The 71,736-nt window shown below is 34.3% G+C and overlaps 6 protein-coding genes across 8 annotated transcripts; 3 read left to right on the plus strand and 3 right to left on the minus strand.

Annotated features, from left to right (window-relative positions):
* Positions 1-2,245: 2,245 nt before the first annotated feature.
* Positions 2,246-8,746, minus strand: LOC132266478 (protein GET1). The gene is made up of 7 exons (XM_059767355.1): positions 8,470-8,746; positions 8,210-8,289; positions 7,674-7,744; positions 3,679-3,749; positions 3,501-3,582; positions 3,182-3,231; positions 2,246-2,553 (listed from the first exon to the last, which is right to left on the minus strand). The coding sequence occupies exons 1-7, from the start codon at positions 8,575-8,577 to the stop codon at positions 2,482-2,484; spliced, it is 534 nt and encodes a 177-aa protein (XP_059623338.1). The 5' UTR covers positions 8,578-8,746; the 3' UTR covers positions 2,246-2,481.
* An 8,516-nt stretch (positions 8,747-17,262) lies between these two features.
* Positions 17,263-19,423, plus strand: LOC132266479 (HMG1/2-like protein). The gene is made up of 8 exons (XM_059767356.1): positions 17,263-17,407; positions 17,509-17,563; positions 17,732-17,854; positions 17,999-18,056; positions 18,198-18,242; positions 18,355-18,435; positions 18,990-19,082; positions 19,166-19,423. The coding sequence occupies exons 2-8, from the start codon at positions 17,517-17,519 to the stop codon at positions 19,184-19,186; spliced, it is 468 nt and encodes a 155-aa protein (XP_059623339.1). The 5' UTR covers positions 17,263-17,407; positions 17,509-17,516; the 3' UTR covers positions 19,187-19,423.
* Positions 19,424-20,613: 1,190 nt separating this feature from the next.
* On the minus strand, positions 20,614-36,107 carry LOC132266480 (uncharacterized). The gene is made up of 24 exons (XM_059767357.1): positions 35,867-36,107; positions 32,844-32,974; positions 32,301-32,385; positions 32,075-32,128; positions 31,799-31,890; positions 31,610-31,713; positions 31,054-31,126; positions 30,186-30,588; positions 29,534-29,857; positions 29,232-29,435; positions 28,505-28,600; positions 28,347-28,410; positions 27,581-27,708; positions 26,614-26,860; positions 26,301-26,449; positions 26,091-26,212; positions 25,483-25,606; positions 25,332-25,390; positions 24,584-24,680; positions 24,306-24,495; positions 23,725-23,826; positions 22,225-22,343; positions 21,452-21,511; positions 20,614-20,943 (listed from the first exon to the last, which is right to left on the minus strand). Exons 1-24 carry the CDS (start codon positions 35,906-35,908, stop codon positions 20,836-20,838), a joined length of 3,177 nt encoding a protein of 1,058 aa, XP_059623340.1. The 5' UTR covers positions 35,909-36,107; the 3' UTR covers positions 20,614-20,835.
* A 9,707-nt stretch (positions 36,108-45,814) lies between these two features.
* On the plus strand, positions 45,815-53,266 carry LOC132266481 (uncharacterized). Of its 2 annotated transcripts, none has more exons than XM_059767358.1 (6): positions 45,815-46,239; positions 46,982-47,236; positions 48,162-48,241; positions 49,002-50,825; positions 50,935-51,106; positions 52,165-53,266. In XM_059767358.1, exons 2-6 carry the CDS (start codon positions 47,155-47,157, stop codon positions 52,797-52,799), a joined length of 2,793 nt encoding a protein of 930 aa, XP_059623341.1. In that variant the 5' UTR covers positions 45,815-46,239; positions 46,982-47,154; the 3' UTR covers positions 52,800-53,266. The 2 variants fall into 2 exon arrangements, with proteins under 2 accessions (XP_059623341.1, XP_059623342.1); XM_059767359.1 differs by having other exon boundaries at positions 47,078-47,236.
* An 11,484-nt stretch (positions 53,267-64,750) lies between these two features.
* LOC132266482 (uncharacterized) lies at positions 64,751-66,621 on the plus strand. Of its 2 annotated transcripts, none has more exons than XM_059767361.1 (2): positions 64,751-64,923; positions 65,232-66,621. In XM_059767361.1, exon 2 carries the CDS (start codon positions 65,336-65,338, stop codon positions 66,434-66,436), a length of 1,101 nt encoding a protein of 366 aa, XP_059623344.1. In that variant the 5' UTR covers positions 64,751-64,923; positions 65,232-65,335; the 3' UTR covers positions 66,437-66,621. The 2 variants fall into 2 exon arrangements, with proteins under 2 accessions (XP_059623344.1, XP_059623343.1); XM_059767360.1 differs by having other exon boundaries at positions 65,288-66,621.
* A 4,274-nt stretch (positions 66,622-70,895) lies between these two features.
* Positions 70,896-71,708, minus strand: LOC132316283 (uncharacterized). Its single transcript, XM_059814789.1, has one exon. The coding sequence runs from the start codon at positions 71,706-71,708 to the stop codon at positions 70,896-70,898; it is 813 nt and encodes a 270-aa protein (XP_059670772.1).
* Between the last annotated feature and the right edge of the window lie 28 nt (positions 71,709-71,736).

The following is a 71,736-nucleotide window of genomic DNA, read 5'->3' on the forward strand; positions in this document are numbered from 1 at the left end:
AGAGTCAATAGAAACAAGACTTGAGTTTATGTTGGGTGGATCAAAGTATGAGTTAAAGGATGCAGAGGACTCAACAATTGTGTCATTGCTAAAAACTGCATGTGATGAGCTAAAAAACCCTAATTGCCTCCGATTGGATTTACCATCAAATAGTGAAGAAATTGTGGAGCAAAACACTGCAATGGGCAATGAATTGTGTCCACCATCATCATCTAATCAAAGACCATTATATAATTTTGGGTACAACTACCATGGGATGGTGCATGAGGCTCAGCAACCACAGCAGATTGTGGCGTTGGGGTTTGTTAATCCGATGATTATGTTATATCCTCGAGCAGCTTTTCCGGTTTGGCCATTGAATTACAGTGTGGATGGTGATGGAAGAACTAGAAATTTTATTGACAAGATCAATGCTGTTCCATTGTGGTCCGGTGAGATGTTGGAAGAAACCGAAACCGAAGATAATTCGACGAAAACTTACAATTACCTGCAGTTTTTTCAGAGTGCTGAAGCTGCAGGTACCAATGACAATGTCAATACTGAACTGCGGTTATTTCCGGAGCAGCCTCTTACACTTGGAACTGATGGAACAATCAACAACGGTTCTCCAGGTTTTGAGCAGCCTCTTACAGTTGGAACTGATGCAACAATCAACAATGGTTCTCCAAGTTCTGAGCAGCCTCTTACACTTGGAACTGATGGAACAATCAACGATGGTTCTCCAGGTTTTGAGCTCAAACTTACACTTGGCCTTAGAACTGACGGAATAATTAACAATAGTTCTCGAGGTTTTGAGGCCAATCACACGAATGAAAAGATTTAACCTTGGGAGCACTGAATCGGCATCTTGGATTTGGAATGGGAGGATTTGGAATTTAGATTTTTTTTTTTTTTTTTCCTTCTTCTTTTATTAGGTAGTTTATTTGGACTCTAAAGCCACTGTTGTGAATCATGGTTTTAATGCTGAGCTATAATCAATCTTATTGTTGCATTGTTTATTTTTTACCCATCCATGAAAGTATTGCAAATATATAATGTAATTTATATGGTGTAATTGTGAGGAGGAGAATAAACAGTACTACTTCATTGGTTTGTTTTGAGAAAACTTTCCAAAGTTTGAACAGAACAACTTGTTTCTCTTAATGTGGTTGTGTGCATATTTGCACGACAATGGAAGGGAAATTGTGATTCGGCTTGAGGTTGAGGGGCAGACCTTGCCGCAATGATAACGTTGTGTCCATTATGACTTGGAGGTCACGGATTCAAAATACTTCTCCGCAAACAAAAGTAAGGTTGCGTGCATCGACCCTCTCCGGACCACACAAATTGTAAGGTTGTGTAAATGTACCCTCCCCAAAACCCACAGTTGCGAGGACCTTATGCACTAGACTAGCCCTTTATGTTAAGCTTGAACTTGGATAGGATTCAAGAATGAGCTGAAGTTTGAGTTTTTGGGCTTATTAGCTAAACAACCAAAACAAGATGAATTTGTCAGTAGCATCAACTTCACAACTGAGCTCGAACAAGGGTCAATCCAACGATTCTTGATACAATTCTTGATTTGAATGCAAACCTAGTTAGAACCAAGATGCTTAACCTGCAACCACCTCATCTATATAGTTTCTTGCAACTGTGTCAATTGAGGCACTCAAAGAGCCCTATGATATGTAACGATTTACCTTGAATGGGGGACTTTTTCCCTTTAGAATCAGATCCTAAAATTGCACGTAAAAGCTTCCAAAAGTGCAGCACTCCTGAGAAACAATAGGATCATCATCAAACACCAAAGTGACTCTGGTGCTCCTTTTAGATCTTACAATCGCATCTTCAGAATTTTTCAATCATTTATCTGGATCATATAGCAACATAAAATTGCACAGCTCACGTAACACAGCCATACCCATCCAATTGAGAATCATCTTTGGCAACTATAGCAGCTCACACATCCACTGTGCCCTTACAGGGAATTGAACCTCCACCGATACCATGGATATCTTGAGCTAACGGTAAGGTTGCTCCATTTTAACCTAGAGGTCATGGGTTCAAAACAAGGAAACAACCATCTGCATGCAAAGGTAAGACTGCGTACATCTTACCCTCCCCAGACCACGCAATGGTCGGAGCCTCATACATTGGGTTTGCCCTTGTGTGCGTGTGTGTGCACGCGCGTATGTATAAGTTAAAAATCAAGTTCAATGACAAATTTAAACCAACATGTATACCATCTAATACACAAATGCCAAAATAAATTAAAATGCAAATGAAGATTAAAGCAATCTAAATCCATCAGATACAATCTCATATCAATTCTATAGTTCCTTTACATTATTTTTTTGGCTGATAAATATAAAGAATAAGTTTACAAGAGACTAAAGAGGAAAGTAAAGGAGGTTGCTTTTACCATCATCATCCCTGCCTTTATCCTATAGGAGGTTGCTTTTATATTCTTCTTGATTTGGGAGAGTAAAGAAAATCCTCCTTCTAGTTGATGAATTTCCGACATATAAATTTGCTCACCCTGGTTGATACGATCAACCAAGGTATGATCCCAACCTGCATTGAAATAGACAGATGTTCAGATGCCTCAGAAACCACCAGGAATGTGAAATGTCTGATGACTATGCATTTTGCAATGATTTGGTTTTCATGATGTGTGTGTCGGTATAAAGACTGAACCGGAATGTTACGCTCATTGTTCCATGACATTTATATTGGCACACAAGCATCAAGTAGATCAAGAAAAATTGAGTTCCTCCAAGCTATATATTTTTTGTACCACGCTTATAGATCATGGTCCAATGAAGAGGGTCTAGAAGCACTAAAATCAGAACAGACTTGGCACCCATTAATAAGGCTTCAAGCATTGTTTGTTCGGGTGTCTCGGACCGACAACAATATGATTTCTTGGACAAAATCTTTTTGTTTTTCCTTTTCATTCTTTTTGAGTGGGTAAGTGAGTGTGACGAAAGGGGTATATGTCTGGTTATTGTCTTGAATATCTACCGGCGCCATAAATTAGATCAATCGTTGCTTGCCTGGTTATAAGACATGGACCACACTTAAATTTTCAGTCTACCTAAGTAACTCGTGGAAGAGCACAAGTTTTCTTTACTTAAGGTTTCCTTTGTTGAAGAACACCACACAGTATAATTAAAAAAGGAAAGTGTCTCAATTTATTTACCATAACATTATTCTTCAGAGAACCTCCAGCTCTCCAAGATAACATCTTTCCTGCAATGGAGGAGGTAAATCGAATCAACACTGCAGTAGCTTCCCAAAATATTTCCTTAACAAAAATTCCACGAATAACTCCTTAATTTAGAACTTAATTCATAAATTACCTAGCAAAGTAAGAAAAGCAACATATGGAGGCAGTGAGTAAGAGGATTTTTTTTTTTTTTTTAAGTTGATAACAAGTCAGAAATAAAAGAGAAAGCGGGCGCAGGGGAGAAGAAACTATTCTCAATTACTAATTAAACTACTAGGGACAAATTCATTACCAAAGGGTTGCACAAGTTGCTCGGATATAGCGGCCACAGGAGCATGCCAAAACCAGCAAATAAGAATAAAATATAGAATGACCTGTAGTCAACCACATGAATAAACTTTTTCAGAACCATATGGAAATTGGAATGAAACAAGCTTATTATTAATTATCAAAATATTCCCCGGGACCACCTTTGATATCATTAGAACTTTCAGGTATGAATCATATGATGAAATTATCTCCTTGCTGTGCAATTCTTGAACTGCAAGTTATGCAAATCTGTTAGTTTCTATTATATTAGGCACCTTAAAAATGCAGAAGCAAAAAAAAAAAAAAAAAAAAAAAGCAGGAAACAAATAAATTACAGGAAGGAAAAATGTGATCACAATTGCAGAGAGAAAGGGCTATTGACTTGAAAACAGGGTATAATGTATCGACAATTTGACACGTAAACATGTAATGTGTCTCTCTATATGGTACAAAATCTTCTAGTATGATGTAGGACAGCCAACTCAAAGAAACTTGAGATACATTTAGATGACAAAATTAAGAGCTTGGCATCACGGGAATAGACTAAAAATTAGCTATTGAAAATACAGATTGGGAATCCTGAGATTTTCAAGCAATATATGGGCAATTACAAGTGCAGGATTTAAGGTGTGAATTGCGGCATGACAATGGGTTTGAGATTTTGATTGACAAGAGGGATTAACTAGTTAATTTCGTTTTCCTGTAATGTAGTGCTACGTGCATGTGAACTTTATTAGTTAGGGATTAATACCTTAAATGGAAGCATGAAAGCTGGTATATTGCAATTTTCTTTCTTTCCTCCCTCTCTCAAAACTACCTGAAAACGAGATTAATGGTCACAAGGAGCACTATCATAAGATTTATATGTGCTGACAATATTGATCTGACTTAAGTTGAATGAAATAAATTACCCAACAGGGAGGTTGTAACCACCTCTACTGGCAAAGAAAGACAGTTGAATCTGAGTGAGGAGTTGTGTTACTTAGAGACAGTGACCATAAAACCAAGTATTCTTCTTGAGGCCCAAGGGAAAGGAAGATGATACATACGCTTGAGCAAGAATACCTCATGTTGTTTGAATAGGATCTGTTTTCTTTTGTATATGTGTGTGTGGGGTTGAAAGAGAGGTTTGCGTTGGTAGTGAGGAACGGCATGGATGTGCATGTGCATGCATGTAGCGTATATTTATATTATATGAATAAAAGGTGAACGGTAACCTTCTCTTGAAATAAACTTAACCTTTTTTATTTTTTAGTATCTAAAAATGTAACCTCCCGAGAAAGAAAAAGATCTCAAATACATGAGAAAATAAATCTTAAGACTGGAAAAAAAAAACACTTGACCTTCACTAGTTACAATTGTGAGGTCATCTTTACAATCTTGGCATGGGTTTTTGGCCTCCTTCCAGGCCATTGGTGGCTCCATCATATTCATACAGTCTCTTACAGAAAAGTTCAAGGTTGATGATTCATGGTCAAAAAACATGGATTACTACCTTTACGTTCAAACTTCAAAGAGCATTCAGGGTGAAAGCCTCCCGCTGGGAAATAATAACTTAGTCTTTCTTCACAATTACTCTTTTGTAAAAAAAGAAGTGCCAAACTCTAGATGACTTGTAACAGCAAGGCGCTTAATTTAATTACAGCTATTGTAGTAAAGTTAACCTACTTTGATGACTAAAAATAACTTAATATGCACACATTAGCAACCAATGCTTGGCCTAAATCATAAACACCCAGGCTACCAAGCGTCAGAACAATTGTTTGAATTGTTAAGAGTGAGAGGGCCACCAACAGAGTTCCTTCAAGGCAAAAGCCTCTCCCTCAGGATGATACAAAATTCAAGCTTTCTTCTTAAGCAGTCCTTTGTGAATGTAAAGAGCCCAACACTAGATGACGCAAGACACAATTTTATAACAATTAGTGGAATAAACCTAACCCAGTAATAACCCAACATAAACATGTTAGGGATATTGCTAGGTGTAGTGATGAAAGCTCAGGCAGCCAGACGTCAAAATACATGTTCAAGTTGAGAAAAACCACTTCATCAATGCAGACAATGCCTCTAGTAGATCCCTCCCAGCATTCCACATTGGGGGACCAACAATTGGTAATGGATTTGAAAACTCTATGCACATATTCCAGACAAAGAATCTGCTCAGAAATAGATGAAGACATGTTGTTAAACTGAGAAGGAACTTCAAAGACCCTTGCACCTTCAGAAGTTACCACAGTAGGGTCAAATTATATAGTGTTGAACGGGGTTGTAGGCCACGCATTGAGCAGTTTTATAAGTGGGTAATATCATCTTTACAGAAGGTAACAAAGCAAGAATGCCTCATATTTAAAAGGCCTTTGGGCTAACGGCATTTCCTTGAATCATCAACTTTTTGTTCTTTTTTTTTTTTCAATAAGAAAAAAACAACATATTATCCATGCCAATGTAAACTTTGTAGATACCCAATATGCGTGCCCCAAGTGGCTCTTGCCACATCAGCAATAATGGCCCACTTAGCTAAAAGTCAAGTGGTCAACGCGCAAGTTACATTGGACATACGTCATCAATAAACCTCAAATAGAATACCAAAGACTTGAAGACCTGAGTTGGGAGCAGGACTAGTGATTTTTGGGATCCGAGGAGGTATTTGGTTTGGTGGCTGAAGTCTAGGGCTCGTCAAGCTGACCCTTAACCTGACTTGTAGAGAGAGAAAGACAATTTGACTCCTATTTATCCTATCCTCACCTTACCCGGCCATATTGATATAATTTATCTCATTAAATAATTACCCTTTATCTCATTAAATAATTCCCCTTATTACCCACTTAACAACTCTACACCCTATAATTGCCTCTTATTACTTTGTTTATATATATTTCTTCTTTTCCTTATTATATTAAACTCTTATATTATTGCTTCATCATAACATCACCCATCCTCACTTTTTGGCCTATAGAAAGACACTCTACTAAGGACAAAGGAAGAGGGAAAAAATGAAAATAACTAACACCCTCTCTCACCAATGCTTTCTCTAGTTCTCTCACCCCTTTTTTTACCTCTAAACCTTCACTAAGGGAGTCAATGGTGCTTTCACATTGCCATCTTCTCTTTCTCTCTCTCAAGTTTGCCTGGCTTTCACCTCACTCAGTCCACTCTGGACCTCTTCTATATTACGGGTAATGCCTCATTATTACGTAAACGAAACTCACATCAACAAACTTCAAATATGATAAACTAACTATGTGCTAAAGGCACGCCAATGCCTAAAAGGTGCACTAGGGTTATCAAGACTCATGGGAAAAGCCTCAACCAACTAAACATGAGGCCCCTTTATTCAGTCACAAATAAAGCCCTTAAGTTTTTTGAGTGAAGTCCATGTTAAACTTGCACCCTACTTTAAAATATTCAACCATTTCTTCTTTCTTTCTTTCTTTCTTTCTTTCTTTCTTTCTTTTTTTTTTTTTTCTTTTTACTTTTTTTTTTTTTCCTTTCCAAGCAATTGATTGGCATGCCACAACAATTTCCAACTATCCATTCAATTCTCACCATCCTTCGTTTTAGGTTCAGTTAAAAGTGACTTACGACCATTTGTATGTTTATACAATTTGTTATAGAATTATTCTTTGGTAGGTATCTATACAATTAATGCTAATAGTTCTTAATTTGATATAAATGATATATAAATACAATTGAGTGTGGGCCTTGGTGCATTGGAGAGGTTGCTCCATTATGGCCTAGAGGTCATGGGTTCGAAACAGGAAACAACATATATGAATGCAAAGATAAGATTGTGTACATCTAACCTCCCTAGACCCACAAAGGCGGTGGCTAGCCTTTTTATTTTTTAATGGACAATTATTGTCATCAATTTTCATTCAATTTCCCTTTAGCTATCACTACATCTTACATTTTTCCATTCAATTATCATCAAATCTACATAGATTCCATGCTCAACTTAAAGATAAAAGCCTGCATCAGTTTCCTCCTTTCCATTTAGTTGTCATTTCAATCATCAAGTGCTCGAAACTTTCACCATAAAAATGATGAACCAATTCATGTCTTCAGTACAGCTTTTTACATGCTACACACAGGAAAACTAAAAATAATAACAATAATAATAAGAGCCTCAAAATATATTCTTTTAGATGAGATCACATACTCTTTGTAATTTCTCTTTCCTTTGCTGCTGCCATCCTCCTAAGTTTTGCAGCTTGTGCAAATGTTGAAGGCCTGTAATCAACCAAGAACCAAAAAAACAATAGCTCATATTTTGTACCATGTGTAGAGATATTGAAAATAAAATCATCTTCTCAGAATTCCACACTTTCTTTTCACCTGTGTGCTTGAGAACTAAAGGGTTAAATTAAACCACGACACATCAAAATCATTATCACTTAGCACTCCGGTCACTAGATGATTTCAATATTGAAACAAGAATTCAATGTAACTAATCAATCTACAATTAACTATGAACTTGGCGCCTCCTAGCTAAATTCTTCCAATAAGAGCAATTCTGATAACAACATAAATTTAGATGCTTTACATGTTTCGGAATAGGTGTATGTTTAAGGAATTCTTTCGCCAAAACATAAAATTCGAAATGAAACATCTATATTCTGAGACCATTCACACAAGAAAGCATATAATTCCAAAATCCCACAATGTGAATTCAGCAATATCATAAGAATCACGCACTGTGTGAATAAGCTCGCCTCCTTGTAATGTTGCTTGATTTCCGTCCGCAATCGAATTTCCTCATCAGTCACAGCTCCACTCTGAGACAAAATACGAAAGCACAAAGAATTTTTCATAAAGATATTCCAAATGCGAACAATGAACTGCAATTTTCGAACAAATTAAATCATAGAGAAATTTAAAATTGGAAAATAGTGTAGCGTATAAACTATATAGATTCCAATAACGTAAACCCTAATCGATGAATCGGAAAAAGGTACCTTCTTTTTGTGTTCTATGTGTCCGGAGAGGAATTGGAAGACAGTGACGATGAAGAAGATGAAAGGAGCTGCTAGAGAATTTCTATGTTCGTATAGGGTTTCTTCCATTGATCTATTCTTTTCAATTTTATCTCGGAATACAGATTCTCTGCTATTGAAATTCTATTCCTCGATCTCTCTCTGTAAAAGGGAATAAGCTTCTTCGTCGTCGTTTGTGTGCGTGTCTGAGCCAATTAGTTCGCCAGAGTACATAGGAAGCAGAACAAATTCGATTACCGGTTAAAATTTGGAGTACATGTAGGCAAACAAACGTGAAATAATTTTCTCCAAAAATATTTTTCTTTTTTGGGTAAAATTTTTTTTAAAAAAATTATATATATTAGGTGTTTAGTAAAAGTTTAGGTTGAATCCATCTACTAGGGTATGTAAAATAAATTACCAACAATAGATGAGTATTTATTTTCATAAATATTTTAGGACAATTAAATATCAAAAAATAAAAAAATATTTTACATCTAAACAAACGGAGTCGTAACGTATGTTTATAATTTCATGCTCGACAAATGATAGTATTGTATTATGTCAAAAACACTGACCTTTCATTAGGTTTGGATAAATTATATATAGATTTAACGTTTATTTTTTTGAACTTACATAAATTTGGTGGGTCACTTTCAAGCGTTCAAATAAGTTTTAGGAGGGTCAATATATATATATATACTTTGAATGGTCCAAATCTCAGGAGATGTCAATAAAATTTATCTAATAAAATTTGAAGATGTATTGTTATGGGTGTAGCCACACACCGCCTTATGTGGAATCCACATTAGCAAAAGATAAACACCTTGGAAAATATATTTTATCAATACGACAAAGGCAAAGCTAAAAAAAAAAAAAAAAACACGTAAGACTCCCTCAAGTCAAATAAACCTCGAGAACCAACCCTCAAGTTGTGAAAAATTCTGAGATTCTCTCAAATCAAACAAATCTCGATAATCAATCCTCCAGTCTCCTAAAACCTAAGATTTTCTGTGGTCAAACAAACCTTAATAATCAAAGCTCGAGTCCCGAAAACCTGAGATTCTCTCAAGTCAAACAAATCTCGAAAACCAATCCTCCAGTCTCGAAAACCTTAATGCTACGTTTGGCATGCAGAAATAGAATGGATTGCAAGTAAGAATAGAATAAAAATGAAAATGGAATGGAATGGTCTTTCTCTTTCTATTATTTGGTTACAAATATGAAACATGTAGGAATTGAATGATAATAATAATTCTAGTGTTTGGTTGGATCAATTTAAAATTTAGAATGAAATGAATTTCAAATTGAATTATCTAAAATACTCTCTTAGTGACAAATAAACTAAACAAATAAAATAATAGTTTTCTGTTATTTGTTTAAAATAAATGACAGCAGTGGTAGAAGGCGGCGGCAGTGGTGGTGGCGGAAGGTGGCAATGGTGTTAGTAGAAAGCGGTGGCGATGGTGGAAACAGTTGTGGTAGTGGTGGAAAGCGTCAGTGGTGCAGGTGATAATGGTTGAAGGCAGTGGTGTAAGACGGCAATGGTGTAGGTGGTAGTGGTGGAAGGAAGTGGAGGTGACGATAGTGATGGTAGTGGAAGGCAATAGAGGTCAGGTGGTGCAAGGCAGTATGATGTCTGCAATGGTGGAGGTGGCGGTGACAGTGTGGTGGTGGTGGTAGAATGAGGCGATAGTCGTGGATGTGATGATGGTGGTGGAAGGCAGTGAAAGTGACAGTGGTGGTGGAAGGCATTAGTAATGATGGAAGTTGGTGGCAGTGGTCGAAGGTACCAATGGTGGAAGGTGGTGGCAGTGGCGGAAGTCGGTGATGGTGGTGGCACGGTGGAAATAGCGATGGTAGAAGGCAGTGGAGGTGGTGGTGATGTGGTGGTTGAAGGCAACAACAATGGTTGCAATGGTAGTGACGGTGGTGGAATGTAGTGGAGGTGGTGGTAGTGGAAGACAATGGAGTTGGTGGTGGTTATGGTGGAAGGAGGTGGTGGAAAGTTGTGATACCCCTCGATCCGGAAACACGGGTTAATCAAGTCTGCGCACAAAACCGAGGGATATCTAAATAATTAATATTTTATAACGAACACATAATACAAAAAGATGGCTAATAAAGAAATAATATCGTTAAATGGAATAATAAATCCTTTGAATAAACTCATTAATTTCCATAACCTTTAAAAATAAAATAAAATAAAATAAACAAACCAAAACCTTTAAAAATAAAATAAACAATCCATTTAACTAAATAATTAAGCATTTAAAAACCATTTAATTAAGTAAACACATCACACATGAAATCAATTAAAAGAATGCACATAAACAATTAGCCATACCAATAAATTTAAATTAAACAAAATAAAAATAAATAAAATAACTAAAAACAAATAATAAAATAATCACATAATTAAATATAAAAGCAAATAATCAAATAGTCACATAATTAAATAAAAATGTAATTAAAATACTTAAATAAATCTCCAGAAAATAAGGGTATTACAAAAGTAGTGGTAGCGGTGGTGGTGTTTTTAGACTTTGAACATGAGGGTTTTTTGGGAACTTAAAAAAAAAAAAAAAAAAAAATGACTTAGGAATAGAATGTATATTCCATATGTTTAGTTTGTAGAATGGATTTTCATTCTAATGGAATGATTATTCTCACTTTAAACTGCATACCAAACAAATGAATGATTAAAATGGGTATTCCATTCCATTCCTGCACACTAAATGCAACATAAGATTATCTCAAGTCAAATAAACTTCGAATCCCAAAACTCCTAAGTTTCTCTGAGGTTAAACAAACCTTGAAAATCAATTATTAAGTCTCGAAAACCTTGCGATTCTCTCAAATCAAACGAACCTCAAGTTCCAAAACTGCGATAGTCATTCAAGTCAAACAAACCTCGAGTCCTGAAAACCCTAAAACCCTCTTAGCTTGAAATAAATCGCAAGAAAGCAATTCTTAAGCCTCGAAAATCTTGAAACCCTCATAGGTTAAATAAACCTCAAAAAAGAACAAACCTGATACTACCTTAGGTCAGCCAAACCTCGAGGAACAATCCCCAAGTCTTGAAAACCTTTGGACACTCTCGAGTCAAATAATCCTTAAGTTGTTCGGACAGATCTCGAGGAACAATCCTCAAGTGTTAATCTCAATAAGCAAACCCCGAGTTTTTAACAAATACAAACAAAACAAAAAATAGTGAACGGGAGCTAATGATGTCGAATGAACACATGTAAGATCCCTCAGACACCAAAATAACTATTCTCTGTGTCACTTAGAAGAATTTTTGGATGGTAAATGAGAAGTTCAAATATGTCACAAATAATGGGCCCATCTAAGGGAGTGGTGAAAAATGTGTCACGACAAAACCCTCACCATTACAATTAATGTTATAGTCTGACCATTAATACTCAACTACCGTTGCTGTCAAAAACCCGAATGAATTTAATACCTACATTACCATTTAATGCGCCGCTGTCACCCTGGGGCGAAACAGAATGAATGATTGGACCCAATAGGTATAAAATGTACATTTGGTTTAATCATGACTTATGATCCCAAGTGTTGGGTAAAACTTAGTCAAACCCTGTATATTAAGTGAGGAACCTATTATTATGAATACATACACGGTGGAGTATTAAAGACATAGCTCAAGCAACCAATTTTGACAATAACCTTAACCCATTTACTCTTTGTCCTTCACCATAAACTTCTTTGATTGGTCTCCTTATCATCCTCATATAGGATCGTTTTGGGTCCCATAACTTGTATTATGCCCATCATTACTATTTATTATGTCATGCTACGAACCCATCACTTACAACCATTATTTATGAGATACATCGGCGAAAATTAATGATTAGCGTGAAGCCTGCTTTGCAACTATGTTTGGTAGGGAGAAAAGAAGCGGGAGAGATACTGCAAGAAAAAGTGTGGTTTGAAATGGAACGAGTTTGAACTGAGATTAGATTAAAAATATGTTTTAACGTCATACATGGAATCATGTATGCAAATCAAAACTACATATAGAAAATTTTGAAATAAACCAACATTTGACCAAAATTAAGCATATGACATATTAGTGTCATGATTTGATTTTATATATTAATTATCTTATATGGATTCGAATTCGGTTGTAAATCATGACCCAAATATGCAGGGGCGGAGCTAGAGGGGGCCAGCAGGGCCATCCCCCCCCCCCCCCCCCCCCGTGCGCGAAAAAAAAAATTCTATTTCCTTTTTATACCCCTACTGAAATTATTATTTTATATAAATACCCTTATTGTGTTCCCTAAAATTTATATAAAATTGTAATTGGCCCCTCAAAAAATTTCAAAACATATATTTTTTAGTTTGGCCCCCCCCAAATAAAAATTTGTGGCTCCGCCCCTGCAAATATGATTGTGGATTATGGTTTGAAATGACATCATATATTTCATGGGCAAAATGGTAAAAAAGTCACTAACAGAGCAGGTAAGTGAAATTATAAAATGTAGAGTAGCCTATGTGGGATATTGACAAACTTTAAGGGAGGTAAGTCAAATTTATCCTAAAATTGTTGTTATGATTATACAAACAATTTTTATGTAGGAATTTTCCATTTAATTGGCCATAAATTATTGTGAAGAAAAGGTAAGGAGATAAGATTTTGTTACCCAAAAAAAAAATTATATCAACTCCAAAATGTAGCCATTGCTTTGAATGAGTGGGATATTTTTTTTATTCTTGTTATCAAAACCATGCGTTGGCAAAGATATATATTGAAATAACACCTGTAGTTATCAAAGATATTTGTATTATAAATTAATTTTTAATATCATATGAGTGGGGAAAGAAAATAGAGATATTAATTGAGGCAACATATTTACTTGATTAACCTTTGAAACAGGGATAGGAATATACCACTCAGCAATAATGCAATAACAGAAAAGAATAAAAATAAAAATAAAAATAAAAATAAAAATGAAAATGACACCTAAGAACGCAGTAGCTGCTGTGAGATCGAGGCGCGCCAAAAATGTCAAACAACAAAAGTTGATTCCTTATGTCGATTTGCTTTTTATAAAGTTTAATAATAACTTAGTATAAAGGTGCATGTGTCACGAGGTTCAATTCATTTTGTTGTGAATTTGTAATAGACTTTTTTTTATATAAAAATTTTAAAAAAATATTTTGATTAAAAATATTTTTTAAAGATCACATCATAGAGTTGCTCACGCTAAATTGATTCTACCATGGGAAAAAAGGGCGATTAGATTTACAATCCATATGCCCTGCACTTGCAAAAAATCATTTAAACTTTTAAGAAAAAATCATAGCACTCCACTTTTGAAGAGTAATTGTGGCTTTTTATTTATTTAAAAATTCAAATTCAGTGCCAATGTAAATTCTAACTCCAACTAACTTAAGGATTATTTGAGCTCGATCTTTTCCATTAGTTAACATCAAGCTCAAATATCAAAATTAAATTCATTTACCAGCTCTCTCCTGACAAGTTTAAGGAATAATGCTCCATTTATTTTTATCCATTTATGTCGGTCATTAATTATTACAACACAAATTGTATAATCAAGTGAACGAAGTCATCAATTATATAATTTTTCATTGTCAAGAGTGTTTTCGTAGAAGATTACATATAACTTATCAATATTGTTTTGTTGTAGATAAAACACTTAGGCCCCCTTTGACATGCGTGTTGTTTCTGCTACTTTTGTTTTTGGGCTGCTATAGTGTCAATTTTGGCAACAAAAGTATGTTTGGTACAACCTTATTTTATTTTATACAGTGCTAAAACATTTCGTAAATAGTGCCCAAAATCAAAACACCAAAAAAATGTTTTTTCTTATTTTGATAACTGATCATGACTCAAAACCATAACTGTGCATGTTTTTGTTTCCGACATTTTTATAACAAAATATTGTTCCTAACCGTGCTTTCACTTTTTTCCAATACATTCTTACAGTCTATACACTGTTTGTGTTTTAGTCAAAAATAAAACGCATGACAAGCGCGTAATATTCAACAAAGATCTCATTCAATTTCAAATATGCATCTATATATATATATATATATATATATATATATATATTGTGCCTATCTGGTGTGTCAACAAAAGTGCATCATCTTCATACAAAAAGATGAGTAACAAAAGGAGTATGTCTGTTTGATCTAACCCCCACAACAACTAACCACACATCTTTTTGTGCTTTTACTAAATTGGTTTTTTAAAGTCCCTCCACACAAAAAGAGACACGACTTAAAACTACTTTCATCCATTATTAATTAAAGCAACACATCATCTTCCTTAGAAATAGAGCCATTCCATGATTCAACCATACCATAAGTCTTTGCCATAATAATATCTAGCTTGATTGTCGTATAAAACTATTCTTGCCTCTCCACTTGGGCTCAATAAATCAACTACCTTATGAGCGGACATGTAGAATGTTGTAAAAAAATAAATTCATGTGCGACGTGTACACTCTAATTTCTGAAGAATTATTATTCGGTCTCGAGATTATTAATCCCAGTTAATCAAGTGATGACACATAAATAAAAAGTAATATAATGCTATCAGCAAGTGATTGATCAAGATTCCGATTCTATGTAATAGTTTCTCCTAATTAGTACCATAAAAACATTTTAAAAATTTATAAATCATATTACAAAGAGCAATGACCGTACAATTTATAAATTTCAATTGGAGAATTGGGGCTCCCTTGGTTCAAATTTCTGATAATAAATTTATATTTTAAAAGAATATATAAAATTATATAAAAACTTATTTGGTTGCAATTTTTTAAAAACTCAGATATAAAAAAGTTTGAATCTGTCTTTTATAAATATCTGAATACAATATTAACTTTTGAAAGAGAACCAAAGTTTTGCTTAGGCACTTGATGAAAATGCACAAAATTAGCTTAAATATTGTTTAATTCAACCAAAAATAAATAATAAGAAAATTTAGGAGCTCGAATTTATGTGTTTGAATTTTGAGTGTTAATCATCAAATGCTTTTAATGCAATAAATATCAAAATTCATTAAAAATAGTAAAATAACTTGAGTTATGCAATCACAGTACATTTCCATATCAAGCTCAAATTTGTCATATAAGTCATATAAAGCAGAATAGAAGATAAAGCGAATTCGAGAGCGAGGGCGTGTGAGAGTAACAAAATTAAATCATAAATAGTAATAATTTGAGCCAATAGAGCGATATCCGTTGAGAAGGATTGTGTGACTTATATTATAACAATGGGCAAATCAAAGCTTAAGAGTAATCTAATTTATACAAAAATATGCAATCGTATTTATATCTTATTAGGTTAGAAACTCGTGTTTGTATCCATACTTAATAAAAAGATTATAAAAAAATTAAAAATAAATACACCATGGAGCATAGCTGAATAAAAAACAGTAGGACACAAACCGCAAATACTTTTTTCACCCATTTCCATTTAAAGCAAGACATCATCTTCTTGAAAATATCATAAGTTTTTGCCACATCTAGCTATATAACCATTTTTGCCTTTGTTAGATTTCAAGAAATGAACCACCTCGCTAACTACTAAAATGTTGTAAAAACAACAAATCCACGTGGGACAAACACAGCCTAATTCTTACCATAAATATATGTCTTATTGCAGAGAACAATGGAGCAAAATTCATATATATATATATATATATATTAATGACTTCTTAATCGTTTCGACAGGATCAAGTAAACAACAAATTATTTTTTAAATGACAAAAATTATAAATGATTATTTGCCGGGCTAGTATATTATAAATATATACTAAATTTAGGATTTTTTAAATATGTGCACGTGTGAAAAAATTAGTATAATGCTCGTCTAAAATTTTTATTTTCTAAAATTATGCCTTTCAGTTTTTACTTCTTTTCTCTTTTATTCATTAAGTTCTTTTAATTTCCTTAAAAAAAATGTTAAGATTTCCTTTTTGAATCAAACTCTATGTTTTTTTTCTCCCTTCCAAAGTTCTCTAATTTTTCTTTCATTGTTAAAATTTTTATCAACTGTTCATTAGTATACAACTCATTGTTTGACATATTATTTTGCAATAATTTTGTTTTTTTTTTAATTTGTATCTTGATTTGAAGAATCTATATTTGTTGTCATGTTTATTTATTTTTATTTATTTATTTTTTTTACAGTATGGCTTTGAATTTAATTTCTAGCTCTGCTTTGATTATTTAAGTGGGTTTGGTTCAATTTTTTCAAAATTGTTTTATAAAAAATTCAGTTAAAAAAAATCAATGAATAAAAACACAAATATGTTTGAATTTTAAGTGCTGATCATAATTTTTTTTTTTTTAAACACTTATGTGAATTTAAGTGTTCAATTATAAATAAATCCCTCTCACTTCAAATTTTACTTGACACTTATTTTTATTCATTTGGTAAGTGATTGACATTTATTCATATTTGATTAATATAAATGCATTTAATTTATTAAAAAATCTTAGTAGATAACTACACTTACCTAATACGTGTGAAGGATAACACGTGTGGGTCAAAGCTTAAAGACTAGTAGTGTCCTCCAGATAGGGACACGTCGTGGTACTGTTTGGCTAGGAAGAAAAAGAACCCGAGGCCAAAGACTTGGAAGAAACACAAAGGAAAGCACAAAGAGAGAGACAATACCCCAAATTCACATCCCAGGAATAGGAAAACAACCAATAGAATCAGAGCACACGGATCGATGACGTGGCAAAACAAATTTTGAAATCCCGCCCAAACCCGGACTTGAATCGATTCGTCAATTCAAGTTTTATATCCCCCAAAGCCCCTACTTATCTCCCTCTTCCACACACACCCTCTCCCTCACACCACACACAAACATTTTACACTTTCTCTCTCTATACTCTCTCTCTAACCCTAGAAGGTACGTGTTCAAGCCCCAAGCGGCGCTAACTCGGACTGAGTCCGCACCGATTCCCACCGTTTCCGACCGATTCTCACCGGTTTTCGTCGTTTTTCCTGCAGGATTCGCCATGAAAGGAGGCAGGTCGAAGGCTGAAACGAAAAAAACTGATAGCAAGTGAGTTTTTGTTTTCATTCGTTTTTGGTGATCTGTTGGAGTTACGGTGTTACAGATCTGTGATATATATATGTTTTCTATGTATGTGTGTGTATATCTAACGGCGTGCCAGTGGGAATCGACGACGAAGGCTGATTGCGCTTCGTATTTTTCTGGACTTGTTGTTAGGTTGTCGGTGAAGAAGAGAGGAGCACCGAGCGAAAAGGCCAGCAAGAAGCCGGCCAAGAAAGGGAAGGCTGCGAAGGATCCCAACAAGCCCAAGAGGCCTGCGAGCGCCTTCTTCGTTTTCATGTATGTATCATTTCTGTGTATATATTTTCTTAGATCTGTGTTTCGATATTACATCATTACTGTTTCATTCAATCGATTCGTAGTTTATAATATCGATTATTTGGCGTTTTCAAAAATGTTTTCTTTCAATTTTGGTGAATTTAGGGAGGAATTTAGGAAGACTTTCAAGGAGAAGCACCCTAACAACAAATCTGTCTCCGTTGTATGTATTTGTTATCTCTTCAGATCTACAAATTTAATTCAATTTTGTTGACTTTTGTGTTTTGAATCTGTTGTTTTACTTCTTCTTCCCTTTTCCTTTTTGTAATTATTGTTGTGATTATGCATTATTTTCTACGATTAGGTTGGTAAAGCTGGTGGAGATAAATGGAAATCCATGTCGGAAGCTGTGAGTAAATTATCTGGAAAAATATTTCTCATTTCCGGTTCAGATTTATTAGTTAGAGCTAAAGTTCACATTTTTATTCAATTATATTGTTGTATATTTGTTTCAAATACAGGACAAAGCTCCATATGTAGCAAAGGCAGAAAAAAGGAAGACTGAATATAACAAGACCCTCCAGGCTTACAACAAGAAAATGGTATTGTTTTTTAGTTGTATTTGTTCTTCATTTGATCTGTAGTGTTTTTTTGGTTCTGAATTATTCAATTTCTACTAATAAAAAGTAATATAGTCCAGAAACCTACAATAACCCATTGTTTATTTAGAACAATGGTTCAGAGGCTTACACTAAAAAAAACTTTGCTCTATTCATGTTAGTTTTATGGGTCAATCATATAATTAGCAGTAGTATCTTTTTGCTTGCTCTGAATTATTCATTTTCTTAAATAAAAGTACATATAGCCAGAGGCTTACAATGGACTTTCAATAAGCTATTGTTCAAAACAAATAACTCAGAATATTCTATAAGAAAAAAAGGCTATACTTTTTAGTTTATGGGTTAATCATATTATATGGAGTTGATTCGTTTGCTCTGAATGATTTTTTTCTTTAGATAAAAAGTAATATAGTCCATAGGCATACATTGGACTTGCAACAAGCTAAAAGAATGCTATACATTTTATTTTTATGGGTTGTTTATACTCAGTAGCGTTCTGTTTCTAAAATATCAGTTAATGTCTGTCTATATAATAGGCTGAGGGAGCAAATGCAGCTGATGATGAGGAAGAGTCCGACAAGTCGAGGTCCGAGGTGAACGATGAGGATGACGAAGATGAGAGTGGAGAGGTGTGGATAATTGCAAAAATTGATGGCTTTAAAAGCCCTAATTTGTTTGATTAATGGTTGTTTTTTGTTTTTGTTTTTTGCAGGAAGAAGATGATGATGAGTAAATTGCTTGCTTGTAGATTTCGGGAGCAAGTTGTGTAGGATAAGGATTTCCAGAATATGTTGACCCAGTCATTTTCATCCGTTAGTTTATCTTGATAATAGTTGTTTTTTTTATTTTTCTTTTTTAGGGGCTAAAAAAAAATTAGTTTCTGAGTTTCATGAAACTCATCAATATGGCTATGTATTTCCATGTTGTTCTTAAACTTCAATGATTAATCTAGTGTTTATTTTCTGTTGAATATTATGGGTTGTTCCCATTCAATGTCTCAATTCCTCTATTGGTGACTTATGAAAATATCTATATTGCTTTTGTAAAATATCTTCTATCCTGTTCTTGGTCAAAAGATTGATCAAAGAATCTCCCAACTTGTGGTCTTGCTTTGCACTGTCATATCTAACAATTTGGCATGTGTGTGTAGAATTAAATCCTCTTGCTATGCACTGGCATATCTAACAATTTGGCATGTGTGTGTAGAATTAAATCCTCTTGCTATGCACTGGCATATCTAACAATTTGGCATGCGTGTATAGAATTAAAATCCTATCCAATAATGATTTCTCACATAGTGTACTATGTGGTTGGTGAAATTCATCACTATCAATGATAAATTGTCTTTTATTTTATTTGGGTCCCATCCCAATAAGCATGGTTCTTTCTTCAATTAAATTTTGTTGCTAATTATTTGCACAGGGTTAAATCATTGTAGCTGTGGTCCAAAGAAATCATTGGTAATCATCTTGTAACAATATTTTCATTCTCTATCTGGATTAATTTGATACCAGTCTGGGTCAAATAGTTGAAGCAAGAATCTACCTTGTCTGGTAGCGGAAGTCACATTTGGAATTTTGGATACAGTTGGCATTAGAAGAAAGTCAGGAATCAAATTGTGCAGATTTGTGTTTTGCATTGTGAATCCCTTCCACCTCTGTTTTAGAGGCCGGCAGTAGGACCTTGTAGAGGAATAGATATTGGGTGCGCTACTTGGCTCTGACGCTCATTAGAGCCGTAAATGTTTTGTACGTCCGCACACATTGTGCATGTACGACTCGAATAAGCACGGTGCACTAGGCACACTCAATATCTTTTCCTTGTAGAGAGAACGGGAGTTATTATTTGTTTTGATTTAAACCGTACGAGTAACCAAGAGTTGAGTGGATTTAGAAGTCTCTTAGTATGTTAAGGTGGTTATATAAGTAGTTAACCTTAAAACGAAACAAATGTTTTTTTATATTTTTTTGTACAAGATTTGCTTCATGTGTGAAATATGATAGCATGATCCATCAATTTTTAATTTTAATATGTAGTTTCAAATGACCAAACGAATTTTATAACTTGAATAGCAACTAACTTGGTGAAAATCATGTTTATTTGAGAACCCTACCACAACCAGAACCAGAGGCATGGAGCAAATTTTGACAAAACCAAATGAACGTAAACCAACCAGTTATAAAATAAAATTAAAATAAAATAAAGAAATAATTATACTTTACAAATCTATGAAAAGACCAAATCTGCAAAGACACGGCTGCACATACACTTTGCTTCCCAATCTTCAAGAAAATGAATGATGATGCAAAAGAATTAACAGAAAAACACACACACACACATACACAAAATCTCGAAAATTTATATGCATGCATTCTGTAGAGATCATGGCATTCTTCTATTATCATGTTCGGCAGATCTCAGCACCTCCTTAGCCATAGAAGAAAATGACCGAGCTGTGTCCTGCATCTCCGTAGTTTTGAGACTGATGCCCTGCCCACACCCAATCAAGCAAAGCCTCAGGTATATATTACAATGGTACCAAGAAGAATATAAGTATAACAACAGGTCAATTTGCATTGCACATCATTTCCAATCATACATATATTACTAAGGCATATTCCTCCTCATGTGGACACATCCCAACATCATATGCTGCCCAATGGCGACCGGCATCTAGAACAGCGATGAGAAGACAATTATCCATAAAGCATCCCTCACCCTTCTTAGGAATTTATCCTTTGTAAGACGAAGCTTCTATGGATTTGGCCAGTTTAGTAAAATTCCGGGATTTTATTAAAGGTGTTATCAGGGGGATTCAATTTTTTATGGGTACATACGAAAATCATCTAGAAGAGTATTCTTCACATGGGATTACCGTTGGTGGGGAAAAAAAAAATTTAAGAAAATTTTGTCGGATGATGTGAACAAATTGAACTTTTCATTCTTGGATAATTATAATTTGCACAGAGAGTCTGTAAATGATAACTTTTTAGGATACCTGTAACTTCTTCAAATTTTCATTCAGCTTGCTTTGTGCCATTTTTGCAACACTTGATTCCTGCACCCAAAGGAAATGTATAAATTATAAGGTCACTCTATCTTGCAGAATAATATAAACGTGGAAAGCTTATAAACTAATATAAACGGCACGAGATGCTGCAAAGCTTATAAAGATTCCAATCTTTCTTTTGGCACCGACAGATCCACAAGCAATTTGATTTAGCAATCCTAGTAAAATTGATACATGTGGAAATTATTATGTATATGCATAAAATAAGAAATTTAACTATTATAGCAAAATAATTTTTCCTACAACTAATATTGACTCAGAATCATAGTTCAAATTTGTGTTTCTTATAAAACAATATTACGAAAATGCAAAGGCAGTATGATTCATGACCACAGTCATTACAACAATAAATGATAGCTGAATTTTCAACAGAAGTGACAAATTACCAAAGGCAATAGCCTAGTGCTACTTCCTCGTCTTCTAAAGTAGAAGGTCAAGGGTTCAAGGCTCAAACCCCGTAGGCAAAAAACAATGTGCTTATCCTAATCAGTATGTTGAAGTTGCATGAGCAGAAAAAGTTGCCCGAGACTAAATGTCAAGATAGCCTTTATTCAGGTTTAAATGTATGGATCGGTCCCAGAATCAACCAACTCAACAAGAATAAGTTGATTAATGGGTGCAGTTCTTGTCGAGTTAAATCATAATCTTCTGAACAGTACATGACACTACAGTATAAATGATTTATGTGGAAGCATACTCACCCCCGACATAGTAAATCCATATTTCTTCTTAATTTGATCAACTGCACCAGCCTTTTCATCTTGTAAGTCTTCCTTTGGTGAAGCTTTCTCATTTTTGACCTTAACTTGTTTCCACTTACCTGTAAAATTATAATTTCATCAGGCTCATACATCTAAACATAGGAAAGTATACAATCTAGACAACACATAACACTAAAAAATTTATTGAACAAACAGAACTTCAAAAAATGCTTGGTCGGAAAATAGGGACAAATAGAAACACAAAATCTACTGTAGATGGTCATGGTAACATAATTTTCACCTTTTCAAGACTTAGCACCAGACAAATGTTTCACTAAACTAGTTTATCAAATTTGGAATGTTGAAAAAGCCAACTGCAGTTAGCTTGTGCTTTTTATTCTCGAGGCAATTGGGCAGTGGTGAAAACATGTATCTCTTATTCTGGCCAAGAACGACCATGCTATACAAATCATCATTGGTACCTAGAATGACTATGAACACTTTGTGCTTGCCAAAAAATAGGTCGTGACATTGGTTTTGAAACACTTTCCTGCACTACCTTCTGCATAAGGACAATATAGTTACGGTCGAACCATATGAGACATAATGTTGACACACAAGTTTGATGACCATCTCGGTCATGCCATATGATTTTGACATTTCCCATGTATCTCCTTGGACCTTGGTCCAGCAAAGCAGAGTGACGCTTATACGGAATTGCTTTTAACATCAGGTTATGTCCGGCTGCATTGAATTAGTTGGAGCCTTGGAATTGGAGAAAATTTTGGTTCAATTTTCTTAGTTGTTTTTCTCCAATTCCAATTCCAAAGCTCCGATTCCATGCAACCGAACACACCCTCAGGGTAAAGACAACTATTCATTCTTCAAAGTAACAATTGAAATATTCATGTTCTCCAATTAGTTTCTCAAAGGAAACCTTGACCTTAGTTATATATACGCAAGCATGAACACAAATATGTAGAAGATAGGATCCAACTGCAGAGTCCCCAATACCCCATATACATTGTAAACAAATTTGGAAAGTATCTGGTAAAATATCAAGACAGCAAATAGGTCTGTGCATGCAATGTCTGCTTATCAATTGATCAGAGACATCTTTACTGAATGTAGCTGATAATTAGTGCCTATTAAAAACATCTATGCATATAGTTTTTAAAGTCCATACAGAAAAAATCAGTAACGTGCAAATTTTTAGTCTACAAGAGAGAATTCATGTTTTGAGAAGGAGATGAACATGGTGAAATAGGAAAACAAATATAGCTTGGAAAAACTGGGAAAGAAAGGAAACTGCTAAACAAATCTATAGAAAGGAATTTAATCAATAACAGTTTCAAGAATGAAAAGTTCTATCTACAGCAGTAACATATTTAAATTAGAATGAGCAAAACAGGAGTCACAAAAAAAAGTCGCAGTGAATTTGGAAGTTAATAAATAAAGTTCCACAGATGCCGATAAAGGTATCTATCAGCTTGTACTGACCTTTTAATGACTGGAATTTGCTAGTCAATTTCTGTTTGTTTAGTGCTGCCATCATGGGATGTCCTTTCGGTTTTTCTCCTGGATCTTCAAGGTCAATATCATCTTCGCAAATAAAAATGAAAAAAGTTAATGTGGTTGGCTCTCTAAGCAATTCAGCCAACATAAGCTTTTAGAGGAGGAAGAAAGAGTGGCTTCGTGAGATGAAAATGAAAAATGAGGTGGGAAATCTAACAAATATTCATGAATTAGGATTCTTAACCATCCAAGAGTTTGTCTGCTACACAAAAGACTCAAATAATAAGGTAAAAACATAAAAACACAAATATTTTCTTTGCAGAATTTACTCTTGGATCACCGGGTCCTTCATTTGAAACAAAAAGAACAACTTTCTTTTGAGCTAAAATGGAAAAAAGGTATTTATAAAAAGTAGGAAACATCATTGCCGAGGAAATGAGCCCAAGCTTCCCATGTCTGACCCTGCATCATCTTAAACTCTTTTAAGTTTTATTTTATTGTATTTTGTTATTTTATTATTATTATTATTATTATAATAGAATGTATCAAGTGTAGAAAGAAGATACCTATATCCAATTCAATGTCATCTTCATCCGTGGCAACCTTTTCTCTGTCTTCAGCATTTGAGTGAAAATTAGCAACTGAAAAGATCGTTGACAATTCTTCATTGCTTGGTCTTGTAACTTCAGCTTCTACGTTAGGTGCAAGGTTTACATTGCTTCCCTTCATATCCTTGATGATAGAACTAAATATACCCTATAGCCCCAAATGTCATTAAAATTGTTTAGTACCACATGTACCAATTCCGGGATAAAGTTCAGACATTTTTCAGCACATGCTCTACCTTTTTCTTTTCTTTATTGATGACGGGTGCAGAAACAAGCCCTTGCTGTGTGACCATCAGATTTTCCTTGTAAACTTGACAGAAAGAATCCATACGCCTAGAATGGAAAATAAATTAATAGTGCACATCATGAATCACCATGCTGGTGGTGGTTATAGACTTCATCAATTTTTTGTCCCTCAGTTTCAAAAAAGTATAGATCCACCAACAAGCTGAAATTTTTTCGTGCATAAAATGACAAGCACCAAGAAAACACACAATCAATATAGAGAATAAGAGATAGCACTTCCAAAATGCTGCACCACATAGAACACGAGGCCGTGTCCCCATAACAGTGAGAATGATCATGAAGCTCAGATTGGACTTCTCTAAGTTAAGATCGGCTACCTAGACAACTAATAACAAATGATCATTGTTTACTCCTTGTATACTTGATCTTAGGTCGGGACAAAATTCCTATGGTTAAAAAATTTCTTATCCCCATATATATGTGTGTTTAGGATTTTAGGGGGTGCTGTTATTTGGATGAGTTCTGAATGCTGGTTATCAATAGAATCCATTGAATTTGGAAATCATTGTTAAGAAGGTTATTCATAAATAAGCTGTGAGATTATAGAAGATGGTGAATAGCCCCCCTCCTCCCCAACCCCAAAATGGATCACAAAGGTATTGATTGGAAATTGATTACAAGGAACGAAAAAATAAAAATAAAAATAAAAAGGAAACAGTTCCGGCCACATGTGCATACCTAAATATTTGCTTTTCAAGCAAAACTGATACCATAAAGATCTCCTGATCACCATTTACCTGTATTGGGAGGGAACAGCAGTTGATGTAAAATTCCAAATACTGTGTCTAAAGAAGAAATATACTTTTATTACATAGCTATGCTGTAATACCATAATAAGTTCTCCATCCCTTGAAGAGCACACTGAAATTTCAGAAATTGAATTCGGTTTTGGAGTTGAAAATGTGAGACCTCCAATTGCAATTTCCTTCAAAAGAGACAATTCTGGTAGGGACCTAAAATTGCAAAAAGTAGTGTCAGGTGTATATGCATTTAAACACTTCTGTGATACACTACCAACAAAACAGAAATTTAGAAAGTTAAGGTCTCACTATCCACTTTAAATCCCTTTAAGTCTAGCTCATGAAATTATTTTGGAGTATATGTTGACATATTTGGTGGTTCACCATGAAATGAAAATGTTGCATCATTTTATGCTGCACCGATGCATTATAAGGAGATGATGGTATTCTGATACATTGGAGAAAAAAAAAGGAAAAAAAATGCAACAGGGTATGATATGAGTGATCATGAGAAGATTGCACTGTCTGACAAATACCGTAACCTGGTGATCATTTTCTTCTCATGTGAAATATGAAGATTTACGCTTGTATCTAGGTTATAAGAAAATTGGATGACTCTTCACTCCTGGATAATATAGATTCTCTGTTATTAACATAAAGTAGTAAATTCAGAAAATACATAGAAAAGGGTTGTCACCTAATTTGAATTTTTCCACTAGAGAAGAAAAGTATGAGGCCAATATCAGAAGGAGAATAAAATGTTGATGCCCAGCAACAAGAAGAATGGAACTTCTTTTTGTACAGCACCTTCTTAACACCCTGGAAAAAAAGGGGGAAAAAATATAGCAAGTATCAGCTATAGCAGTTCTTTGTACGACAAGTGCCTGCATAACTATAGAATTATTACCTCAACTGCATGCACTAAGGAATAGATGTAAGCAGCTTTCTCGGAACATAACAATATTGATGACTGCTTGCATTCATCCAATGAGTTCCCCTTGCTCGAGTCTAGGCCGTCCAATTTATTAGACCCTCTGCCTGATGCATCTTGTCCATCTGTACAACATTAAAAAATGGTTTTCTCATTTGATAATGATGTTGGCCTAAGTATCATTCCCAAGAGATTATGATTGGAAGTTATCCATGTGCATGGTCTTTTTCATCAGATATACCTAGTCTTGCAAGGGACAATTCAAAACGCTGAAAAATGACCATCTTACCCAAAATCTGCATGAATAAAGCTCTTGAAGGTTTCTTTGGATGGACCATGCTAGAGCTAAGAGTGTTTCCTGTATCTATCTCAAGGGCCAAAACTGATGAATCCTTTGTTGCCACCACCAATACACTCTTCTCAAAACCATGGAAACTGCAGGTTTCAAACTTCAGAGAGATGACACCTGTACACAGTTCACTTGCAATATGTTTCTGATATAATAGAGAGGGCCCTTCCACATCAATTAATGAAACCTGCAAGCAAAAAGAGTTGACATATATGAGGTATGTGTAAGGATTTCATATGCCCAAATCCTGATTAGCAATGGTAACATTTAAGTGAATGAATTTCTAATTAAGAAACATCAATTTAGTCTGATAGGCTGGCAACTTTTAACTAACTGCAACTGTCCCCCTCCCAACACCTCCAAATATAAACAATAAAAACAATAACTAAAAGATAAGAGGTTATGCAAGTTTATAAAGGAATTATTCACTTGGTTTCTCTTGACAGTAGAATTAAAGAAACCGTTATCATTTGTATCTGATAACGAATTCATAGTTGTTAGTTCTTACTGTGTTAAGTAGCTGTTGTTCTCAAGCATAGGGCTGATTGTGTTAAGTAGAAGATTCTTATCAACTTCACATGTATGATTCAGAACCTAACCGCTATGTTGCTCAAACTTAAACCCAAATTTCTACACAATTTTCACCAATGGTACTATTTGTTCCACTTATCATCATTTAAGTTTAAAAATATCAAGATTCCTCCAATATTTGATTAATTAACAATTGACTAAATGTGCTTAAGAATTGCCATCCATCTTTAAGTGGTTACGAAATCAGTTTATACTTTCAACCTTTCAAAATATCCAGGTTTGCCAAAGTTGAATGTCAAAGCAACCACAACTTGTTGAGGACATGACATTAGAGAGTTTAAGGCATGAAGAACAGAAAAGAGAAAAAATATCTTACATATCCTTGATCACACCCAACAGCAAGATGTGTTGAACTGCTGTTTATGTTTACAGAAAGTACAGCTCCATTAATTTTCACAAGTTTAACGCCATGGATGAAGTGACTGCTTCCTTTCTTTGAACTTCCTGGCAATAAAAATGTACATTGTCACAAAGAAATTGCAAGATGTGGTTGTTTTCGGAGTATTTTAATCCATTATTCTACTAAAAAAATGAATAAATAAACATTACAGACAATTTTTTTGAATAAATGAACATTTCAGACAAAAAATTATAAATATACTTCCATATCGTGGATACGCATAGCCCTAATTGTGATTCATTACTATAAAATAATAGCCAGTACAATGGAATATCTCATAAGTTTATTAAAAAAAATAATATATTTTTGGATGTTGAATCATATTAGGCTGTTAATTTTGTTGAAGCCCGCAATTATGTACTATAAAATTGATACAAGCACGTTACAACTAGTTTATGGGCGTATACAACATTTTCTCTTACATATACACACAGAAAGAGAGAATTTTTCAGAACATTTGAGATTCTTGAAACTTCTGATAAGAAACAATGGCTACCAATCTTTCTGTTAGAAACCATTCTTTAGCTAAGCCTCAATAATAATCACAATAAGAATTAGGCATTGTACAATCATATCCCATCAGATCCCTCCAAGAACTAGTTACAGAAAATAACAACAACTAGTTTATGTTGTAAGGAGACATTTAATTGAGAAATACATGATAAAATTATGTGATTAATACCTTGTAGGGATATAAAACTGCTCCCTGTGGTGAATGGCTCAGGTTTAAATTTAAAAATCCGGACCTGCTAACAATTTGTCAGTAAACCACTGCACCATTTCCAGAATACAAAATCAAGTCAATATATTTCCATAGATTCATCAGCAGATACACTTTACCGTTCCGCTTTGATCTCCAGAAATGAGGAGCTTTGAGTTGTAATCAAAACATAATGCTGTCAGCGGCACACCACTTAAAGAAAAGTCATCATCAGACTGCATGATGAGAAAATAAACAGAATAAGCATTTGAAATAAACTCAAAAAAGAAAAAGAAAAAAAAATAAAGGTAGGTGTTTCTCATCTTAGAATCTCGCTTGTCCTTTATATTTTAATATCCACTTTTCATTTAGATGAATCCTGTTGTCTATTTAATTATCTTTTGAAATGAGAATTACGTTTCCAGTGGCATAAGTTGAAAAAAGAAATACAGATTACAGAAGGTCCTATAGAAGAGACCAAAAAAGGCCTCCCTCAAAAGAAGTATAAATAGACCTCTTGACGTTCTTCTTCATAAGCATGAACCTCTTGACATGCCCCAGTCAGTCAAAAAGATTTTGGTATTAATAGGAAACTCCTATTTTTCAGTTATTATAGGATCCTCTTCTGCTCTATGCTCTCAAGATCTCTAAACAATCATTTGTTTAGCAGTAAAAGAAAAAGTATGCATCTGATTCTAACTCAAGTGGCATGCTTAAGTAGAGGTTACTTGGCCAAAGGATATTAAAGAGGAATAATGTTGACAATAAGAGTGTAAAGATGGCATTAAGAAGTGACAGTTCTTTCATTTTGTTGAAATACAATCCCACTTGTAACCGAAATTAGGTAGTGCAATTATGAGAAATTACCTGCTGAATTAATGATGCAACTGGAAGCAAAAATGGGGATGATACATCCCAAAAGTTTATGGCTCCATTACTGTGTCCAGTTATGTACAGGTTCCTAATTTTCGAAAAACCACTGAAGTGTCCTGAATTCCATTGATTTCCATCTTTTTGCCTTGACTCAAATGGAAAAAGCGAAGGACTACTTTTAGCCATCGTAGTGCAGTCCTGCGTAACCAGAAAAACTGTAAATCTCTAGAACAATTAATAATGAACATATATTAATTAGAAGATAAAAATGCATTTAGTAATAAGACTTTGTTTACCTCATCGGCAGAGCATGAAAAAAATGGATTGTCTGCTACGAGTTTCGCTATTGTGATACTTGAATCAGCAAATGGCAGCTTTACCATGACATCTTTTGGAAGTGATGGTGGGGATCTAGATTGGGACTGTAATAAATATTTTTCAATTGAACAATCATCATAGGCATAAACATGACCTGATCTCCCAAGCAGAAGGAAATAATCTTGTTTATGCTTGCTTTGTTCATTGAAACTCGAAATGATCTCCATGTCAACACAAGGCTCAGGTGGATGAAGCCCCAACTTAATTGTGCGAGATTCAGTATGCTCATTCATTATAATTACCTGCCACACCATGTTATAAATGATAGACAATTTTTTGTGCAGAATGTAATTAAAAGCAACATGCATATTGAAAATAAATTTCTTGAAAGGTTGTATTTAGAGTTGACAAAGTTGGTTTTAATATAATCCCCCTGATTGGTTAAACATAACTATAAAAGAGAAAGCAATTAGGTGACAATTTAGAACAGAAAGCATGTTAATCTCAAGCAGCCAGTTGTGAAGAATTGAAGTTTATTATGCAAAATCATATGTAGAAATAAGAACTCGTAAATCGAAAACTGCAATGTATATCACAAAGGAACAGATATATAGCAAGAACTTCAAATACCTGCAACAAGTTTGTAGATACACGGTCAGAGACGCCCCTTATATATAATCGACTTGTTTTTCCATCACCATAAACCCACCTTAATGATGCTATAGGGGTTTTGTCCAATTTATATCCAAGATTCAGTTTAAAAATAGGAACACTTTGAGTGGTGCACCACTCTTTATTGGAAGCTACTTCAGTCTTTGAATCTAAGGTAGAAGGAATGCTCCAGATGAAAATCTCTCCGTTGCTATATCCAACAACTACTTTACTTCCAAAAGGGCAAGCCCAACATGCAGCTGTTACTTTCTTTGTTTCATGACAAACTGATTGCATCATAGTTCCGCCAGTTGTGAAACTGGCTTTACTTTCCTGAATTGCCCATAATGTAATAAAACCGTCTCTATAAATTATAAGAAGTCTGCATCAAAACAAAAATCAAGAGAAATGTAAGAATTCATAGGTTGTAATATAACAAGAAATGTTATTTCACAACCCAAGAGAGTTGTTTGGCAAGTGAGAATAACAAGGGCAGCAAAAGAATGGTTCAGAAGAACCACTCCACATACCACCATTTCCCATCCAAGCCTCTGGTCATAAAATATTGTTATGCCGAGTAACTTCTGATAATTGGGGCTTTTAGTTAAGAAACCATAAAACATCTTGTAGAACAATAGGACACCGAATCAAAATATGTTGAGTATGTGTGTGGCACTTCAGCACAGCCCCAAGGCTTTTAGCATCAATTTCATAAAACAACACTTATTAAAAGCTTCTAGTAGTGTATGGCTATAATTGATACTGTTTTTTGCTTTTTCTTTTTCCATTAGGTTTAAAACATTAAAACCAAAAAAGTCGAGAACAAATCAATATTGAGATAGACTACCTATCACTTTCAGCTGTTGGTTGAGGTAGTATACACATAACAGCAGTCTCACCAGCAACTTCAGCTGTATTGCCTAAGTGAGGATGCCGACAAGTCAGACATGAACATGTGAAAAAACTATAATTCAATTAGAGAAGATGCTTAGGAAGATGATAAGGACTGAAAAATACATGAATTCTCTGAAAACCAAATTAAGCACATTCATTTAAGTCAACCAACTTTTGTTTTGGAAAGCAAACTAGAGGTCAATTTTCTAAATTTTCCGCACTATTGCTCTTTAGAGTTCAACTTATTGACTAGCGAGTGCTGCCATTTAAAAATGTATAAATAGTGTTCAAGAAATAAAGCAACAATAGAAAATTTTTTGTGCAGCCCACGTAAATATTAGGTATAACGCCTTGTCAAATTATATTTTATCAAGTAGGTATTGAAGGTTTCTTCTGAATAATAAGGCATAAGCAGAACTCAATTCAGTTTCATCATCAAAAGCATTTGATGTTCCAAGATAAACAATGATAAACACGTGTGAAAGAATTATGAGATGAATATTTCTCACCATGAGACGCTGCAAGAGGTATATTGTATTTCATTTCTACAATATTGCATGTATCTTGATCAAGCTTCAGAACTGAAACATTACCAACAGCATCGCCAACATACCTGCCACGGAAGTATGACAACCCTTACTAAATGCACAGGATTCATATAATTTATACACACACATTTTAAGTTAAGAAACGCTTACATGAAGACACTATGTTGAAAGACTGTAAAACAGGTTATTTCTTCTTTAAATACATGCACATGAGACAACAACTTCCTCTCTATAGCCCAAACCTACATTACAATTACCTTTAGCAAATTATTCCAGAATAATGGAGGAAAAAAAAAAAAACATATATCACAATTATATTCTAATGTACAAATTTAATGAGTGTAGCACATCAACATCAAACTTAGGAATAAACAAAGTGAATGTCAAAAGCTTGAACTTCAGTTGCGAGTCTCTGGAATAACTTGCCTCAATGTGATTGTTAGCATTTACATTTAGAAGGAAGCCTTGGTTCTCAATAAACTGTAAGACCCAAAAAAAAAAAATTGAAAATTGTATCAGTTTGTCAATAATGATACAATTCCGAACATGAAAAAAGGTTCAATACGGATGCTGATGAAATCATTCTTATATCATATCAGGTACCATTAGATGTCTCTACAGTGGAAGGAAGGGGAGCTCGGGCAACCCTTACCTGCATAAACTTGCTTGGTACTGTCTCAGTAGATTCCAGTAGAGCTTGAGTGTTATCTTTTCCACATAATTTGATCCGACCATCTCTGAGAATATAAATATGTATCAGAATCAGCTACCATCCATTTTCTCAGAACATATATAATTTGACAAACAACTGCCAGATTAAAGAAAAGTAGAAAATTAACATTTTGTCTAATAAAGACTTGAGTAATGCAACACTGTAGCCAACTTATTAGGCGAAGTCAAAGGCACCGGCTCAACTGAAACTAACGATTGTTAGAACCACCCACATGTAAAAACCATTAATGAAAATGTTCAAATCGGAAGAGAACACTAAAGTACAGACACATTATATTGTATTAATAAAAAATTTAATTAACAAAATATCACGGCGAATGAAATGTTATTTCACTTAGAAAAGAGTACCGACATTTTACTACAATATTACACAGCAAAATTTAAAGACATCCATGACTTAAAAAATAGAAGAAGCAAAATTTAAGTACTTATTATTTGACTTATAATGGAAACAGAAACTTACTTGGTGGAAATTGCAAGAATCTTTTGAATCGAGTCATAAGCCAACAAGATAGATCCTGATGGTATGCCATAATGGAAAACTAGACATGGATTTACATCATCAGATTTCAAACCATTTGAATTCCCTCCTGGCTGTAACAAAAGCACCGAACAAAGTCAAAACAAAGTCAAGATAGTATATTCTAGCTGGAATTTTTTTTTTTATTATAAAAAAAAAAACACTAATACATTATCACCTATTGACAATTCTTTGCTGGATAGATATCATTGTAATCAATCATATATAATTTTTCCAGGAATGGGTATTAAGGTGATGAGAGTACATTGCCAGAGCTACAAAGACTGGACCTTGAAGGATACAAAAGCTCTAACCACCCCCAAGAACATATACAGTTAGTGAATATAATGAGCTAGAGAGAGAGAAAATGAAGAAGAGTGAAGAAAAACAAGATTGAATGACAAGAATGGATTATTTGTTGCTAATCCTATGTTTGATTGGGACACCGAATTGAAACTTCGAAATTAAAATTGGAAAAAATTTAGTTGAAACTTTGAACTAGATTTCTACAATTTCAATTTCAAAGCCCCAATGTCTTTTGAAATTTATATCCTTTGATTTAGAAGGCACATGAAAGTCCTGTTCTTTATATCTTCGTGAATGGTCCAATTTTGAGCCCCTTGTTGCTGACTGGAAAAAAAAAAATCAGTACATTTAAGCTTTGGAGTCCTTTATGTGTAATTCATGTACCATACAAATGATATTCAAAACCCGTCATAGTGGAGCTTTGTGCACTAATCTAGCCCGAAACTAAACTATTTTTTTTTTATTTATATGTATTTTTTCCTTCAAAAGGAGGTATCCCACACTTTTTATGAGTGAGACTAATCCACTTCGAACGCAGGCCACAACCCACAAGTAATTACTGAGAATTTATCATAGATCTCTTAAAAATGAGAACAGTTAAAACCCTATTGAGACCAACCATTGGATAGACATACAGATCAACTTTACAAATGTAATACAGAAGACAAATTAACTTTGATTAGTCTTTATCTGCTTTTTTCAATGCGGAATAAAGTAGCAAAAAGTTGTCCAAAAAAAAAAACAGATCAGAATGGTAACTGAAAGCCGACCATATCCACTAGTGGGCCCGTTATAGTCTTATGTAACTGACAGGGGGCATTGACTTGGCACAAAATTTCATGTGGTGTCTGTGTGAATTTGGGATTAAATAATAAATGCCACCGTCCATCACAAGGATTTATCATCCACGAAAAAAGAAAAACAATAAAAAATAATAATAAAACTAAGGTTGAAAAATATTTTCTTTTTCCTCAATTGCCAATTGTGAAGCCACGTGGCTTTAATTTTTATCAAAAAAAAAAAAAAAAAATTATTTAAGAGAAAAAATATAAAGGAATGAAAAAAAGATAATTTATGTTACTAATCTCATTTATGTGGAATAAAAACATGAGTAATGAGATGAATTTTTTTAAAAATGAGATGAAATCACGAAACTGTTACTTTTTATAGCCCTTTGGATGCTAATTAGATTGACAAGCTGATGTTAGAACCCTTAATAAAGGATTAAGATGATAAAGAAAGGGATAATGATGTGTATCAAATCTTTAGGTAGGTAAGAAATCTCTTAAAGGAGTCAAAAGAGACAAGTAAAGCACATACTATGTATTGACAATGACTAATTATTATTTTTTTCTTTCCAAATGTCACATATAAAAAAAAATAATAATAATAATAAAAAATAGCGTTGTCACATATAAATCTAAAAGCGGCAAAATTTAAATCTACCCTTCCAATAATCCTAATTACCAAAATCTTCTCATGTCTAATTTTGCTAACAATCAAGTATTAGTGTTAATTATAAATTAATTTTGTTGTCTGAATTGTAAATGTTTCTATATCAATTATAATTTTACTCTATTTTATTTACATTGGTTTACCAAACACATTTAAATATGGTTAATCACTTAAACATATTCCCATTTAAGTACCAAATTAAGTTAAAATCATATCGTCATGCAATTCTGTACAAATTATTTTCCACGTCCATCTCACCAACTTTTAATAGGCAATTTTTACCTAATACACTAAACTTTAGATGAGACAATACCACAGGATACCTAAAACCTACTACATAACACCCAAACACACACAAAACTCAATAATGTAATTAAGAAACACATATTCTACTTCTTAACGTAAAAAAAAAAAAAAAAAAAAAAAAAAGAAGAAGAAGAAGTTTTTTTTTAAGCCAAACAGAGGACATTAGAATCATATGTGTCCATTGTCCACTGACTCCACTCAAAAGAATGATTTCAACTCCTACCTAATTATCATCCATTTGTGCAATTTCGGTATCTTCGTAGCCAAACAGTGCCTAATTAAGCTAAGCAACTCATATAATATTATAACAATAACCATCACCATACTTATTACTTAGTATATGAGGAGATATCTTTCAAGAAACTGATCCGAAGCCAAAAACAAAAAACTGAATAAAGCTGACATTTTTACTTACGAAAATGTTTAGTTCCAAGTGAAATTAATTCCACAACAAAAAAAAAGAATAATTTTTTTTTTTTTTTTTTTTTTTTTTTTTTTTGCAATTGCATTAAAGAGAATCATATTCGAACTAATCAGGAATCAGGAATCAAGATCAATATTATTCAGTTTAAATGTATAAAATATTGAATCAGTAGTATAATGAAATATAATTCAATGCTAACTTTCAACTCCTAGAAAATATCACGAATTCAGTAATCTATGAATTGACACAAACCACTAAACATAGTTACACAATGACTAAAATAAAAAATAATGATTATATAAGAAACAGAGTGTGTGTGTGTGTGTATATATATATAACTGCTTTTCACCAATTTGTACTCTAATCTTCTAAACAACTCAAAATTTTCAACTTTTCGAATCAATCCATCCGAAGATTTGATAAATCAGAGATTGAATCAAAGCAAAAGAGATCGAGAGAGGGATCAGTTACTTACCTTCTTCAAAGAGGCCTTTTCGACGAGCTTTTTGACGAACATGTTCCCGAGATCCGTTCTCAGAGTAGATTTGAAGCTATCAATGATCGGAAATGGCGACGACAACCACAATTACGACGACGAAGAAGAAGAACGAGTCTGATCGAACCGTGCTTTGAGAAAATCGCCGGGAAGAGAATGTTAGTGAGAGAGAGAGAGTTAAACGGTTGATTACCGTTTTTTGTATTGGACGCAGAGACAAATGAGCGGTTTTTTTTTTATAATGGTGAGGGAAGAGACTGTGGACGAGTACACGTGGCGATTAATTTGAATGATCCGAAATTTTGGGGATATATATATATATATGTATATATGTATATGTATATGTGTATATAAACCTATATAAAGATCTGATTTGGTTCCAGTCCAAAACGACAAAAGAAAATCCAGTACTGTAATAAAAGCATGGATAGAGAAATAAAAGAGAGAAGTTACACTGAGATACATCTTACTACAAACAGTCATGAAATAATTAAAAATTAAATATTATTGTAGACTTTTATAATCAGAAAAAATAAAAATAAAATTTATGTGGCCGATCTAATAATAAAAATAAAAATAAAAATAAAAATAAAAAATGGCGACGTTACTTAAAAAAGATGTTCAGGTTCGAATCTCCACAAATGATTTAAAAGCTATTTAGAATATAAAATAATAAAAAAAAACAGAAAAGGAATACTGCATTCTTCAGTCAAATTTTGCAGTCTCATTTTTATTAAAATTATTCAATGTTTTTATTCAAAATATGCTAAATTAAACAATATTTTTTCAAGTACCATGAAGTCCTCGTGATGACTATTACTCGGGTGAAAAATCGGGGTTAATGATTGCATGTTCTGTGCACATTTGAACTTATCTTGAAATAAAGTGGTCTAATTAGTATGGCAAAAATAAAAGTTTCTTTTGAATTGTGTTAGACAAATGTTGGACTACTCCTTTATTGACACGTATCAAATAGTTGGTAGGGCTAGTCTACCCAAGTCAGGTGGAACTGGGACCACTTGATTTTAATTCCAGGGCAGTGATGACTTTCCTTGAACGAGTTCGACAATAACACGTGGGTTCAGGGCTTACGTCACAAACTTGGGACAATTTTACAAAAGAAAGTTTTATTTTGTCTGATTATATTTATAGACCAAAAATAAAATACAAGTGACTTTAAATTATTTATTTATTTCTCAAACAAGTGACTTTAAATTATAAAACACTGAATTGAATAGTGGGGTGACTTTAATAACTTTTCTATATTACTGTAAAAATCTCGTTTCACTTCACTAAAAAGGGGCGATAATGATCAGATTTGGACGGTGGTTTGTGGGGAAGTAAAATAATGCTTGTGGGAGTGATTTTGGAAGCCTATTGAAGAACTTTTCTGCTTTAGTAATTTCAAAAGTATTTTGCTGGTTTTAACGTTTCCCGAAGGACTTGTACAAGAAGCAATCTATGCCAAAGTCCTTTTTGAAGGTTTTAAAATGACTAATTGGGATATTAATCTGTGTTTAAAGTGAATACATCTTACCCTGATTTTGTGTTCTAATTACAATGATGATAACTGTAGCTTAATTGAGAAAAACTTTTTAATACCGGTGATACCACGTCATTTGTGTTATCAATTACCAATTATATATTGTTATGTAAGGAAAAATGCATTTATTTAGCAGGTGTTAATATTCAATTATTTGATGATATCATGTCATCAGAATAACAAAAGTATTAAAGTATTTATCACCTTGATGGCCATCATTGCCTATACCGTATTAGTGTATCACACGTCCTCCTCAATGCCAGTTATGTTTTGAGCTAAGTCACACAATTCTTTTAAACGGGTGTCGTTCTTACGTTTTATGTGCTCACACACACACACACACACACACACCTGTTCTCACTATGTGTGACTTAAATTGGTTGCTTTCATGCTCCTACTCTCACATTCGCTCTCACTCCGACTCCGATTTTGTGTGACTTAGGTCTCAAAAGTCGAATCTTGCGTCTTGACATCCCATCTTAACAAGGCTTGTAATTTGTTGGACTTTAGCTTCGTTTTTGTTGGACTTGAGCTTGTAGCGGCTTGTGATTGGTTGGACTTGATATCTTGAGGCATGTAATTGGGCTTGTGATTGGTTGGACTTGATATCTTGAGTCATGTAATTGGGCTTGTGATTGGTTGGACTTGATATCTTGAGTCATGTAATTGGGCTTGTGATTGGTTGGACTTGATATCTTGAGGCATGTAATTGGTCTTGTGATTGGTTGGACTTGGTGTCTTTAGGCTTGTAATTGGGCTTCTGATTGGTTGGACTTGGTGTCTTGAGGCTTGTAATTGGGCTTCTGATTGGTTGGACTTGATGTCTTGAGGCTTGTAATTGGGCTTCTGATTGGTTGGACTTGGTGTCTTGAGGCTTGTAATTGGTTGGACTTGGTGTCCTTAGGCTTGTAATTGGGCTTGTGAAGTTGTGATTGGTTGGATTTGGTGTCTTGAGGCTTGTAATTGGTTGGACTTGGTGTCTTTAGCCTTGTAATTGGGCTTGTAATTGGATTAGAGTAATGGCTGTGAAGTAATTGAGCCTAGTAGATAGTGAATTGCAACCCCCAAATAAGTGCATTAATTTTCTTCCTGATTCAGACTAAAGTAAACTAAAACAGAAAATTTTAACTCAAGATTTTGACTATTAAGTAAAACATAAACCAAGGAAAAATATCCTTTATTTAACTTTTATTTTTTTGCATTTTTTTATTCACTCTTATTTTCAATAATTTCAGCCAAATTTTTTTCCCAACAATGATGGAATGAAAAGAAAATTGTAATTTTGAATTCAGGAAAATTTAGTTCAAGATAAGTCTCTAGTTCAAGACTCGCCAAAAGTGATGTCTAAACCACAACGAAGCATATGAATTTTATATGATTGCATACTACCGGAGTTTGAAAATAAAAAATTCAGCGCGTATAGTGCGTGAATTGATTCCGCTAACGCTTTTTTAGTCTATCAATTGGGTTGCTTTCGAGCATTGCATGTTAGCTTTTAATCTAAAATTCTTATCCCGGAGAGAAAAAAAAAAAAACTTTCATCGTTGCTAATTTTTTTTAAGAAAATAAAATAAAAAATACTCATATGGTTCATGCACTGCCACGTGGCATAGTTCAAAACTACATGTACTTTTGCCTTATTAATCATCTGGACCCAACTAATTAATTGGTGTTATTGGAGTCACTCATTAGTCTCCCATAACAATCTCAATTTTTTAGGCTCCCAAGCACATGACACAAGCTCTGAGGCATCATTTGATAGGGATAGCTTTACAACCAAAAGCCCCACATAGGGCATCATCATCATCATTTACATGAACTGTATGAGAGAAAGAGATATAGGGTTGTCCCTTTTTTTCTTTTACATTGGAAACCCCACCTTGATAATTTCATCTAACCACACACACACAAACACACACAGCTCTGAGTAACGCACTATTAAATTTCAAATTGATTGGGGGAATTTAAATGTCCACATAGTAATTATTATTATTATAATAATGGTTGGCTTTTGGTGGAGTATTGGAGTAGGTTGTATGTTGTACCTTTTGTTTCTCAGTTTTTGTGCATCATGAGATGTAGCATAATAAAAGGGGGATAGGGGTTGTACTTTTCCATCTAGATGTGTCTCCCTCTGTAACTAGATTTTACGAATGGTCCAATGGCAGCATTGATGTGATTAGATTGATGTGCTACTGTACACAACCCTGCAACTGCCTGGAAACCATTCATTGTTTTTTGGCATGGGTGGCACCTCTTGCATGCTCCCATGTTACCTTCAGTTCATTTATTTGGGAGTGAGACTCAGTGTTTTTGAAAACCAAAAATGGAAAACTGTAAAATAATTTGTTTGGTTAATAATTTTTTTATGAACGCTTGTATAGTCCAAACGGCAACAGGAATGCTTTTCATTGTTTTTGAGAGTCTGATTTCAAGCTTTCACATTCTCTATTTATTAACCCTTTAACATTTTTATCATGAAAAACACAACAACAAAAGAAGGCAATATTTGAATAATTATTTTTTGAAAATTTAATTAATAAAAGTGTGTTTTTAAAGAACTATCTGTCTGTTGTAATTATTAAAAAATATTTTTATATTTTTTGAATTATTGAGAACTATTTCATAGATAACAAAACAAGCTGGCCCATAGTGTTCGAATAAAATTATCTTTGGGTGTTTGACTTCAATCCTTCGCAACCTCTCTCCACTAACCCTCAACATTTTTGTTGTGAAAAACAACAACAAAAGAAGGCAATATTTGAATAATTATTTTTTAAAAACTTAATTAAAAAAAGTCTGGTTTTAAAGAATTGTCTGTCTATTGTAATTATGCAAAAATAGTTATATATTTTTTGAATTATTGAGAATTATTTCATGGGTAACAAACCAAGCTGGCCTACAACGTCCAAATATTTTGGTGTAAGATTCTATATGTTTTCAATTCAACTACACTAAACCAGTGAGAAAAAAATCATGTTTCAACACATTATTCCCAGCTAAAAGTAATGTATTAAACTAAATTTAGTCGTGTTAAAAACTCTGCAGTGCACTGTAGAAAATCCTGAGAGAGATGCATTACTTGTTAGGCAGAAGAAAAATGGTAAGGAAGGAAAAGAGGAGAAAAGTCATTTCCTTCCCCCACCCATATAAACTTCTCAGTTCAAAAGGAAAGAAAGAAGGAACATTACTCTCTACAAAACAAACAACTATCCAGTATTGATTGTTTATAAATGGTGTTTGGGAAATGTATTTTTGTTGCCACGTGACTTTTCTGCCATCTAAATTTGGAGGTTGAGAGTTCGAATTTCTTTGAAGTCACTCTTAGAGAATTTTCTTAATAATTATTCAATGCATTTGAACGAATTCTAAGAGCCTCACACCACCAAACAACAAACAACATTTAATCTAGGCTACATCTTTCTTATCTCTTTTAGTTTCGCTTTTAGTATTTCATTAATCATATTTAAGGAAACTTTAATGTTGGAGTCCCCCCAATAGTTAAAGCACTAGTGCCATTGTATGTATAGCCCACATTGTTGAACTCATTTTTTTTTTTAAAAAAAAAAAAACACATAATACAATAAATAATGTGCAGATCAATTGTATTGTTTAATGTCAAAAGAGAAAAAGTAGAAAAAGAAACTGTAATAAGAAGGGCTTGTGATGGTACACATAGTTTAGCACAAAAGGGCCATTTCAGAGTCTAAGATGTTAATTAACTAGTAATTACTTGGTCAGTTTATACAGTTTTGTTCTCTGTACTTTTATTTATTTAATAATTGATAGGGAAGCTTAACTGTATTGTAAAAAACTGTGTTGCTAACAATCATTCCATGTTCGGATGATTTGACCACCATGGATAGGGCTTGGTCAAATTGTTATACAACCAGCTCAGCTCCACTTCATAATTAGCTTATTTTTATTATTCTAATATAGGGAAACTAGAAAGTTGTGCCATTTTAATTAATCTTATAATAATTTTTCTTTCTAACACATTCAGTTGCTATCTACCTTTCTTTTCCAACAACTTTTGCTCATCAAAATTCTCTCTTCCATACCCAATAAGACAATTAAGTAGCAATGGAAGGTGTGTAACCTAATTAGTAAAGCGTTTAGGTGGACTTGTATTAAAGACTTGTATTTTAATACATTCATCCTTTTTCTTATTTGTCAGAAAAAAAAAAAAAATCCGAATACAAACACTAATAAATATGACACTATATAAATATAGATACAACAACAATAGGTAAAAAAATTAACCATTATTATATATAAAAATAATAATTTTAGTTCATTTTATTTATATAATCAAGAATAAAATTACTAATTTGAAGCTTAGAGTTAGATATTTGGTATTTTAATTTTTAAAAAATTTATATTATTTTCTAGTTAACTTATAATTTATTTTAAATTGTATTGAATCTCATTTTAATTTTTTTCTTTTTTAAATAATTATAAAATCACCGGCTTCCGAATTTAATGTGGAACAAAAACAACTTTAACATTCTTCCACATTGTTTGATATCACTTATAACAGGTCCCGGTCATTTAACATTTGTCCACTGACTTAAAAACTTAAACTGTTAAAAAGTGTTGCCTACCCGTCCATATATGTTTAAGTTCTTCTCCATTGGAATCCCATGTAGGGCAAGAACACCTCTAAAAGTAGTCCTTGCCCTATGTTTGCCTATTATGTTTGCCTATTGGAACTACAATTTAGTTGGGAAACCAAACCGAACCAGTTCAAGTAAAGTCGAATTAATTTTCATTTAAAAGCCAAAAGTACTCACTGGTCCTCACCCAGGTTACCCTATGATTGTCTACATGTACTACAATTGTAAAACTGGAAGAAGAAGAAGAAGCACGTACATCAATTATTTGGAAACCAAACCGAACCAGTTCATGTAAAGTCCAATCGATTTCTCAACTCTAGCTGTTAATTTCTTCAATTGTCAGAGTCACAAGTCCTCACCCTATGTATCTATAGGTGTACTACAATTGTATTCAACTAAACTTGTGGCATCCGACCTTGTCTTCAATCGTATCATTAAATTCATTACTAGACTTTCGATGTTATAAGATTTTTTTTTAATTCAAAAAATTAAAGCAATTTTCATTGAATAAAAATATTTATTGAGATTTTATGTGGACTTTGTATAATTCTTGTATAATTGTATTAGATTTATTGAGATTTTAAAAGTTGCTTTCAAGGCCACATGGATCTATCATTCCATTCCTTGCATAGCGACATACATACATATATGCCTTCCATTTTCTAGTCCTTTTTCACACACCTACCCACACCCTCTTTGTCCGTTCCTGAAAATATATATCTACATCTATTTCATTGTATTTAGGTACAACATCAATGGAGTTTCTGGGTTTTAATTATCAAGACAAATTGATTATTAATTGTCAAGTAACGAACTGGAAACTATGAGAGCATCCACAAAGTTGAGCAAAGATATATTTTTTCTATTATTGATGGATAATAATAATAAATTTTTTTTTTGGTTATTTAACTCAGGATGTTCGGGAAGGCACGACCTCATAGGATCCCTCAATAACTCGACTATTTCCCGAAAACCCGAAAGAGAGCCTCTCCACCCGAGCAGGGTAAGTGACTGCAGGGGGAAGACTAGTTATAAAGAACATGGAGCAGGACTTTGTATCATTACTTGTATAATTGTATTAGATTTATTGAGATTTTAAAAGTTGCTTTAAAGGCCACATGGATCTATCATTCCATTCAATCCGGATCCTTGTCTTCCATATCTCTTTCATTTTCTGAGTCCTTTTTCACACACGCCCACACGCCCACACACCTTCTTTGTCGGTTCTTGAAAATATATGTACTACCTACATCTATTTCTTTGTATATAAGTGAAGCTTACAAATATATGCAACATCAATGGAGTTTTTGGGTTTTAATTATCAAGACAAATTGATTATTAATAGTCAAGTAACAAACTGGAAACTATGAGAGCATCCACAAAGTTGAGCAAAGAGAAAACTTTTCTATTATTCATGGATAATAATAATAATAATCTTTGAACATACAACAACTACTAATATTGACAATTAAGAAACAATCCAATTTGACATTATCTCAAAAAAAGAAAAAGTAAAAAAAAAGGTTGTGAAGGAATGGAGCATTGAGCTTCTTGAACCACTGTCTTAGAGAACTCACAGTAGTGTTCAAGAGCTTAATTTAATGATCTAGCTTTTGTCACAGTGATTTTGTGTTAAAGGTTCTTGTCCCACGTTGAATCTGGTTAGAAGTAAGAGAACACACAGTAGTTTTGAAGCTTAATTTAATGGAATTGCTTTTTGTCATAGTGATTTTGTGTTAGAGATTCTCGTTCCACGAAAATTTTGAATGGAAAGAGTATTACTACTTGATTATAAATAAATAGATAAATATACAACACTATCAATAGTTTAAAATTTTGAATCATATATCCAACTCTCTCTAAGGAACTCGGCAAAATAGTCCCGTAACTTCGGGAGAAGGGGTGCCCCCTCACAAAGGGGGTCGCAGTGACCAGGCCCGGACGACTGTTTACCAAAAACACAGGTCTCCGCAAAGTTGTAAGACCATGTATGAGAGCTGAGTACTCAATATGTTACAATAGGTTAATGTCAAGGGGTTGAATATTAACTAGCACGGATCCATCTTATAAAGTGAATGTAAAACTAACACAAATATTTATATGACAACTCATAATTGATCTGAATTGACAACCACAATTAATCTGAGATTACGTAATAATTTTTCGTGACAACGACTTTAAGTACTGTCCGTAAAATATGGGGGAAAATTTTGATCTTTTAAGTTGCTAGTAATTTTTTGTGCACATGGCACATAAAACACAAGGTGGAAGAAAACAAATGAAAAACTCCAAAAAAACGAAGGAAAAAAAAAAAATTAGAAAAGAAAAGTTCACGTTGCATTTTATACCCTTTTGAGTTGCCGCCAAATGGAAGCATCGTGCGTAAAAGCAAACTGTCCCTGAGCTGTTCCTGCGTTACGTTACATGCGCTCTCAATTAAAATAATATTTGATTGGATCGAATAAAATAATGTTAAAATCATTCCGTTAAAGCAACAGTTTTCCCCAGGGGTTAAAACGTCAAATCATGTACGGAGAGGGACTTTCTACAACACGCAATCCTCTCCAGTTATGTCGTCTACGTGGACGACACAAATACAACAATAGTGAAGGGAAAACTATCAGGTGCTTCTTCACACCTTAGCTCCTGCCACAAGTCACGGTAATTATACTTTTAACTTGAATAGTGCGTGTATTATAAAGCTGATACAAGTGTTATAAAAATAAAATAAAATATAGGTATAACTTAGAATCCCACAAGATTGAGTCGTCATCAATTTATATTTTTCAAAGCCGGTTATATTATGTAGCATGAAATTAATGCTTTGAAATTAGAATTGAAAATTTTAATTCTAAGACACTAATTCTATACTACTAACATAACATGGATATTTAATATTGAGACTATGGCATGTAAAAAAGAGTAGTTCGGATTCTCTGTTATAATTCCCCCCAACATAGAGGTACTGTACACTTTTCGATGCATTACATTTGTTTTTTTTAACGATTTACATCTTTGAATACAGTAATTTTCAAAACATTAAATATAGTTAAAAAAGTAAATATAAATATGTTGAAAATAGGTGTAATGGTGTTGAAAATCACTATATTATGTCGATGTCTCGCAATCTAGTTGGATAAAAGTCTCCCGTAAAACTTGGAGTGTCCAAACTCGAACTCTCTACATCTACTAATATAATCTAACATCTAACTCTTCTTACCTTCAAAAAAAAAAATTATTATATTATTTCTACAATAACAAATTTTAAAGTAAAAAATAACTTGAACTATTATGTTTTTTTTTTTTTTAATTTTTTTTTATGACAAAAATATTAGAAGTTTGTGATTAAAAAAAATGAAGAAAATATGAACTCCCAAATAAATCCGTGAAGGAATCCATTCACTTGAAGAGAGTAAAATTCAATGATAAAAAGATATGAGGTTAGGAATGCTTTGTAGAGTTGTACGTTGTAACTAATATATATATATAGATATATATAGAATGAGAGAGAGAGAGGCTCTTTCACAAGAGACGGCTAAGCCAGATAATCGTGTACCCTACGATAATAATGGTTTTGGTCCACAGACTACATCTGTACCAATTAGATCACCTTAAGGGATCAAAAGTCAATTTTCTTTAATACCACCATTGATTGAGACCACCTACATAACTGTGGTCCATCCACTACTTGATTGTACACCCCCTCTCTTCACATCCATGGTCAAAATAGGAATAAAAATAAAATAAATTAACCAAATAAAAAAAAAAAAAAAAAAAATTGGACTTGAAAGGAAATAGTACTCCAAGTAGAAGCGAACCTTCGCTTTCTGGTCTTGTGATTCCAGCAATGGACTCTCATACTAAAAGCATACTTTTTCTTCAATTATTATTGTTTTCATCATCGTCATCATTCTCGTTGTTATTTCTAGGGTTTCAATTTCAGACCGGACCCAGCTTTGAATTTCCACTTTTCAGCGATTATCTTCTGTCAATCGGCTACTTTTTATCTTCAATGCGCTGCATGATAGTTCGTTGATCTTTTCACTTCGAATTTTTGAGGAATTGTTCTCAACGTTACGTTCGAAAGTGGGTCTTCTTTATCATTGTGCAAGGTCAAGTTCAGAGGATTTGCTGCTTGGAATTTCACAAACTCCTGGCGATTATATGGTTACAAGTTCTGGAATTTGAGCTGGGTAAGTTTTCAATTTAGTGATGAATTTAGTAGTATCTCAATTCTCAATATTTTGGGAGTGAATGTGAAATCTGGTTGATGAATTTGTGCTTCTTTGCTGTGATCTTTGTTCATATACGGAATGGATTTTTGGGTTATGCTTGGTTGATTTGGATTTGCTTTCTATATGGTTTTGTTTTTGTTTTTGGGTGTTTGTAATGGGGAATTGTTTGGTAATCAAATGACTTGTTTGAATTGGTCTTTCCTCTTCTGGTTGCTTTTTCCTAGAAAAGTAGCAGTAAGAGAGGGCAGCTAGTTTATATATATATGTGTGGGTATATATTACAATTGATATGAAATGAGATGTTCATAGTGTCAATTGAGCAGGGAATATGTATATATGAAAATCATTCCTCAGATATATTACATGATTTTATGTTCTTTAAGAGAAATGGTGGAAGCATAAATCGGATACGGGAAATTCTTCCCCTACTTGTTTGTCCTTGTTATTTCAGCCACTTTGGCATTGGGATTGAAACTTGATTGTTGTGTAAAGTGATTCAAATATCTATATCTCTTACTGATCTCTGATGTAAGATAAGATATCTATAGGCATCCAATTGTTTTTTTTTTTTTTTTTTTTTTCTTTTTTTTTGGTAAAAACATAAACAATATGGTGAAAAGAACTGAACAAGGAAGAAAAACTTTGTGGAGTTATAAAACTCGTGCAAGATTTCACTAAAATATGGTTTGTGGCTTTGCAGGATGTGAAACAAGTTTTTGGCTCTAGCATCGGGGATTGTACACAGTACCTTTCAAAGTTGCGTAAACATCCAATTCCGGGGTTTGTGGCTTTGCAGGGTGTGAAACAAGTTTTTGGCTCTAGGTAAATGCAGGACAGAGGACATGATAGCTTTTGTGTGGATTAGCTGGCTGCATGGGAGGCTTATTGCACCTTATTCACTTTAATCAGCGCAGCATGGCCAAGAAAGTTCTTGCACACAAGAGACATGTTGGTGGTAAGTATTATCATTTGTTTTGTGCGCATCAGATAAATAGGGTAGGAATTAGAACAGAACCAAGTTGCGTAAACATCCAATTACGGGACTTGAAAAATTCATTAATTCACTTCAATGAATTTATTAAATATTGATTTTACAATTTCTAGAAATCATAATAGGTAGATTGTTGGTATTCATGGTGAACTGTAAAACTTATATTAAAATTGTAAATTGTAAAACAATAGCATTGTAATTTTTTGTCCAAGTGCTTTAGCAGTAGGTATAGGATGGCATCATCTTGAGTTTGACAATTTCCGTCCTAATAGGCGGATGGGAAGAAATGAAAAATGATGGTGATTGAGAACCATCAACTTAATTGTTCAATTGACAAGGCTTATGTGGCCCCTGCCCAATGGAATATATATAGCTAATTTGTATAGTTTTTAAGTACGTATAATTTTTAAAATTATCTTAATTTTTTTTCTTTCTTTTACCCTTTAAATTCATTAAATTTCCTTAAAAAAAAAGTCAAATTTCCTTTTTTGAATCATTCTCTAATTTTTTTTCCTTTCAAAATTTTCTAAATATTTTTTTTTTTCCTTTTTTTTTTTTTTTAATTCTTAAAATTCTTCTTTTTGCCTGTTATGTCAATGCTAGATGAATTTTTTATGTTACACTTTGCCCTGGATTGAAATGGCTTGGTCCCTACTAACGATATGGTCCCCGATTGAACCACAACTTCACCATTAGAAGCATCACCTCTCCTTGAAAGTGACGAGAGAGATAACGATATGGTGCCCGATTGGAACCACAACTTCACCATTAGAAACATCACCTCTCCCTGAAAGTGACGAGAGAGATTAAATAAAATACTTTATTCATTGAATTTCCTTCTTGCTTCTGAATATAGAAGCATAATGCTGTTGATTCAACTACTCTGCAGGGTTGGAGGCTCCTCGAAATAGTTTGGAGCTGCCGGCGGAATCTTCGCAGGACTATTATTCTGTTACAGAGAGTGTACCGGTAATATTTCATCCCATAAAATCTGAAGTTGTTTTTTTGAGGAAACTTACTTCACAGTTTAGAACTTTCAAATAATTTATTTATTGTTCCCCGTCTGGGCTGAAGGCCTTCCATGGTGTGGATGGGGTCCCCACTTTTAAGGGAGAAGGCTTTCATAGTTCCTCTTGTGGAGTGTTTGGCCCTCTTGTGCGAGTGGGCTCACAAGAACCAGTGCTCATGTTGGAGATATATTATTTGTTACAGGACTGAAGTTTTACAAGTTTTGGGGTGGCTTTACTGAGTTTTAGGGTATTATCGATTGGTATATTGAACTAAATTCGGATAATCCTTTTCTTTTGGCTGTTTTTGTCATCATTTTTTTTGAAGATCTCACCATCTTTGAGGAGGAAAATCTCTATAATAAGTGTCCTTTCGTTGCTACATTGGTGATCTATATTGTTTGTAAACTTCAACTCTGCATTTTGATCCATTCTTTAATCATCCCCATATCTTTTTCTGGTTGCTGCATTGGCAATATACAAATATTTGTGCGCAACAATTCATCTCTTTTTTGTTATTCTTGAGGCATTTATTATTTGCTTTCTTCTGTCAAATAAATTGGATGAAATTCTATCCATAAGATTCCAGTTGAGACTTATTCTTATATTTTGATGAAAGGGGGTGCTTCTTATATCAGTTGCAACAATCAATTATTCTCTCCCTCTCTTTCTCTCACTCAGTGTGTGACTCTTTCTTTGCCCTGTTTGCCCTGACTTTTCAGCACTCTTTCCAAGGGACACGAGAGTGGTCTGAGAACAAATCTTATCCAACTGAGGCTTCAATGAAGAAGTTGATCAGTGAAGAGATATCCAAAGGACCAGGACCAAACACCAGGCGCAATGCTCCAAGCATTGTGGCCCGTTTGATGGGAATGGACATGTTACCATTAGATACAGAATCAGTTGCTCAGTCTGTTGATAAAAAGAATGAAAAACAGGGAAATTTTCCGAGAAAGGAAAGGAATAAAAAGGGTTCAGGTGGCCTTGCCCATTGCAACTCAAATTCTTCCAGACAGATAGAGTATGGTTCCTTTCACTATAATGAAGATGGGGATCCTGATCGATTGAATGGTGGCATGAAGTCGAAAAAGCTAAAGCCTCGAGAACATCCTCAGGAGGAAGAATTACAGAAGTTCAAGAAAGAATTTGAAGCATGGCAAGCAGCAAGGTTTAGGGAATGCTCAAAGGTTGTTGAACTTGAGAGCATACCTAGCCAGCGGCTTGCTCAAGAAAACCTCAACAAGGAAAAGATCACTTTTTATGCAAATTCTAGGAGAGTGACAGCAAGTGAGACACCTAGAGAACTCAAAGGTCATATGGTAAAAGCGAGGTTACATGAAGGAGGTGGGATACAACACCGCGGGTGTAGAAAGGAACATTTTGCAGCTGAGGAAAAAGAATTACTCCCTTCAAGGAGCAGAACACTGAGCAGAGACTTTGAGCATTCCCTTATAATGAGAAAGGAACATTTTCCAGCTGAGCAAAATGAATTATTCAATTCAAGGAGCAGAACATTGAGTAGAGACTTTGAGCACTCCCCTCTGATGAGTTCTGATCAGAAACTGTGGTTAAATTCTACTCCCACAAGGATAGTGATCCTGAGGCCTGCCACTGATCACATAGGCCACAATGAAAAATCCTGGGCAAGTTCCTCGGGCAATTCAGAAGAGAGAGATAGTATAGAAGATTTTCTTGAGGAAGTGAAGGAAAGGCTGAAATGGGATTTGCAAGGAAAAGCTCTTAAAAGGGGTACTGTGGTCAGAGGAGGTGGAATTGAGACCCCTCATAGTGAGAAGCCATCAGATCCAAAGAAAATTGCTCAACGCATAGCGAAACAGGTTAGAGAAAGTGTTACTAAAGACCTCGGAATGAATTTACTTCGGTCGGAATCTACCAGATCTTATAGCAATGAGATTCAGTTAAATGGACCAGGATCCCCAGAGTTCATAAACAGAGATGCTAGGAGATTCTTGTCAGAGAGGCTAAAAAACGTTCTAAAGAATGAAAGGCATCTGGAAATTCCCGCGGCTGTCAGTGGCAGCTCAAGCTCTTCTATGTTTGATAATGGAAGGGGCAGACTAAAACAATCAGGAGATAACTGTGAGGCCACAAACAATGTGATCTACCGTGACAATGTGATAGACGAACCAAAAATGCAAACCAGATCTTTCAGATGCGGGCCTGATGATGATGTAATGCTCCATAGAGAACCATCCCCCAGGAACCTCATTAGATCTTTGTCGGCCCCAGTATCAGGAACATCGTTTGGGAAGCTGCTTCTAGAGGACCGCCACGTTTTAACTGGGGCTCACATCAGGAGGAAGCATGAAGTCATTGAAAAGATTACAGTGGATCTAAAAAAACGGAAGAAGGAAAAATTCAATCTTAGGGAAAAGGTTTCCAGTTTCAAATACAGTTTCACTCTCACAGGGAGGCTATTTGGCAGAAAGATTCAGCCTGCAAAGGAATCACATAATTATGAATATGATTCGATGAAAGATATGATGAGTGGACCAACAGTTGTGATGAACTTCTGCGACAGGCATGTAAGGATCTAATCTAGTTGGTTAAAGAAATTAAAAATTTGTGAATTGCCTATCTGTTATTCCTTCATTTCTGGTTATTTAATAAACATATTGGGTCTTCTGGTTCTAGGAGAACTCCACTGAGGTGCCACCCAGCCCTGCATCTATTTGCAGCAGTGCTCATGAAGAGTTATGGAGGACTGCAGAAAATCTCAGCCCAACATCATCATCACAAGATCTACCTCCACTAGAAGACACTGCTGTGTCTCAGGTTTTCAAAGAGATCAGCTCTAATCTGAATGGTACGGTAACTGGCATATGTTTCTCTAATATTCTTACAAATTAAAATATATCCATAACTGCCCTATTATAAATGTCAGTTCTTCATGGCTAACTTATTGCTTTCTTTTCTAGCACAATAAACCTCCTCCTAATCAGAGCAGCAATAGTGTTTCTGCCTTTACAGTAAAACATTTGCTGCTGTAAATAAGCTTATTAAGACCATTATACAATCCCTTTTGTTTAAATAGCGACTTTGTTGCTGATTATCTGTAAATTTATAATGTAGAAAAGGTTGGTTATTTTTATTTATTTATTATTATTATTATTTTTGTATTGTTATTGTTTTTTTTCTTAAAAAGTAGACATCATGATATGCTATATCTGGAGGAAGTTTCTTGTGGCATTACAATTCCTACAGATTGATTCTCTTTGAATATTTAATTATCAATTATTGATTTCTGCATATGTGAATTCATTAGGCTGACACGAATTGGGATTGATCCCTTACCTATGTTTGTGCAGCATGGCTTTTATCTATTTCAGAAACCATCTTGATTTTATTCTTTAATAATTTTATATTGGTCAAATCAGTCATATTTCAGCATGTACACTCTTTTTAAAATGTTACCAAAAAATGGGAATGCTAATCAGGTGATTAAATTTCATAAAATCTATCAAATTTGGCTGCTCTCTTGTATGGTTGTAACAGAGTGTTCAACCCATCTAATGGCAGTTCTAATCCTAAATTTTCTAGAAAATTATAATTAATGTCCTGTTGACACTGTTTGAACAATCATTGCAAAGAAAGATGCTCATGCGGACTTGGGGTAAAGAAGATGTTCATGCAGTTCTTGACTAGAATATGGTTTTATCGGTGTTCCCATTCATGTTTCTGACATTGATTATTATCCATCCTGGCACTACTCTGATATTATTTGTTCTCTTTCTTTTCAAATCACATACCTGTAGGAAGCTATCTGAAAACATTAAACCCATAGCTTCAGTTGTGTCACTTGAATATAAAACTGCAAGCTGCTTTGATAAATTTGATGATGCTTTTTGTTTGTCAATCATACAGAGCTGCGGAGGCAATTGAGTCAACTTGAGACTGATGATGGTTCAGAGCAAACAATGATTGAAGAACAGCCCTTGGAAGCTGAAATGGTGGAATTAGAGGACCAAGCAGAAGCTTACATAAGAGATTTGCTTGTAGTTTCTGGTTTGTATGATGGTTCATGTGATAATGTTTTATCAAGACGGGACCCATTTGCAAAGCACATAAGCAATGTAGTTTTTGAAGAAGTCGAAGAATCATACAAGGATATGGCCAAGGATAATGAAGGGTCTAGTAAGGATCATGATGAGAAGAAGGTAGACCACAAGGTGTTACTTGATTTGTTGAATGAAACACTTTCAATTGTACTTGGACCACCTGTGACCATGTTGTCTAGATTTAGGAAAAAGTCTATTTGTCACATGCTGCAACCTCCCAATGGAAGGAAGTTATTGGATCGCGTGTGGGAGATTATTCGTGCATATGTGTACCCTCCAACAGACAAATCCTATTACTTTCTTGATGGTTTGATGGCCAGAGACCTTGCGCTCTCTCCATGGTCTGGATTGATGAATGATGACGTTGATGCTTTAGGGAAAGAGATGGAATCCCAGATTATTCGTGATCTGATTGAAGAAATTGTGAAGGATATGCAGTAATAATGTTGTATAGAGATTAGAGAACCCTCTATGTCTTGACCATTCTCATAGTCAGAGGGACCGGGGCTGGGAGATGGCGAAGGGTGTTAAACTTCCACAGAAACGATATGAAATGGGGTTTTGTATATGGGAGCGAAGTATATATTGTTACATGCATTGCCCAATCTGGGTACAACCACGTTTCTTTAGCAAGGTGAATGTTAACAGGGGATTTGCATGTCCACTGTTTGTGTTATTTAGAGATCATTGTGATAAAGAACGTGGGTTGATTTGGGTTTCATCTTGGCTGTATATTATTTCATGGATTAATCTTTTCTTTTGATGAATTGATTAGATTATCAATCTGGGAACCAGTTGGAGTGGTCTGGACATCCCAGAAAAAGCAGCATATGGTGAGTGACCAAAATTTTTGTGGTAATTGAATGCTCTAATCTATTGAAAGTTAAACAAGTGATACAATTTTCAGATGATCTAGTGGCTCGCAACTTGAATTTGGGGTGTTTTATCTTTGTTTTGTTTTCTAGGTGACCTTAATGAGAAAATATTCCTTACACTCGGAGTACTATGTAATCGTTGTTATCAACCAATTATATTTTTCACATAAGTAAAAAAAAACATCTGTTAGAGTGGACCCTATCACTGCTTGTCAGTGTTTAGTTAGTGGGTGTTATTGTGTCATCAGATTCTCAGTGCATAAGAGTTTTCCTATCTTTTACGGTTTTACCCTATAAACTTTAAGATATGCAAAAAAACCATCCATAAGGTGAACTTTGTTTTTTTAGTAAAACCTATAGACCCCTTTTGATTCAATATTGCTGTGTCTACAGCCACTGTGAGATCCCCAATAGGTTTTCTTCACCACCATTACAATTGGGAATTTTTACTATTTTTTTTCATATGAAAATTAATGGTATTATAAACTCAACAATGTCACAATGCTAGTATAGTTCCTTGGTACCAGCTAGAAAACTGAGATAACACATTCTTGATACTGTTAGTTCAAAGAATGACCTTCAAAGTGAATATGGAAGTTGTGTTTAGAAAACACAAGCATACAGAACTGCCGCAATAATTCACCAGTGGAATTTAAAGCGAGCATAAACACCATGTAAAAGCTCCAAATTGATCTCAATTCCCGGCGATATTGCCAGCTTTGTGATGTGAAAAACACATTATACTTTATTCTTAAAAAGCAGTCGTGTTCTGCTGGCTGATCAAATAGTGGGTTGGAATAAGTGGGGCCTACAGCTAGCCAAAGGCAGTTCCCACACAACGGCTAGCCTAGCATGTGCTTTGGCTAGCCAAGGAGGGTCGATCTCATTTAAAAAAAAATAAAAAAATTATAGCCCTAATAAATTTTTTAAATAATAAAAAGTAACTAGCTGATTAACTGACGTGGCTAACTAAAGTTTGAATTTTGATATGACTGCCTTACAAATTAACAATTTCATCTAGTCATGTGGAACGTCATAATCACTCTTCTTGTATCCCATTACGTTGACACTGAAAATAAAAGATGAAAAAATAAAACAGATAAACAAAGAATCCAATGCACTATATAATTTTCCTCTTTGAAGAAAAAAATACACTACTGGCCATTGTCCACTACTTTGCCAAAGACCATTGTCCACTACTTTAGCATAGCAGGTCCAACACCTGCCTGCATGAACAGATAGTTGAAAAAGAATAAAGAATTGTTACATTGTTACAAGAAACAGACATACGTAGATGTGGACACTAAAAAGAAATTATATAAGAGTGAAATTTCATGGGGTTCACTGAGGCCAATAATTATTACTCTCCTAGGCATGGTTTCCTGTTATCAGCTGATACACGTATCGACCGATTCGTAATTCTTTTTCAAGGGTCCAATACCATTACACACTTTCATGAATCGATTGGTTTATACCGATATTTATCCGAATCCGTTATACTGCTACCGCGATCGATACTGCGACCAAGAATCATACTAGTAGGTGTGATACCACTATTTTCCATGTATAAATTCACCATACTTATACATAAAAATTAAAATACATCAAACATCTAGTAATAAACAAGTGAATACAATATGCAATAATAAAAGAAATAATGACGGAAGAAAATACTACCATCAAATGAAACTAAATCCAATAACTCAATCCATAATCTTCTTAATTTCAATTGTTTAGAGTTGTGCTATAAAGGCTGTTGAATTTTTAAGAATTTTGTTCAATAAACTCAAATTGTTTTGATTTTTGGCAATCATCTTAATTTAGTCATTAGATCTTATCCCTATTTAAATTTTTTTAGAAATAATATCAAATTAGAGCCTTTTTTTAGGATTTTATAATTTTTATTGCCTATATAAGTAGTAGATGCAGTATTCTACAATTATTCATTATTGATTGATAATAGATTAAAATTCTTTTATATGAACTTTGTGAATTAAAAATTATTCTATCACTTACTCCAAAGTTCAAAATTATTCTATCATTTACTCCATCAATCCCAATAGTCATTGAGACCATAGTATGACACAAGGTAACAGAAAGTATAAATTGAAATTCTGATCCGTCACATATTGATCTATTTTCAAGACCTATACCGAACTAAACCTATTAATAAATGAGTAGAATTTTGGTGAACTGAATTCAATCTGTTAAGTCAACAAGCCAATTGTATTGGGTAGATATATAATTAGTTGTATATATGAGTTGGCCGGATCAATAAAAATCTAACAAATTAATTTATGGTGGGCAGTTTTGATTTTTTTTTTTTTTGAAGTATTGCAACTCATAATATGGAATGCACAACTAATCCAATATCTTTTTCTAAACTAGACTCAAATTGTATGATTCCTTATTTTATAATGCTAAGAAGATCCCTAAACTCATTAATCCGTCATTCCTTATTTTATAATGCCAAAACTAACATTTATACAACTTTAACTTTTTTTTTTTTTGGGTAAAATGTAAAATAACCCCTGAACTATTGGTCAATCAGCAACAAACCCCTAAAATTCAAAAGTTTCAAAAAACCCCTTGAACTATACATTTTTGTTGTAGATAGCCCCATCTACCGACCGGCAGGTTTAATGTCGCCGTTAAAATCATCACGTGCGGTCACGTGATCACATAATATATATTTAATTGCTATAATGCCCTTATAAGCATAAAAAGATTGTATTACCCCTTATTGTGACCATTACACCCAAACACACCCTTATCTTATTGTTACACCCAAACACATCCTTAGTTTACTGGTACACCCGAACACACCCTTATCATTTCATATATATGGATATATAGTTACAAACACTGTTCATCTTTTTCTTCGGACTAAAAGAAAGGAAAAAATTATTGTTGACCAAACCTTTCTCTCTCCCTCCCTTTATATGTGCGTGTGTATATATATATATATGTGTGTGTGTGCGCGCGCGCTTGTTAGGAGAATTGAAGATTTCTAGAGGAAGCATTTGCGAGAGAAATAATTGAATCAGCAACAAGTGGGTTCGAATGAAATAGAGGGTTTGAAACCCAAACAGAATCCTCACTACTCCTCTCTGTCGACATCTTCACAGTTTCACACTTCTCATTGGAATCCTAACTCAGTCGGTGACACACCCTCTTTTTGTCTTCACACTCGTCGCCGAATTGATGGTTCAGATTGAGCAGTAATTGTTTGTTTCGGTGAACCCAAATTGTGAGCATGGTCTCGTCACCGAATTGGTGTTCAGTTTGAGACCCAATTGCTTGTTTCGGTGAACCCAAATTGAGAGTATGATCTTGTCGCCTAATTGATGTTCAAGTTGAGACCTAATTGCTTGTTTCAGCGAACCTAAATCGAGAGCATGATCTGGTCTGATGTTTGTTGATGCAAAATCTATTGTCGGTGGCGTTCAACATATTACCGATGTGCCCCCGAAGGATGGTCGATGTGAATCATGCGTCCTCTTTCCTGTGTGTGTATGCATATATATATATATATAGGGACAAGTGCAGAAAACACTCCTAAAGTATATTTCGCGTAGCACTTTTACCCCACATTTGAAAAAGTGTGTACAAAACATCCCGAATCTTTTCACATTATGCAAAAATACCCCCTCTAACATAAATTAGTGATGTACTACCCATTTTGCGTTTTCACTCTTTCGAAAATACCCAAAGGGGTATATGCTACTAATTTCATAATATAGGGGTGTTATGTGGACATTACCTTATATATATATATATAAACTTTTTTTCTCTCTATATATCTCTAAACAATTTTTTTTTTAACTTTGAGAATTTGTAGAACAAGGTCGGATTTAAATTTTTTTGAGATTTCAGTTTTCTCTTTTCTACTAATTTTTTTTTTCTTTATTTATTTTTTCCGTACCAACACTGTTAAACAGAAGAAAAAAAAAATCGCAGTATCAGTGTGCATTGGTTTTCAGAGTTTGAAATTTTTTTGTTTTCTTTAGTTTGCACTTTATTTTTGTTTTTTATTTTCTATTTTTATCTTTACTTTTCTTTTATATTTTTTTATTTTTATCTTTACTTGTCCATTGTTGGCATCCTCCAATAGCATCATTTTTGGTCATTTTATAAAATTATTTATTTTTATATCTTTTTTATATGATTCAGTAAGGGTAATTTAGTGAACTTAGGGTTTAAATTTGTTAGAGAGACCTATTTGTACCAGATTAAAACTTTAGGAGTGTTTTTTTGCACGAGAGGGGCATCCTCCAATAGTGTCTTTTCGGTCATTTTACAAAATTATTTATTTATATATATTTTATAAAATGGTTCAATAAGGGTAGTTTAGTCAACTTAGGGTTTAAATTTGTTGGAGGTATCTATTTGTACCAAATTGAAACTTTATGAGTGTTTTTTGCACATGAGGGATGTGATATGCACTGTAAGCTTACTCTAGGGGATGTTGCTGGGATTTTACCCAAAAAAGTTTAAAATATTTGTTGGAGAGATATTAAGTGCTATGGTGTCGTCAATGAGGAAGGAAGAGTTGGGTGTAATAGCTTGTTTTGTTTGATGCAAAAATAAATAAATAAAAAATAAAGAATATATCATGCCACGTGTCGCATTACCATTGGTTGATCGGATTTCACTAGCCACGTTAACAATTTAAGAGACGAAATATCAAAACTATGTCCTTTTCCAGTGACCAGATGGGTAAATTGCAACAAAATCATAGTTTGGGTTTTTTTTTTTGGTAGTTCAAGAGGGTTACTTGCAAAACCCCAATAGTTCAAGGGAGGTTTCTTCCATTTTATCCTTCTTACTTCCTTTACTATTTTTTTTTCTTGTTCTAAACAAATTTTTTTTTTTTTCTTTTTCGAAGGTACTCTTAAAGAAGATAATTTATTCAATAGAGGCAATTTTATTTTTGGAAGTCAAAAGAAATAATTTATTCAAAAGTGTTTTTTTTTTTTTTTTTTGTCCAATCAAATCAAACAATTTATTCAACAAAGTTAACTTTTTTTCAAGTATTCTTTTTTTCATCAAAAGAGGTAACTCCTTCTTTTTTTATTTTTATTTTTTTTTAACTTGTCAAAAAAGTCCTAAATATTTAAGATAAGAGACAGTTATGTTATTTGAAAAAAATAATTATTTATTTGTAAAGTTAGGGTTAAAATTGTCATTTTATTTTAAAAATGTAACATACGAGTAGTGAAGAAGTGTTAGAGGTTTGTCGCACATCGAATCTAGATGGGAAAGTGATTGGGTATATATGGGCTATGTGTTAGCCCCACCTAATAGCTTAGGATTTTGGGTTGGATCACAAGGAACCTGCTCATTACAGTTGGTATTAGAGTCCGACCCGGTCTTTGATCCAATTTCAGGCCAAACGTCTAGCCCGGAGGTATCCGGACAGTCCAGGTCTCCCACTTGGGTTGACAGCAGGGATGGAGCCAGGATTTAGTTTTAAGGGGGGCACAAAGTAGTAATTTACATATTATATACCTATATAATATAAATAAATTTCATTTTTAAGGTTAGTTTTGAAAAAAATTAAATTTGCTTCATCCTTGGTTGGAGGAGTGGTCCGAGTTGCAACGAGGGCATTGTGAATTCTGGTGAGGGAGAATGCTAGAGGTTTGTTCCACATCGGATTCGAATAGAAGCCTGTTACATTTTATTTATTTATTTTTTCATTGGCAAGAAACTCACATACACTACACTTACACAGTCACTTTGCTCCTTTGGAAACTAAGAGATATCATTGGGTCACATGATCCTTGTTGTTACATCTTTATTAAAAAAAATAAAATAAGATAATAGACATAGAAATTGTACATGAACGAGAATTTAATAAATGGGGTAATTACACTTACCTCCCCTGGGGTTAGGAGTAATTACAGACGGTGCCCCTTATGTGATACCTCTCGGATCCGAGACACGGGTTGATCAGGTCCAGGCCCAAACCCGAGGGAAATATCAAACAATTAATATTTAATGAACACAGAATACAAGTTGAAAAAATAAGAAAATAAATAAAAATGGCTGAAAAGAATTCTAATTGAAAATCCTCAAAATATAATTGTTCAAATCCATTAATCCAAAACCTCTAACTATTTAACAACTCGAGAATCCATTCAGTGGACCCCTAATAAAAAAAATCCCAACTGTAAAATAAAATAATTGTAATCAAAATCCAAAACTAACAAGGAAGCTGTCCTATGTAGTCGGTGGAATGGAAGTATGTATCTGCTCTGCATGACCAAACTCTGACCCTGGAACTGATGAGCACCTGAAAAATAAGAGAGTGGGTTAGGCCCACATGTAAGTCCTATTCTACTATGATCTAAATAAGAATCCGATACGCAGATACATCCTAGATAGACTCAACAATATCTAGAGTTGTCCATATATGTATAAGTACACACTATATGACGCTCACTAGTCCAATAGGTCTGTCTCAGCCTGAGTAGAGATACCATGCAAATCGCACATAATGTGGTCATGTGTACCTAGACCTACCAGGGAGCAACAACTACTGTCCAGTTATCCATCCTAGGCGATATACGCACCCTAACCATGGTCCTGAGACTCAAGTTCATACCATGGCACCATATTATAAATATATAAAGTCTGCATACTCCTAATACAAAATATCATCTATCTGTATAGTGATCTGATATATGTAAAACAATCCATCCTGAAACCAATGTAGGTCATTCAATTATTTTATTGACATGACACAAATATGAGTAGAATTTAACCTTTGAGGTTAATCCATACCCCAATCCAAATTAGGTAGGACTTAGTATTTGAACTAATCCATCCCTAGTATGCCACCGTCCCATACCCGTGCATACAATCCACAACATCCATATAATTGATAGAATTTAATATCATAATTCAGCAATTAAAATTCTTACATAAACCCTTGTAATTGACAAAACATAGTTTAATAGTTCAGCAATTAATAACTAAAACAATAATCCATGCAATTGCAGAACAGAGTTTAATAGTTCAACAATTAATCCAGAGTATGCATAGATCAAGTCTGACAAATAAATGACCCTATTATGCATCCAAAACAAGATTTATAATCATGCTATAATCCGTTAAATCGCCAAATTAAAATTAAACAACTAATTTCTTTCCATCCGTTAACAGCATGCAAAGTTGTTTAAACTTCCCTACTGATACATCCGTTAGCATAAAGACTTTAATTATGCACATCAAAAAGACTGATTTAATCTCCATAACAAAATTAAACTATTTAACCTCAAGTTTTTTTTTTTTTTTTTTTTTTTTTTTTTTTTTTTTTTTTTTTTTTAAACTTAAAACAGTTTAGTACACATCCACTAACTAACTTTTTAGTTAATTAAATCCCATACTTAGCATATCTAGGTATATTATGCAATTCAGTAAGTTATTAGGCTAATTTACATACTCTGATGTTAATAAAATAACCCTAAACGTGTTCTACATGAACAACACAACACTGGACCAAACTGTTGACAAATTTCCCAAACCAGTTGATGTTTTCTCTCTAGGTGTCAACTGGTTTACACAAACCGGTTGATGTAAAGTTTCTAAGTGTCAACCGGTTTACCCAAACCGGTTGATGTAAAGTTTCCAAGTGTTAACCGGTTTACACAAACATGTCAACCAGTTTACACAAACCGGTTGATGTAAAATTTCAGATGTCAACTGGTTTCTCTAAACCGGTTGACATCTAGCCTATAAACGTCAACGTGAAGCCTCCTAGTCTGTCTCTTCTCCGACTCTGATGACTCTGTTCTCCTCCGTTAAGGTTACTAATGGTACAGTTTTACATCCCAATCAACCCTAAACATTATTTTGGTTCTTTATACATAATCTAAGCAAGTTAAAATCGTAAACCATGCAATAAACTTTAAACATAAATCAAACATATACACATAGACTTAACATACTGCAATTCAAGTTTTAACATGTATACATGGTTGATTTTAATAACTTAAATTTCATGGAGTTTCCCTAGGAATGCACAGAACAGAGGTTAAAGGGAAAGAGTAGAACAGAGACTTGCCTTGAGTTTCAGTTTTGAAACTCTAATCCACGTCTCTGAATTTTCCAACGAAACTCCCTACTGATGTTCCACCTCTGTTGCTCTTGGTTTCACCTACGAGCAACCTTTCCTTCCTCCTCCTTGGTCCAACCTAGCCTTCCTTTCCTATCTCTCTCTGTATCTCACTGTCTCTCTGCTTTACAGAAATTACGATTCAAGTTATCTCCAACCCTAAACCACAGTAATGTCATATTTATAAGCTCAGAATAATAAACCCTAATCCGTGTATAACTAGAAAATCTAACTAAAACTCTAGTCGGCCCAACCGTGAAACCTAAAACCCTACATCCTCCTCTTAACTTATTTATATAACTAAATTATCAACTTAAATCCATTAGTGTAATTAATACCCATAAGTAAAAAAAACAATCATTTAAAACCCTTTTGGATAATTAAAATCACAATTCAATAATTCAGATAATTAACCACAATTCAATAATTCAGATAATTAAAACAATAATTCAATAATTTAGATAATTAAAATAATAATTCAATAAGTAAACAAATAACCATTTAAACAAGCACATAAATAAAAATGCAATAAAAGAAAACAAATTAAAATGCCGAGACTATCCTTTTAAAATTAGGGGTATTACACCTTACGTTTAAAAAATTACACCGTCCTTTCTCAAGGTTTGCTCCGTCGTAACACTTAGCCCCCTACGGTGAAAGTCAAAGCCGGTCAATGGCCATTTTTGATGACATCAGCCATTTTTAAGTATGAAATACCACATTTTCCCTAAACAAATTACAAAGACATTTTCATTTTTATTTTTTACTTAAAATTACTTATATACCCCAATTTTATATGCCCTCCACCACCACCCACCTCAAGTAGCCCTAGATTCAGACACTCAACCACAAACCCTAGAAACAGATCGAGACCCAATTCCATTGCCGGCAAGCTTGCCATTGCATGAAAATCAGCATAGCCACCGTATGGATGAGATAAATAGTCAGCTTAACTTCTATCGTCGGCAAGCTTGTCGGCCGCACAGCCACCGTGGATGGAGCTCATGCCCCGGCACTATAATCCGACCAGTCTGCATCGATGGTGGCACTACTGATTTTGCAGGGCTGCGGTGAGGGTCTGTTAAGGCCGGCAATGACATGGTCTCCAGCGGCGGCTTCATCCTCTGGCCCAATGCGCCTTTTACATATATATATATATAGCTGCAAATCGTCGCCCCACAGCAGATCGCTGCTGAAATCGATGGAGCCCTTTGTCACCGGAATCCATGGAAACCCCTCCGCCGACAGAGCAGCTCTCCTCTTCAGCTCCTCCGTCTATGGCTGCACCCTAATCCAAAAACCCTCAATAGATTAAGACCTATTTGAGTTCTTCATCGATTTAAACTTCGCAATTAACCCAATCGACAACATCGTCTTCTGCAAAAGCATCATCCCTACGACGACAACCAAGACGAACTCAATGAGTACCAGAAGAGCCATTACTTCAGTGTCGTCAAATCGTCGTCATTTCACAAGTCTCGCAGCTCTCAGTTGATCGGCGACTCGAATCGCTTCACCAACGAGAATTGGCTGAGCTCACTACGGTTTCTGAATTTGGATTTGCATCCGATCTGGAGTATCGCCAGGTGCGACTTCACCCTTGAATATTATGGCAATCACGTCCATGTCGGCGAAGTCTAGGCAATAAATTTTCATGTTCGGATGGGTGAATTTATGCCGGAGATAGTTGCTCTGCCCTGCCCTGCACATACATCTATATATCTATACATAAGTTTGACTAATTGAAACATTGTTAAAATTTATTGGATCCACCAAGTTTTCTTCTTCCTCAGTCTCCTTATTTTAGGTCGTTACCGTTGGTTTCACCCGTGGATGATATCACCGTGTTGGTTGTCGTTGTGGAAGAGTCCGCCAGTGGTGATGATTGTGATGGTGGTGGTTGTGGCCACGGCGCCACCACGGTCACCACCTGTGATAGTTGTCTATGCATGTATTGTACATGTAGGTATGTATAATTGTATTTTTAGACAATATGGTAATTTCACAAAAAGATTTTATGTCATGTCATATTAATAAAATATTAAAAGGTGTTTTAGTCATTTAATATGGTCAATGCCGAAATAAAATGCCGATCAGTTTGGAAGGTGGTCAGTTTAATTTTGAAGGTGGTCAGTTTAATTTTTGAAACGTACCGCCCGTAATTATGCCTAATCCCAAAAAAGAGTATGTGAAATTATCCCATTAATAAATTATAGGAATCTTATGCCTAATCCCAAAAAAAGGTATGTGAAATTATCCCATTAATAAATTATAGGAATCTTAACAATTACTCGTAACTATTATTTTCATATGAAAGGGGATGTCGACCAAAGAGCGTACGAACAAACCTGGCGTCTTGTTCTTTAAGTTGCGCACATCGTTTCACATTGGAAACCAATGACTACGTCACACGTGGGAGTGTAACACGTGGAATGTGATTGGACAAAGTGTCTTATACTTTACTTATTTCTCTCTTATTTTTCAATTTCATTGGGGAAGCCAAGTTGTTACGTCCGTGGCATGTAACATATAAGTCATTTTTTCCTTTACAAACTTCTATACAAAGCGAGTTTCTCGTGTGAGTTTTAGTTAGCGTGGTTAATTACTGGATTATCCCTACTCCATTCTTCTAATTTACCAAAAAATTCTAGACGATTTGTATTTGGCATTCCAAATTTGTACTTTTTTTTAGCACCCAAAATTTGTACATTGCATTTTACTTCAATTTTTTTTTTTTTTTTAAAGGAATGAAGTGACATAATTATTATACTTATTAACAGTGGAGCATGAGAATTCCTTTTCTCAACAATGTAGATCGTGAGATTTTATATTATTTATTTATTTATTTTTAGTTAATTAAACATATACAATATTTTTATGGTGGGACTCAAACTTTTAACATCTTTAAATAGGAAAAATTATATCATTCGGACTAGAGGGTAAAAATCCACTTAATATCAATGCAAGCGACCTAATATATCATGTCCTCTCTGTTGTACTGCAGAACTATTATTAGAATCAACACTCGCATGTAAAATAAGTACTGTTTTAACTTGTCTTTTTTGTTTTTGACAATTCAATTTAGAATTAAATTAATTCTAAATGAATTAACATTGGAAAAATTGAAATTAAAATTGGACACGAATTTGGTATTTCCAATCATAGATATATGACAAAAATCATAGATAAATGTTTTTAGTAACACAATTTAAATAGCACTAAATGAACACATAAAATCTAAAAGGAATATCAAATAATTTTCTCAAAAACAAATTTCACTTAAAATTGAAAATATATATATATATATATAATGGCATTTACGTAGTTTCGTGAAGATACATGGTCTAATTTATTAAGTCACCAAGTAAACATTTTTACGAGATTTACGTATTGGGTTTCTAGAATCAGAACCAATGAAAATTCTCTGTGACATAATATGATCTTCGGTTTTCATCTCCAACTGGATTGTAGACCATCCTCTTCCTCTCTCTCTCTCCTCTGAAAACCCTAATTTACACTCGCCCTCTTTCTCTCTCTACAAAATTCACTTCCGTCATGACAATATCAGGTATTGCAGCTTCCTCATTACCCACCAATTCTTGCTGATTTTCTCTCTTCTTACGCATTTTAAATTCATTAAGAACATGCTTTAACTCGATTCGATGTGTGTAATTCTCTTGAATCGAGCTCGTAATTTTGTAGTTTATTGTTAATTTTGATCAAATTCTCTGTTTTTGAAGCGTTTGGATTTTGTTTTGTTATTTTCTGTTTATGTGTTTCGAATTGAATTTCGATAAGTTGAATCTGAATTCAGTTTTGGGTAGTGATTGGAATTTTCAATTATGTTGGTTTTTGGATGGAGTGATTAAATGGCAGGTGGGTTTTGAAAGGTGTGAATTGTGATTGTTCTTGTTGTCTCATTTTTGTTTTAGAGGGAATGTAGTCGAACAAATCCGATTGTTATACACATGTAGAGAACAATGGAAGCTAATTTATGTGATATTAATCACTTGGATTCCGATGTCCTTTTGCCTCCCCGAAAACGGCTTCTAGCTGGATTGAAGAAGCAGAATTCCAATGGCAATTCGCATCTGCTGCCATTGACTTCTGCCACTTCGAATGAATTTGACACCCGTCTTAATAATTTGTTGAGATCTCATTTGAAAAACCCTAATCTTTCTCCTGAGGAGATGGTGGAATCCTCGAGATCAGCAGCTGTAGCTGCAGGTAAGGTTGCGGTGTCTGCAAGAGCTGTGGCTGATGAGAAGGCGGAGAAAGCAGCAAAGGCGGTTGCTGCAGCCAAGGGCGCTTTAGAATTGGTTGCAACTATTTCTGAGAACACTGATTGCAGAGAAAGGAATTCCAGGAAGAATAAGATGAAGAAGCATGTACAGGTTGAGATGTTGTACACTAAGCACCGGTCAGTTGAGAATTGCAAGACAGATGAAGAATTAGCCCGGAAGTTGCATCGGGCCATTAACAGCTCCCCTAGAATTTCAAAGTTCTCTTCAACTTCTGATTTAAATAGTCACAAACGTAAAAGGCTGAAGAATGTGCCTATTTCTGAGAAAACTAGGATTTCCAATGGTGTTACAGTGTGGGAAGGAAGCCCACCATCGACGAGCAATGGGAATGGTTTAGCAGGTGAGGTGGATTCTGAAGGTTCTGTGCATGAGTTATACGCTACTAGAGTAGATGAAAGCACGCCAAAGTTTAATAAAGCTGACCGATTGAAGATTGATAGTGAGGAAGTGGAATCAAGTCACTCAAAGGAAAGAATTGGTGAATCCTTGGATGATATAAGTAGCAATTGTAGAAAGAGAGGAAGACTTAAGCAAAAAAAGTTGCCTTTAAGTATTTGTACTTTTAGGGATCGAGAAAATCCCAAGGAAGAGCTGAAATCTAGAAGCTCTCCGTTGACTGAAGAGAGCATGCCTAAAACAACTGCTAGTAAGATGCCACTGTTTCCCGTAGAGCCCTCTGGTGATGGTGTGATGCCAGTGGAGACGACAACTGTGTGGAAGTGCCAGGCATTCAAGGCTCCCACGTGTGTTAAACAAAACAAAGTCATGCAGTCATAATGTTTTTACCCTCTTGTGACGGTGTATTGCTACCACTTCTTGAAGTTGCCAAGGTAGGATTCATTTACGCTTGTCTTATAGATTTGGACTTACTTTATATATATTGTATTTTTGCTCGTCCATGGCATTGTAATGAATTTAAACTCACATAAATGTATATTTATCTGTTTAATTGCGTTCATCTATTTGAAAGGATTTCAGATTATTGTCTACTTTTACTTGGTAGCAAAACCTGAAGTGAACATATGAGAGGAATGTGTTAATTGAATAGTACTCTGTTGATATATTACATATGCATAATGCTTTTGCATTCATGTTAGCTGTACAAAACACTTTTAGTATTGTACACTACAATATTAATTATTAATTCTTTTTTCTCCTTACATAAAGTGTCATGCATGAAATCCATGTTGATTGCAATGGAAAATGAAAAGGAAAATAGTGGCTTTATTTTCATTTAGAAGACAAGACAGTAGGATAAGAATGTAATGGGAGAAACTTGGCCATTAGCCGTGATCATCATTTCAACCCGCCAATATGAGATGGACCCTGTCAGAAACAAATAATAATTGGATTCACTTTTTCACACTTTTTCCCTCATCAATAACACTGTCAGTCATAAATTGTGTCGTGTTTCTGAATTTCAACTATTGTACTAGCCCTTAAGGCATAGTTTAATTAATCGACTTTATTGTGGGTTAATTTATTATAGTCTTCACTTGCCAAATACTTTCTCTCTTAATCTTGAATAAATTTTATTGATGAACTTGGTGGATTGCCACATTTTTATCATCCATGACTGGCTTTGTGTCAACATGAGAACTGTTGCTGGGTAATTTTGTTAATGCACTGATCTTTGGAGATGTTGTCATTGGTCAATGACATGAAGAGTAACCATGATGATCATAGGTATTTAGATAATTAGATGTGACAGTGATTGATTTTTTCCTTTTTCTTTCTTATATTTGATTCGCTAATTTGAAAATTAAGGATTTGATTTTTCATCAATGAATTGAAGTTTTTTTTCTTCCCCCCTCCTTTTTTTGGTAGGTAAGACACACTCAAACACCATTGTCCCTGTTCTGGAAGTTGAAAGGAATACTACTCAAGCTAATGCTTGGTGGTAGAAGATAAATGGTTAAAACTTAAAAGTGACCAAGCATACATCCCCAGTTGTCCAAAGTCGAGAAAGAAATTGTTTTATTAGCCTTTTGATGGTAATGATCAACTCTTAGGATTTCTGGTGCTTACATCGTACAGTGTCTTTGAAATGGTTTCCTTGATAGACAATAAATTCTTGTATGCTGGGAACATAAATTGGAGCAATTCATTGAAGTAAACAAGTAATGTTGGAGAACAAAGCATAAGTATCCTTGTATCTCCTACCATGAAACATAGCTTTGGATAAACTTTATTTGTCTGAGGTACATATGGATCTTTCCTTCAATTGCTTGACATAAATAAGTAGTAATGTTAATAGTTTGTCCGCATGAGAGACTATAGATCTGTCTTATGACCACTTTTTCCTAGAATAGAGGAGAGTTCAGTTACACCCTGGTGGTGTTTAATAGTCTGTTTTGTTTAGTGTTTCTATTGCTCTTGTTTTGAAGGTGCTGATTGCATCTATCCTGTTTAGGCTAAGTGGATTTCGTAAGCAATGTATAACATTTTCAGTTTTTTGTTCAAGTTTATTGGAAACTTCAAATTTATTTCTTCTAAGAAAAAGCTTAGAGATGGGAGCAGATTATTCTCTGCCTCGCCAGTTCAGCTTGCTAGCAAAAATAAGGATTAATTTTTTATGGATTTGAGGATCTTTAATTTGAGAACCACACTCCTGAAACTGTTTAGGCATTTGATGAACAATGAAAACCTACCCACAATTTTTGATGGATTTGCCGAAACATGAACATTTCAGGTTCTCGTGTCTTCCTAATTTATGCTATTTTCTATGATGGTAGTTTCTGTAATAAGATCACTATATCAACTGATTGTTAGAACACCAATTATTCAAGTTAATTCATCTAAGAGCTACAGAAACACGATGGGGTTGCGAAAATTTTCTACATTATACTAAAATATCTGACTTGTAGAAACAAGCTCTTCTGCTATTGTGTTGAATTGTGTATTCAAGTATCTGTGATCAGGCCTGTCATCCTTAGATTTTTTAGGTATGTATAGGTGGTCAGAACAGTATAGGAAGCATCCGCATGTTTAAAGTGTTCTATGATCCCGATATTGTAGATTATCTTAAACTTCATATGGAGCATAGCAAACAACAGATTACCACTGTTGATTTTTCGTGGTTATATCTAGGAATGGTTCCTTATGCAGGTGTTGGAAGTCTGGAGGGAGACCTAACTTTTGGCATTATTTTTGCTTGTGATTGTGGTCAGGCTTGAACAAATGTCATTAAAGTTGTTAGCTTGAGCTTTTACTATTGCACTTGCCACAGCCCAGGTAGGAGAAGACGACATAGTTTACATTGAGCGTAATATTAGGGAGAGAGGAAGACCAAAGTTAACATGGGTAGTATTAATATGGTATGGTATGATAGCACATGGATTGACTGAGGCTATGAGCAGAATGAAAACATAGAATTCATGTAGTTGACCCCAAGTAGTTGGAGAAAAAAGGCCGCAGCTGTTGTAGTACTTAGCAAGTAGCAACAGCCCCGGTAGAGTTGTGTGGATCAGCTGCCACAATTCGATACATCTGTGTAACCTGAAGTCTGGTTCTTTTGCCCTTGCCAAGTGATACATATTACCTAGACACATTGCTGATACCCTTTTTGGAATATTAGTGTTGGCAAGATTGTTTTATACCTGCTTTATATTTCAGCACCTTATGAGGAAGCATACAAGGTTAATTGAAAAAAGAAACAACGCAGATTGCTTCCAACTTTCAAGCCCCTTGGATCACATTCTTTGCTTGATTTCCTTCTGATATTCTTCTTCTCTAAATCAATTTTTTTTCTGTTTCAATTAATAATTATTTAAATTTATTTTTTGTTGCACGGCCATATGCTCTTGTTTGTTGTATTTCGCAGTTTCCACTTGTAACCTTAGTGGATGGTGAGACGAGCAGCAGTTAGGTTCATGTCTTCTAGAAAGGAATCCAGAAGGTGGAGTGGGTTGTGTCTCGGTCGTGTGTCGCTACTCGCCAGTATATATATTGCTAGTGCAATGCGCCAGCGTAACAGACACATGAAAAAAAAGTAATTGTATAAGCGTTCTAATACACATATGTTGTTACATAAGTGATATAATGGCACAAAACGTGATACGAGATAAAATGGCTTAGTGGAGGATCCGGATTCCTCCTGAGAGATGAGAATGGTCAGATTTAGACTAAAAATAACAATTCGTCCTTTGAAACAGATGACACCGAAATAGAGTTTCAAATCGGATACATTAAATTCAATTTTCATTTGGAATGTGTTTAGTTGAGTGTTTTCCTTGGGTCTAGGGTAAATCATTAGCAGTTACTTGTGGCAGTTTTTTTTTTTTTTTTTTTAAGTGATTGGCAGTGACAAATGGCTGGTCTTGAGATTATGTAATAATTTTTGGACTTAAATGGCTTATTTTTTAATTTATTATTATTTTTCAATCTTAAATTTTACCTTTTCTTCTTTTATTTATTTATTTAATTTTATTTTTAAACGGTTATGATGTCGGGTTTTTTTTTTTTTTTTTTTTTTTTTTTTTTTTTTTTTTTTTTTTTTACGTAGGCTAGCGCAGTCATTATATTTAACGTAAGGTCAAGAGTAGAGAGAGTCGGAGACCCTCTCCCAAACCTAAATATTATCAACTCTCATGAATACAGAGCTATGTCTCTTTATTATATTTGTAATTTGTATACATATGCTTATGATTAGGATGATTAGGGTATGGAATAATATTTTATTATTTGAAAAATTAAATATTCATGAATTTCTACTCATGTATCATTAATAGTAACGTCCAAATCTTGTAAAAAAATTTGTGTTTTAGGGCAATAGTTTTTTTATTTTTTATTTTTTATTTTTATAAGTAAATAATTTAGTAACTTATTATATACTCTCTTGTTTTAGGGCAATAAATTAGATGTAAATTTTATATAATATTGTTGCCTAAGGATGGACATACTTATATATTTGATCGTGTGTAACAAATTTTTTTTTTTTTTTTTTTTAAATTTAAGCAACTGTCATAAATTAAAAGAGTGTTTACAGTAGTGGGCCTTAGGCCATAACAAGTGAAGAGACAACCGGCCCAAAGGCAAAGACAACAAGGGACAAGCCCAATCCAAGATTCCAATTGAGAGAACAAAGCTAACAGCCAATAGCAGTAAAGAAACCGTTAATGGTTGTTAGAGAATAATCCGGTAATGGAGTCGTACTGCACAATCTATGCATAAGAAACTAATCCGGCAGTCTTGGAGGCGGCCGGAGAGGAGGACGACAATAAGATGGGGAGAGTCTCTAGTCCTTGAGGATCTTTGAAGTTGCCGTGCAATTTCTAAGAACCCTCAATTTGAGAATGGCAGAGATGGTAAAACAGATCTTGGGGCAGACGACTCGCTGAAATGCTTTCTCTCCTTTGTAAATCCGAGCATTTCTCTCTTCCCAGGTACGATACACAACTGAGAAGAGAGCCAATTTTCGAAGCATATTTGAAGGGGTGTTTAATTTCCAATTGTTGCTGATCAGTAGAACAAGCGCATCCCAATTTGCCGTTAGGGTAAACATTTGACATTTGTATGTGATAAACCTCAAAATTGGTGAGATGAAGGAGCAATTGAAAAACAAATGTTCATGTGATTCAGTTGAACTGTGGCATAGAGCACAAATGTTTTGATGTCTGGCCATAACTTTGGTGTCAAGGGTAGGCAACCTTGATTGAACTGCCACCCATAGGTTAAATTTCATTCTTGGGATGGTTGGAGAATCCCACACCAGATTGTGCCTCTGTACTAATGGGAGATCCTCTACAAGGTGTTGCAATGTGTGCTTGAAAGAATACAGCCCATTTGGAGATGCAATCCACTTCTTTGAGTCATTTCTAGAGGAGCATGGTGGTGGTAAGGAGAGCAATTCAGGTATGACAGTGGTTATAGAATGTGGGAAAGACCATGAGTTGTCAACAATAAAGGAATTGACAGCGGTTTCATCATTAAACCCAGCCTCAGTTAGAAGGATGTGTGGAAACCTTAAGCTGAGAGGCCCTATTGGTGTCCAATTGTCCCACCAGAATGAAGTTTGAGAGCCATTGCCAATCACGTGCTTGATGAGCATTCTGGCTGGGTGTCTAAGTTGGAGGATT

The sequence above is a fragment of the Cornus florida genome, unplaced genomic scaffold (assembly GCF_030987335.1).
Source record: "Cornus florida cultivar Cherokee Brave unplaced genomic scaffold, ASM3098733v1 CherokeeBrave_3.0.0_Hap2_Chr07, whole genome shotgun sequence".
Lineage (NCBI taxonomy): Eukaryota > Viridiplantae > Streptophyta > Magnoliopsida > Cornales > Cornaceae > Cornus > Cornus florida.

What these genes read in the sequence shown, in the direction of transcription:
- LOC132266478 (XM_059767355.1), bottom strand. Translation starts at nt 8,577, where the DNA reads ATGGAAGAAACCCTATACGAACATAGAAATTCTCTAGCAGCTCCTTTC. An exon ending in ACATAGAACACAAAAAGAAG is followed by an intron (nt 8,290 to 8,469) that starts GTACCTTTTTCC and finishes ATTTTGTCTCAG; the next exon opens with AGTGGAGCTGTGACTGATGA. An exon ending in GCAACTTGTGCAACCCTTTG is followed by an intron (nt 3,232 to 3,500) that starts GTAATGAATTTG and finishes CCTCCATTGCAG; the next exon opens with GAAAGATGTTATCTTGGAGA.
- LOC132266479 (XM_059767356.1), top strand. Translation starts at nt 17,517, where the DNA reads ATGAAAGGAGGCAGGTCGAAGGCTGAAACGAAAAAAACTGATAGCAA. An exon ending in ACGAAAAAAACTGATAGCAA is followed by an intron (nt 17,564 to 17,731) that starts GTGAGTTTTTGT and finishes ACTTGTTGTTAG; the next exon opens with GTTGTCGGTGAAGAAGAGAG. An exon ending in ACGAAGATGAGAGTGGAGAG is followed by an intron (nt 19,083 to 19,165) that starts GTGTGGATAATT and finishes TGTTTTTTGCAG; the next exon opens with GAAGAAGATGATGATGAGTA.
- LOC132266480 (XM_059767357.1), bottom strand. Translation starts at nt 35,908, where the DNA reads ATGTTCGTCAAAAAGCTCGTCGAAAAGGCCTCTTTGAAGAAG. An exon ending in TATCTACAAACTTGTTGCAG is followed by an intron (nt 29,858 to 30,185) that starts GTATTTGAAGTT and finishes ATGGTGTGGCAG; the next exon opens with GTAATTATAATGAATGAGCA. An exon ending in TGACATTGAATTGGATATAG is followed by an intron (nt 23,827 to 24,305) that starts GTATCTTCTTTC and finishes TTATTTGCGAAG; the next exon opens with ATGATATTGACCTTGAAGAT.
- LOC132266481 (XM_059767358.1), top strand. Translation starts at nt 47,155, where the DNA reads ATGGGAGGCTTATTGCACCTTATTCACTTTAATCAGCGCAGCATGGCC. An exon ending in TGAACTTCTGCGACAGGCAT is followed by an intron (nt 50,826 to 50,934) that starts GTAAGGATCTAA and finishes TTCTGGTTCTAG; the next exon opens with GAGAACTCCACTGAGGTGCC. An exon ending in GATCAGCTCTAATCTGAATG is followed by an intron (nt 51,107 to 52,164) that starts GTACGGTAACTG and finishes TCAATCATACAG; the next exon opens with AGCTGCGGAGGCAATTGAGT.
- LOC132266482 (XM_059767361.1), top strand. Translation starts at nt 65,336, where the DNA reads ATGGAAGCTAATTTATGTGATATTAATCACTTGGATTCCGATGTCCTT.
- LOC132316283 (XM_059814789.1), bottom strand. Translation starts at nt 71,708, where the DNA reads ATGCTCATCAAGCACGTGATTGGCAATGGCTCTCAAACTTCATTCTGG.